Source organism: Psittacula echo, assembly GCF_963264785.1.
Source record: "Psittacula echo genome assembly, chromosome: 4".
In the NCBI taxonomy this organism is placed as follows: Eukaryota; Metazoa; Chordata; class Aves; order Psittaciformes; family Psittacidae; genus Psittacula; species Psittacula echo.
In genome coordinates this window covers 40,028,413-40,100,501 of record NC_137738.1, presented here as the reverse complement: position 1 = coordinate 40,100,501, position 72,089 = coordinate 40,028,413, and the positions used below count along the sequence as shown (strand labels likewise).

Here is a 72,089-nt window from a genome sequence, read left to right as displayed (position 1 = left end):
TCATTTAAATTCAAATGTCTGCAGTATCTGCAAACATGTGTTCTGCCTTATGCAAACAAGGTCAGTGAGATGTCTTAGGTGTCAAGGGGGAAAGTTCTCACATTTCTGGAATGGTAGAGGGAAGATTTATAAAGTTTTTACTGGCCTGAAGGAAAGAAAGCAAGCAAAAACATCTGCCAGAGTCATGAGTGGATTGTTGACTAAACTCATTCAGCGAAGGAGTCTGAAATAGATATCTCTGCCTTCAGCAGTAGGCGTTAGTGGAGTCATCAAAAATAATTACTACAGTGGAGTCCAGGACATACCTACAGGGAAAAAAACTAATCTGAAAATGTAAATTAATTCCACAAAGTATGGATAGAGAAGCCAGCAGTTCTTACACTCCCGGGCTCACACAATGTACTAAGCTTTTATGAAACATGAAGAGAAATACTTTCTATTTGAATCTGGAATAGTACTTATGAACACATCATTAAAAGAGGGAAAATCACAGGCGACAGAGGTTTCTACAAATACACCTATGATCACACTACCCAGAGCTTTTGTGGTAAATTGTCCACCCAACGATAGAAGCGTAGATTTCAAACATTGAAACTGCCTGTGATGTTTCTAATGTGCTCTAGAAACTCACTGGTGCTGAGAGAAGTAAACATAAAAGGGGTGGGAGAAAAGGTTCAAACAGTTGAATAGCAGTGACAGTAGTACAAATTTAAACAACTCTCTCCCTTTTAGGTTTTGAACAAGATCAAAAGGAGGCTCTGCAATTCCTGAGATGCGCCATTACAAGTGTGTTTGTGCTTGCTACTTGGCGGTATCTTATAAACAAGGTACAGAACACCATAGGAACAGTGATGTGGACATTTCCCACAGCAGCCCTTTCCCTCTCCTCGTAAACAAACCCAAGGCTGTGCGTATTCTTTACAGCTGCCGCAGCCTCTCCTCAGGAGCTCACATGAAAGCGTTTGACTGTGTTTTGCATTAGCTTGCTTCCAGTGCCAAACAGCCTGCAGACTCCCCAAGTACATACCACAAGCCCCTGCTCTGGGAGGGGAGCCAGCAGGGTCGCATGCAGCCCACAGGCTGGGGCTCTCCTACGTGCCTGCGGGTCAGTGGCACAGAGCCCAGCTCTTGGTCTGTCTGTTGAGGCAGGGAAGACCCTTCTCCAACTGCACAATCAATGGCAAGCCCTCATCAGGGCGCACTTTGCCAGGGAATGCTGACTGGGTCCAGCATTATCCTGAGAGTATGCTCCTTACACCTGCCTTTGGGCAGCCTGAGCACCTGGAATAGCATCACTTGCAGCCAACCAGAGCTGCCTGTTTGAGTCTGGTTGTTACAGCTCTGCCCTTCCCTCTGCACCAACAAGTTTCTGCGGTTAAACCAGTCAGGCCCCAGGCACATGTAATTCTTCTAGGCTGTTGAAAATTGATTAATCCCATTTTGGCAATCATCAAAGTCTTGAATTAAATGTTATAAGGAAATTATTTCTGCCCTTTCTGAGGGGCTGCTCCTATACTGCCCTTCCGTTGCTCCTGCTGCAGACAACTGTCTGACTCTGAAGCAGATGGGCAGTGCTGATTTGGCTTGTACAAAGGGAGTGTAAAAGGTATTCAAAACTATGTTTCTCAGCCTGTGCTTCCTTTCTCCCTACAGGGGAGACAAACTATAAATATATGCAAAGGCAAGGATAATCAGCATGTAAAAGAAACAATAAAAAAAATAGGCCAATAACCTTACCAATTATTGCAAAATAAAACTTCTGTGGCAATTCTACCAACATATATCCTGGTTTTCCTCACCCGATATTGGCAGAATGTCCCATTTTGCCTTTCTTCTTTGAAGAATAGTACCTTTCCCTAGAGGCCTAATACCATGTTGTATAATTTACATGCTTTCATAGATTAGGCAAAAAGATGACCACATAAGAGCTGAATAATTTTAACAAGCCTGGTGCCACCCCATAGTTTAGCTTTGTAGGGAAAATTAGTCATATTTCTAAGTCAAAAATCTGTCTAATCTAATAGTCCATAGTCTTCCAATCGAGTCTTCTAGCATGGCGACTTCTTTGGGCCTCTAAACATGTGAAGGTGTGCCTCATGCCCAGTGGTTTGTCAGGAACTAGAGTTGTAAAAGCACACTTTCTTCACCTTATTCACTGATAATTACTTGATAAAATACGAATTTAAAGGCAGAGTAAGTGCTAAGCTACAGTCCATCCAGACTTCTTCCAGGAAAACAGCCATACAAGAAGTTTCACATGTGGGACAAGAGAACTTACTGTCTGAGAGGAAACTGAGAAGAAAACAGTTAAGACAATGCCTGTTTCTAGCTCACACCACAAGTCTGCATTTAACAGACGCTCCCCTCAGACCTGGATCTACTGGTAAATTTCCACGCGCTTGATAAAAACGGGATTTGAAACTCTGCTGTGGTGAGAATAGGATAAAAATGTTACTTTGCTTTTTTCTTCTTTTTTTTTTTAAGAGCCATCAGATTCATTTCCCTTCTGGCTTGAGCTAAAGCTTGGAAGTGGAGGAGAGAAAAAAATCAGCTCCTGTAATTGAGCTCTTCAGAGTAGGACTTGAAACTATGTCCTGTCTACTTACAGTGGCTGGGTAAGACAAGTTTTCATTGCCCCACAGGGAAAGGAATAGGAATGGTCAGGAAGTCAGAAAGCATCCTGAACTAAAGAAAAGTTGTTTTGGGGTGGGGCATGGAGGACAGGGGAAGAAACAAACTGCTTGGCCAGGTTGAGAGAAATGCCCAGCATCTGGAGGATGGAAAACCACTGCTGTCACCAGAAAAATTACAAAATAAAACTAAAAAATAATATATATATATAAATAAAAATCAAGGATTTGAGAAAGGAAACGGGTTAAATCACAAAGGGTAACCACCTTTAGCAGGGAGGAGATCTCAAAGACAAGTCTCGCCATCAGAGTGCAGGTAGATAGATGTCAAAAGCAGACTAGGTTGTGTAGTGTGCTTCAGACACACAGACATCATCTGCAGGGTGGTGGTGGAAAAAAAAGCTGGTAAAAATTTAGGGAATGGAAAGTAGCCCATGGATGTCAGGGAGGAAAAGGTCAATTCATTTAGGTTGCCTTAATCTTTGCCAGTCACAGTTATGAAGAGAGAGACACTTTTCACACTGATGTTAAGTTCCAGGTCTCAGCTTTCTATTCCTCCTTCCTGAAGATTAGCTCCAAACAGAAAATCATTACAAAATAATCTATGCTCATATCATCCAATGTAAATGCACAAATACTCCTGTGTTAATAAACTAGCAAGGTGGCATGAAAAGATATTCTAAATATGCATGTCTAATATGTGGAAAAAACACAGCTGTTGTTAACTCTTTATGTAAAACTGAGTCAAATGCCATGTGTCTGACCGGGGCTTCCTCCTAGAAGGGATGCTGAAAGCTTGCTCTGCAGGCTAAAAATTCCATTCAGATGAAGAACTGAATCTCTTTGGACATGCGCAGTTCCAGGAGGACCCTTGCATACTAAATAGGGAGCAAAGGATACTCTGAGATCTCTCCCTTGACAAAACAGGGAAAAAAGTATATTAAATAAGTGCAAGGCACACAAGGCTTTTCTGCATTACAACAGGTAACTCCAGAAAGTTAGGTCAATAAACCTGAAGCACGTCAATAAGCCACTTTACATTTTAACAGCCCTTACCCAAACAAGACAATTTCATTTGGATAGTTTGCTATCAGATGGCCAATAGTTTAATTGCATCACTTAAACAGCACCCCAATTAAAGTTACTTCAGCAGTGTACTGATACTGCTCAAATAACTCTCCCAAGCAGCATAAATGGTCTTAAAACAACACCCTTTATGATCGCAGAAGAGATCCTTGGGTGACCACCAGAGAGATGAAAGGTGAAAGACACAGCCTTTTACCCACAAAGTCTCCTTCCTTGCCCTTCAAAATGCAATTGTATTACTTTTAATGCTTTGGCATGTTCTCAGGGTTTTTTCTCCTGGCTCTGCAGTAAGATCAGGCTACAGGAAGAAAAGCACTATATTAACACCAGTGTTTTAAGGACTATTTTTGTTGTTCCTGATTTATTTCTGACCTCACAATTTTTTTTCTGCTTGACCTTTTACATGAAGACAAAGAAAACAGTACATTTCATCTGCCAGTTCAATGCATTTTCTTTTCTTCACTTGCAGAATTATAGGGTTTTAAGTGAACGTCAGCTATTCTGCCTGCAGGCTTTCACTTCACAGCAGAAGTATACCTGGCCTTTTCTTTCCTCGCTGGTAATAGCTTTTGTTAAGTAAGGGAGTGTTTACCAAGCAAAACTAGCACTGCCTCTCAGAGTTGTGCTGATTGACAATGTTTTGGAAGTCAGTTTCCCATGGGAATCAAAATTGGTGACATGTAGTCAGCTATTTTCTTAGCGCAATTGGCTTGTTTACCAAACCTGCACATTTCCCATCACAGTTCCTTTGAACCATGATAATGAACAGCACACAAGTGCCTTCCTAATCAAGGGTTGTCTCCTGCCCAGAAATTGCTGTTTTCTTTCACGTTCCTTCACCATCAATTCACTCTACATCTCTAAGTGTATGTTCCCAAGGTAAATGCAGATACTTGTGTTCTAAATCGACTCATGCACTAAATCATAGAGAGACAAAAAATATTAAGGTTTGAGAACCTCATCACCGTATTAGTACCAGGGTTGTGTTAGAAATCTTGTATTTAGGGAAGTTGAGAACATGTCACCCTACCCTCTCTTCCTTCTCTTTCTTCCCAGTTTCCTAAACTGTCAGCCCTCAACCTGGTCCTGTCCCCAGTTCTCCTGCTTCCTATACTTGCACACAGAGCATTTGGAACAAGGGGAAGGGGGCACCAAGGTGTTTATGCAGGCCTCCTGCAAGAGGCATAGAGAGCTCCAGCACCTCAGGAAAACCTCCCTGGCTTATTTTTCCCTAGCTGATTCATAGCATGGACATAGATATTTAATAACATGTCTTAGAAACTTGCTGTCTGCACTTTGCCCTTGTCCTGCTGACCAGCCTGAAGGCAGACTCATCCTGACAACAACCACATGGGTAAGGCCTTATCTGCCTCTTCTCCCGTTTGCTTCACAGCAGTGGGTCCAAGAAGGTTAGTCTGAGCAGCTGTCCTCTTCACCCTCTCCTTGTGCTCAACAAATGACCTGTAAACCGTTAACTATCAGAGAAAGGATAACATCTTACTTCATCCTAGTTATACTTCGGTTAAAATGACTCCTCTTCTCTGTCTGTGAGCAGCTTCAAGTTTCTTCCAGCCTGACACCTGCAGTGCGCAAACCATAAAGACCTCCTGTCAAAATGATAATATTTCCAGTCAGTCTTCAGAAACAGCAGAATCATTTTCCTATTCACACAACTGTGACAACAGGAAATGAAGCCCCAGTTAAATTAACTTAGCTGGTATCTACAGACTAATAAAAATTCCCTTGTAACAAATGTGAATGTCTCCGATTTTCCCCACGTATTCAAAATCCAAACAAAGTTTTTCTTTACTCAGAACAAGTCATTGAATGCTCAAAGTGGCAATTCTTCCTAAGAGGTATTCTTTGTCATATGGACAGTTCTATTTTGTTATTAAAGATTGTACTTAAAAATATTTCTCACTACATTTCTGCTTTTAGAGTGTAGGAGGGACTGTTGTTTCAGCCCGTTGCTCTATTCCCACCCCATGTGCTGGTATTGAAATGCCTCTTTCAGCCTCATGCACAAAGAAAAACTAGATCCTTTTAAGAACAGTTAAAACAGTACAAGATATCTCAATCTTCTCCATGCATAGATGCAGTAGTACTGGTACAAATGTGGCATTTAACAGCATGATTACAAACATGAAAATAGCACAGTGGATCAAAAATTACAATTAACACAATGTTCTGCACTTGACAGTGACCAGCAGTGGATACCAGGGAGGAGTAAAAGAGCATGGAAAGTTCAGACTGACATTCTGCAAGATTTCATACCTAGTTTCCAGGGATTTGTGTGTGACTGACACCTTGAACCACAGCAGGTATCTTTATACCTGTTAACTCTCGAGACATTTTTCATCCATGAACCTTCACAGCCCACGTCTGAAGCTGTGAGTACTTCTGGATCCCACAACATGCTGTGGCCAAGGATTGCATTGCTTAAACGTGCAACAGCCTGTGAAGACGTTATCTCCTGTTTGTTTTGAACCTGCCACTTGATGGCTTCATGGCACACTTGTCTCCTTTGGTAATGGAAGCCACAGAGAAAAAGTCTGTCGTGTTGACTTTTTCTTTCCTACTCTGAATTCTATTGACACTGATTATAGCCTTTCTTATTCATCTTCTTCCACACTGCAAAATCATACCCTACTGCGTCTGGTAAAGAAGTTGCATAAGGAAGGGAAGAAGTACCTTTCTATCAATATAGCACTGAAAAATACGCTGTTCATTCTTTCACCAGAAAAGTCAAATTTCTCAGGCTATAAGTAGTAGTGTGTTAGTGCCAGATACTTTGCATTAACTGCTTATTTACATGCCACTTCTCTGTGGTAAAAATAAGGTACATTATCCTTCAGGGAGAGTGAATCATCACTGAAACAGAGATAAAATTTATCATGTAGTAAGAACACATACCCAGGCAGGTACTAAGGAGCAGCTGACACCCACACAGTAAATTCATATCTTACTTTACCCATCAATACTCCAACCTTTTCCAGCTGAAGGCACCTTGCTTGGAGATGCTGTCTGGTCAAACAGCCCACTGACATCCCAACCACCAAAACCACTTCTGCCTCTGCTGCTTCTTCTCCCCTAAGACGTGGAACCAACTTCCAGACTGGCAGGCAGCGCTTTCCTTCCCACTGCTCACACCTCCCAAATCCCTGCCCTCCTCTGCCAGCCCCTGGTGTTCACCTGCATCCCAAAGCAGATACTACTGAAAGACCAGAACTGCCTGCCTGTTGCTATAAATTCTGTGGGAATTGCAGAGGCTAAGGTTTTAACATTGATGGTTGGTTTGCCACCGCCTCAGCTACTGCAGTCTGCTCCTGGTGAAATGAAAATGCTGGCACAGAGACAGTAGTACAGGGTATCACCCATACTAGTGTGGTCTATTCTATTATGCAGTGACAGAAATGACAGTGAAACTTATTATACTTGTAACTTCTACCAACATAACTCAGTGATATGTCAGTCCCTTAAATGGGATAGAAAATCTGGTACATGGGGACAGATGCAAAGAAAATCTGCATTCACAGTTAGAAAGGCAGGCTAACATGCTGACAGTATTCTGGTCAGAAGGAGAAAGGGAATATGGTGGAGTTTGCTTAAGAAAAGGGTAAGCCAGGTTTCCTAAAATAAACAAAAATTTATCAGGTATCACACAGGCTGGTTCACCAGTAACCAAGGCTATAGAAATGACAGTTTGGATCTATGAAAACCTTGATTGAGACCAGCTAAAACCTTTCCTTCTAATATCAGTCTTCATGCAATAGTGGAGTAAACAGTTGCAAGATAACTGTATAGCAAACAAAATTCACTATCCATTTTGCAGACTGCACTTCTTTCTACTGAAATACAGATTTTTGCACAAAGAAGTTAATTGCCCACAGGGTTTAATTAATTTATAACAAATCACTGGATCACTAGCCCTCCTGTTATGTGCCTTCCAATTTATCATCGATACATCTAGCTAAAACCTGTCCTGCTTATTTTCTGTTCACTACACTGGCCTGACCATTCACTTGCTTCTTCTGCCACTACCTAGTCTTCTTCACAGGATGCTGAAGCAAACCAATTTTAGAGTCATCTACAACATTACAGAAGAAAGAGCATTACTGAATGAAGGTCACCAAATGCCATGAAACTCACGGTAGGAGACAAACCCATATGATCTTTGATTCCAGCCCATTACTTCAGAATAAGGCACATACCCTACTCCTTTTTCTTTCCTGAGGAACAGAAAACTCAGTGCTTTCATCAGTAACAACCCTCAGAAAGCACTTTTCTTGCTAATCATAAATAAAGTGGACTTCACCAGTCAACCCAAGAGAAAGGATTCCTTGTGTCAGTCTTGTATGTTTTCTGAGGTTCTAATAACCTCCACCAAGCAGCTCCTTCTTTGAAGCTGTCTTTTTGAAGGTTTACTTACGTGATCTACTGCAACTATTAAAAAGTTAAGGTAGATGATCCAGCAGTGTTTAACCACTCGGTTATGAGTCATTAGGTCATGTGGTAAATCAGACCAAGCACTTCTTGTAGGAATACACCTGTCTGCTAATTTTAAAATGAGGTCTATGTAGTTCCCATTTTATGAACCTATGAAACATTTTCCACTAATGCTTTGTTAGCACAGCTTACCCACTGGATTGCTCGGTATGGATCAGTGCTGGGTAGCTGTAAAGAAATGATGTGCTGAAGGCAGCTTAGGATCTGAAATATGATTATCAATGCACACCAAATCTAGTTGAATTTCTCTTTCCCATTTTAAGTGGTGAGACAGGATATCACCTGCTAAGCCAGTAGAGAACCCTACAATTTAGTATCACAGAAGCACAGCGAGGAAGGGACTTAGAGATTGTACAGATCAGGCTCCTTCATAGAGGGAGGATCTATTTTGTTTGGACTGTCTGAATTGATAAAAACCCTTCTGAAGGTTTTGCCAAGCTTGTTCTTGACCCCAAAGGATCTAGATATGTCAAGCTGGTGATCATCCTCATCTCATTTTGCTGTCTTCTGAATAATACTTACATTACAGTACTGACAATGCTTACTTAATTGTACAAATCCTTTGTAGCCTATACAAGCTTGAAGAATGCTTCAGCCGTTCCTAGGGAATGCAGGACTAGTCTATTCTACATTTCTTTCAGGTAACATCAGTTCTTTGGAAATACTGACGTCACTGTAGATAGATCAATCAGAGATACTGGAGTAAGGAGAGGCATTGAAGGAACTGGAAGAGGAATATCCTGCATTTGCCTTTGAGGCCACAAAAACAGCAGCGGGAAGGAAGAGTGTCACATGTAAGCACGTCTCCTCCAGACAGCATCTATCCAGATGACAAAAGAAATTTAAAATAAATGTTTATGCCACAGGAAACAACAGGAAAACAGGAACTCTCCTGCACAGTATCAGGGAAGCAAATGCACGTTTTAGAATAAGGCTTTAATTACAGGTTTTTAGCTATTTGAAGTCTCCTTAACCTTGCAATGTTTCAGAAGCAGAAGAGGACATAATTGCTAGTCCAAAACACACGTTGCATCTGGGCTTTTCCTTTTTTGCTTTCCCTGCTTCTTCTTTAGAGTCTGCAAACAGCTGCCCAACATATCTGCAAGTAGTGTTTCCCAGCACCCTTATCCAAGTTAAGCATTCTGAGTGGCTTCCAGGTGTATAACTTAGATGTGCTTTAAGTGGCAACAACCATGGCCATACCCCAACCTTTTGCTGTTTCTTTAATGTTATATTCTCACAGACATTTCCACTCCCACCATGATCATGACTGAAACCATACTTCTCTAGAATTGGATCTCCTAATGTATACAACTACATTGACTGTACGTGACTTTATCAAAGTCTGTCTACCTTTTTTTTTAATATTATCTTTGTCATCACAGTATCTGAATAGGCTATTTATTTTAACAGCCCCCAAAAGATAATCAATCATAGCCTTTTTTATGGTATTTGGGCACTTGGAAAGCACCCTAGGGTTTAACTCCCAGCAAAATTAATTCAAAGTAGGCACCCATGTCTAGACAGCTTAATTGACAATGTATTGTTTCCTATAAATTAAGCTTTTCTGAAGTCCTACAGACAGAAAATATTCCTGAGGCATCTCCTTCCTTGCCTGTTCACTTCAGCTTTAACCATTGATTTCCACCAACAGGTCCATCATTCCAGTAAGCCGTAACTGCTGGGAGTTGTGACAGGCTGGGATGAGACAGTTTGGTAAGTGTGACCAATGCTACTGATGCCAAATCTATGAAAAAAAAAATTTTAAAAGAAATCTTTATGCTGCTACAACCAAGCCAGGTTTAGATTAATTTGTTTTAAAGGCTTTTCATCTGGTCAAAACTAGTCCTCAAGGAAGAAGACCAAGAGGATGCAGACCAAAAACGTAGATACAGATACTGCTTTGAACGACCATTTTTGAAGTTTTGCCACTGAGCCAGCTTCTCTTCATCTGGACAGAAATAGTGCAAAGGCTGGCAGGAGGCAATGCTACTTCTGCAAGCACACAAAGCTGGGTGTCACCTTCATACCCCTGCCATTTTGAGTCCATGACAGCTTATGATTTCCTCTTCTAAGTCACCAGGGATGCCAAACAGGATGCAAGAGTCTTGCTCTGTACAGTCAGGGACATCCCAAGTGTGTACACCTGGAGTGTATACTGCTCTACAAATCAGACTGCTTCTGTCAGCACATATTCAAAGTGAACAGATGAATCTCTGTGTGTCAGTATTTTATCCACCAAGGCAGGAAGCAGGAAATTCTGCCTCAGAAGTAGATCTGTCAATATTTCCTGAAATCTTTGGCTATAATGAAGTCTTGCACATGTTCTGTTTTTCTCAGAGGCCACTGGTAACTTGTCCCTTTGAACTAAAAAGAAGGCAAGAATTACACTGTTAGACTTTAAATAGATATTTTTTTCTGTTTGTTCTTTGAAAGCTTGTTACAGAACCTCTCTCCTCTTTTTACCATCTGACTGATAGGAAATCAAAGGATTCTAGAATGGAAAACATCTGATTGTGGGGATGAAGTAATTAGTTGGCATCAATAACAACAGCATATTATAACTGACAAAACCATGTCTGCAACTTAGGATCCTTAAATAGAACACTGCAAAAAAATGTGCACCAGCCAGTGCTAAGATTCATGCCATCTAAATGGGAGAAAGCAGTGGCAAACTTACTGATACTAGCTTTACTCATTGCACTAGTTTAACATATTTGCTCTTTGCCCTTGGAGAATTTTATTGCATATAATAATTACATCATAAGTAAACACTTAAAAAGCATTAAATAAAATTAAATAATCAGGTAAAGTAACTGCTGTGTCTATTGGGTTTAATGTTCCTGTACTCATTTAATGATACTGCAGAGCTAGGAGGCCACCCTGTCTCGCAAATAAAATACGTAACAATATAAATGTTATTGCTGGGCCATAGAACATGCTCAATATCTTTCAACAAATAAACCATTAGAAGCCATTAAAACGAATTTTGAGAAACACTGTTAGTGATTCACTTAATCAAACAGTTTGAAATTATGTCAAGGAGGTCATCAGAATTCAGGCTGTTTTAAAGACTCCTGTGGCAACAGAGTCAGCGAGGTGGCTCTGGGCTTCATTTGTCCTCTGCACAGAGCTGCCTAGTTCCAGTTTTGGAGTCATTGCTGCAAAAAAAGCAATGAAGTCTTACCATGGTGACTCTCATAAGTCTCTGGATAACTCTGAAGTCTCTGGATAAGTCTTATTTGATCTTTGATGTAGGAATTAGGCTACAAAATTCTCAGAAGCCAACAATCAAAATTGTGTTTTGGTTGGAATAGTTTTTCAGCTGCCAGGAGTTTATGAGTTCCTACACAACAGTAATAAAACAGCAATAAGAACTCTGCAGTTAAGTCACTTTCCTCATCAAACCAGGAAGAAATAACAGCACGGCCTTGGTCTTTGATGTTTGAATAAAAACACCAAGAGCGATCCCTCTAGCCATATTAAGTGGCCTTGGTATAATCAAGGCCCAAGAATATCTGTTTGCTTAACCTACATTATGCAAGATCTCCATGTGACTGGCAGAAATGTGCCAGCTTGCTCAGCTGAATTCATTATTGGAAATAAGCAGCAAAAGACCTGAAGGTTATTCTTAAAACATACAGGGAAAGTGTAGGAGAACGACAGGAGATAATCTGATTCTTTGCCTTGATACAGCATCACTTACTACATTGCTTTTTTCTCATCTAATCTAGTACATCTCTGTTTCTCTAATGGAATAAATCAGGGCTCTCTCCTGCCACAAGGCAGGTGATTACGAGTTTCTGCTCTGTCACCTGTCACTCTAGAATATATAATAATGTGATATGTAAATATAATTGTAAATAATAACTTACAGTAGAATATCTATACATATAAAATGGAAGTTTTCAGTCCTGTTTCATTATGATCTCATGCAAATTACTTGAGTGAGACCATTTTCCTGGGCACCAAGGACATCCCATTCTCTCCCCCGCCTAACAATTTCCTCTCAGCTTGCCCTTGGTTTGTCTCTTCAAACTTGGCAGAGGTTGGCTGGCTCTTTTCCTTCAGACCAGCTTTCACTCTAGGCTCTCTCACCCTCTGAAAGAGGAAGGGCTGGGAATGCAACAAAGCTGGGCCAGACCTGTGCTATTGCCTAGGTATCTGTAGGGGTGTGCACCAAAGGCAACAGCTGTAGGAAAGGAAAAGGAAGAGAAAGGTGCTGAGGAAAGGGAGAGATAAGGAGAAGCTGTTGTGCAGTGGATCACAGGGTGTAAACATGCAGGTGTGCTAACTACTAAGACAAAATGCTGGAAGGCAAGAGGACTAATAGGAGGCATCAGGATAAAACTGGGCTGAGTGTCATCTCTACACAAAGAGACTTAACTGAACAGCTCTGTATAAAAATAACAACATGCCTTGCCAGCCACATTCTCTCTTTGGCCCCCAGCTGTTTCCACTTCCTTAACATATGTTGAACCAAATAAAGTGTTTACTAATTTCCCATCCAACTTTAAAAAAAATAAAAAAATACAAGAGCACGCACTGCCAAGGCCGGAAGAAGGTGAAAAAAGAGCAGGCGAGAAGAATAGTAGAAGATAACTAAAGCATTTAATCAGTACATTTCTTCTGGGTTTTCTGCAGGTCTCACTTAACTGCTTCACTACCAGAGCTGGAATCAAGATGAATCTCCACAGTTACTAGTCTTGTGGAAGCCAAGTGGATGTTCAGGGCAAAATGTATCAGGCTGGGATCTGTTCCCTCAACAGGGGAGCCAGCAGTACTTTTTGACAAGCTAGCAATGACCATGACAAAAAATACTAACTGCAGCACATGTGTCATTCACTCTCAAGAGGAGGTGCCCTGAACTGCAGTCCCATGCACAGTCCAGAGTCAGACAGGAAAACCGAAATTTTTTTAAGTTTTTCTCCTTTTAGCAATACTATTAATAATAAAACAATAGTCAAAAGCTGTTGGTTTATTTGCTCTATCATTCTTTCATCAACAGAGCTCAAGGGTAATTAGAGCATAGCTGCCTGCAACTAGTCATTCTGCTTATTCATGAACCCAAGTTAACAACTCAAACCAGTAATCCCAAACTGCTAATTCTCACCCATTTGTATCACATAAACAGCAACGATGTAGATTTATTCATTCACCAAGGAGAGAAGGAAAGAACTGAGACCAAAGTGAAAGCCTTGTTCATATTCGAAAGCTCTGCTGCTGAGCATGGTGCAGCTGTGCACAGCTGGTGTGCCCCTCTGCCTGCTTCATATTAGTGCTGGTAGCTGCGAGAACACACTGTACCTGTAAGTGCACCTCCGTATCTTCATAAGGGTGTTCATATCCTAGTCTGTTCAGATGTAACTGAGTCTGTAGCCAGTGCTTTCACAAGACACTTAAACCAGTGAGAAAGCTCCAGGCAGCAACTGCACCACACCCTGAGACCACAGAAACAAATCTCTCTTGGTTCGTTCTCTGATGCTTTTCCCTGTGATCATGACTTTGATAAAACAACAGGTAGCAGAACCAGTGAGTTAAAAACTGCAATTAAAAAGTAACCCATATTTAATGAGTCCAAATCCTTGGAGTTTTACTGGAGTAAAACCTGGAAGAGTAGCATGCGTCTCCAGTCAAGGAGAGGTTTGTTGGGGTTTGAAGCTTCAGTATTTGTTATAACTGCTTGCTTCATACTATTCCCTGCACTTAACTATGATTCAGTTAGTGAGGGAGAAGAGAGCCTTATGTTGTATCACTTGTTCTCATCAGATTCTCAGTCAGCGTGCAGCAACCACAAAGCAGAACAGGGAAGAATTATTTTTCATTGTGAAAGTGAGGATCTTTGTTGCTCTCACATCTGCCAAGCAAGGGATATAAAGGTATTCTCATTCAAAATCTCTGTCAGACAGTGTCGTTCTGAATCTGCCATATCTGGGTAGGTTACCTCCATCCACTGGGACACAAGGGCATATGATCTCATTTCCTTCAATCAGTCAGGTGGTTGCTGCTTACAAAGAGCCCTACCTCTCTGCTCTGGCATGCTTCTTAAGGTCAGATTCCCTGGAATCAGAGGAAACCCCAAGCAAAAGCAGTGATACTGAACCTTTTCCTTCCTCTTTCCAGCTACTGCAGTTTCACAGTGACTTCAGCGCTGCAGAGTGTGTTAAGTGAGAAGGACACGGGTAAAGGAAGCTTTCAGCATCCTTATCCTTCTGTTTCCTGGTATCATTCAAAGCAGACTTGACTTCCAGTGCGTGCAAAACAGTCTCATGCACTATCGGCTAGAACAGAACACATCCCAGCTGTGACCTCTCCGTTCTTCTCCTGGCACTGTGGCTTTACAGGCATAGCAGAATTTCGTTAGGCAGAGGATATTCCCTGAGGCCTTCTTCAGTACCCCTTGTTCCTTCTCGAGTGTGCTAAAGGAGCCTGGATAATAAGCCCCAAAGAATTAATTCACAGTAGCTTGCTACAAGAAGGCAGAGTGATTAAAAAGGACTGAAAAGCTTACACAGCAGCTGCCAGCCCAGCAAATAGAAATGTTCTCCATACTGAAAAAAGTGGAGCGCAGGTTTTAGAGCTCCTTGACAACACAGCCCGCTATGGAATATAATGAAACAAAGATATTGCAAATATGAGCTAGTCCACTGCTGTAATGAAGACACTTCCTGCAGCAGAGGCAAAGGTGAACTTAAAAAAAAACATAAAAAAAAGAATGTGTGCTATGGAAGAGTGAACTACAGATCCCTGGTCGCTAGACATCCTGGTATCTGCTCCCATTTAGCTCAGATAAGTTCAGTCTTCATCTTTCCTTTGATGACCACAGCCTGTCGTACTGGACCTTCTTCAACTCTTAACCTGGTCACAAAACTCTCCCCAGGAAACAAGGTAAAGGAATACTGTATTCCCTACCTTACTTGACTCAGAGTGAGTAAGTCCCTCACCAGTTGCACTTCTGATGTGGTTTATTTTTAATCAGTCTGACATCCCTTTGATTTTGCTTCCACACCTGCCTGATCTTGTACTGGCTTGCCCTCCTGTGGCATTGGTCTTAGAGCCCCAGCCTTCAACGTCTTTTTAATTTATATGCTGTTAACTTGTTCTGAAAACGTCTGCAGTGAAGGAAAGGCGCTCTCTCTAAATCACCTGGGCTTACACTCAAGAACTCTTCTTAAGGTCTGGCATGAATCTCAATGGCTGCAGTTTTAGCCCCTTTTTTAATTATCTGGTTTCTACTTGAGAAGCTGGAGAAGGAAAGCAGGATGACTTAACAGAGGCAGGAAATCAAGTGCTATTACTTAATTTGCTCCAGCTTGGCAATGCCATAACAGAGTTGTGTCAAGTTCACTGTGTTATAGAAGCAGCCTAAGGCTGTAAAACAATTTGCTTCCGTTTCAGAGCAAATCAGCTCCATGTCAGATGAGAAGCACACACAGTGCCAATGGTTGATGAACTTTGAGCCTTCTCTCCCTAACAAGGGCTGGCACCACCTCTGCATTCAGATGCAGCTGCTTCTTTGCATTCCATCAAGGGCAGGTAGACAGTACTGCTGGGGGGGTACATCCCTTCCATTTGTGAACTGCCCTCCCTCATTTCATCTCCAGCTTCTTTTTCTCAGACAGATGTCACTCACCCATGTTTTTCTTTATATTTTTCATAATTCCCTCTTCTCATCGTCCATCTCTGCCACCTTCTTTGCTTCATTTAACTGTTCACATGAACTCAATTTTCTTTTAGACACCTCAGTGCACTCTTTCCCAGGAGCTGCACAGGTTGTAACAGAACTACACTACATCCCTAACAGTTGTTTACATTTCTACAGTGCCTTCTAGCTGTACAGCACAAAATTTACCAAAAAGATGAGCTAAATACGCCACACTGCGTTTCTGAAGACAGGAGTATCAGCCTCTTTCCTAACGAGGTGAAATTTGGTACAGAGTAACAAACTGACATCTGCAAAATAGGCAACGCAATTTCATGGTCAGGCTTGCTCTGCAACCTACATTTTTTATATTTACCAGCCTTGCTGGGGTCCTGTACTCTGTTCAAAAACCTCCTTTCACTCTGCTTTAGACTATGTCTGTGATACCATGTTTTATTTTTGTTTCTATAATGTCATACAGCTCCCTTTTAGAGCCACTGATATCTACTTGCTTTGCAATTGTCAGCCCAAGAGTGTTGCAGTGTTTCAGAAACAACCTAGGGCTCTTTAGAGATATCGGAAAACATGAATCTTCCGAGAAAACTTTACTTGAGAAAATGCTCCTCCAGGTAAAAATTAGCAGAAATCACTGAGAGTATAAAAAGTCCCAACCCTGTAGCCACTGTAGTGGCTTGTCCAAAGGGAAGAGAAGTGCTGAAGTTATTGTAGTACACCATGTACTTGCTGCTTTCTTGCTGGGAAGACAGGTGACCTAAGTGTTTCTTAGTAGCAGCGTGCTAATTCCCCAAGGGGAAGGAAGTTAGTCATTCCTCATTTCCCAGCTGACTTATGACTTACCTTGGGCAGTGATGTAAGTGAGGAAGCTTGTCAAGCAGTGGGGGAAAAGAAAAGGAGATAGGGTGGCTAAGGGGGGAAACATGCAGAAAAGTAAATTGTACTGCAGATCCAAGCTGCTGTCCAGACAGCAGTGCCGGACAGGAACCATTTATCCATGAATCCTGGTACCACAAGGCCCTTAAGAATTCCACATATCCTTATAGCCATTAAAAGACTTCTAACTCTCCATCATGCTAACGAAAGCTCCCACTGCACTATCAGAGTGCTGTTATGTCCTCAAAATCTCTTCCACAGTAATTGCCCTGTTTTCTCAGAATCCCATATTCTCCATCCTTGCCCTGGCTTTCACAATACCTCAATTTCCCTGCCATACTCATTACCTGTTTGACTGGGCAAAAGGCTGCATAGGTCACAACTAATTTAGAGCATGAATGCTGACAATCACATTTGCAAATAGTATACGTAGGGTAAGGACTGAACTCAAACTTTGTCTTCTTTCTCACACAGAATTGTCATATTTTTATGGACTTACTATCTTTTAAACTTCTACTTTTGATGAATTCGCTTAAAATCTAAAATTTATGGGTGAAATTACAGAGATTGATGGGCAACGCATAAGCCTCATATTCAGAGGAAATTGTCTGTTTCAGTACCTCTTTTGTATCTTACATTGATCCTAGAGAAGTGATCCTTTACCTGTTTCTTTCTATAACATGAACAGGAAACAGCCAAACAGAAAATAGAAGGCAGAAAAAAGAAGGTGGGGTAAAGGAAAAGCATCCAGTTCCCATATCAGTTTTCAGCAATTTTGGCAGCCCATTAGTTATTGTTTAGTCTCCTTTCCTGACACTTAGGAATGCCACTGATGTCGACATATAGTATTCAGTTACTGTAGGTCAGATATAGAAACCTTCTAAATAACAAAACCAAAGCCAATCCTGGAATGAGCCCTAAGACTCAAGACCTGTTCAGTCACCAGTGTTTTTTCTTCCACAGATTTGGCAAGTTATTGGGTCTGGTAGCTAATAACATTTTGAAAAGGTGAAAATCTGCAGTTTCATTAGCTTTCAATTACAGAAAAACTCTGATGCTTTCCTTCCTTCCACATTCTCTCAGGCTTGAAAGTCAATAGTTGCATAGTAACATCAAGGTTACTGCTCAGGCCTGCATTTTGCAGCTGGCCTGTAATTAATTAAGCAATAGGATATTCATCAGGTTTTCCAGGGTTTTACTTAAAACCCCCAAATTTTAAAATCGTTTTTCTTAACTCAGATCTCTTCAGCCCTGAAAGACGAATACCTCAAAATACAGGACAAAGAGGTTTTTTTAAATTTATTCTGTAAAATCGTGACTCTTACTGTTATTCTAGCTGCAAATACCCACCTTCTTCCTATTGTCCTATTTTTACAGCTTGAAAATAAAAAGCTGTCTAAAAGAGTACAACTAACTCGATGACAACCAGTTTGCTGTAACCTTGTGAGAACAAAGAGAGGGGAGACTGTTAACGGTAGAGGAGTCACTGAGAGACCTTATGACCTCTTGATTCTTATGAAGACAACAAAAATTGCTCCTGAACAATGTCACCCAAGGAGCTTGCTTTCTTATTGACTGTCTTAAGCCCAGAGATATACCTGTCATCAAGGAGGTGATGAGCTATAACAGAGAATTTCTGGACTGTTTCTTCAAATAAGACCACTGTCTATTTCAGTATAACATGTTTTTTCTTTTCCATGGAGAAGTTTGAAATATTACTTCTCAGTACAGAACAGCCTTTTCACTTAATGAATAATGTTCTGAAAAAATAACATTTTTCCTAGAAACTGTAAGGAAACCTCATAAATTCTCCTGTCGTTCCTTTTAACCTATCCTGTTGCCTCACTCATTCACACCATGAAATGTGCTATACTGCAAGTAGTTTTCAGGCCAATATCCTGATTTTTAATACTCACAGAGAGCTTGGTTTTATGTGATGGATGTTTCCCTGGCATGCCCCAGAATCAGCCCTATAGACTCCATTTACTGCCAGTTTGATGGTGGGTTTGGTGTATGTTGCATCCAGCTGTTTCTCTCCATCAGTGGCCATGCTGCTAGAACACAGCTACATACTCACTGGTTGTTTTTGTTTACATCCACCAACTGCACATTCACCTCTTAACAGGATAAAACAATTAAACCTCTTCAGCCTGATTTCTACTCAGAACTGATGAACTTTATTTTCTGCCATATTACAAGTCAATCAGGAAGCTTTAGGTATTTGCTATTCAAATGTATTCCAAAAATATTTAATTTTATGGAGTCAGAACAGATACTTGAGATTCAAGCTGTAGTGCTCCAGTGTCACTGGCCACATAAGTTTAATTTTCTGCTCTTCATTTTCACCCCTGATTTGATGAATATGTAAGCCCTTCCAAAGCAAAGGCTTTGTGTATGCAGCTGTTATTTTTTTGCCTGAAATAATTATGTGGGAGTATGTAAAAGGTGTTTTTTGATAACCAGGTGCAACAGAAAGTACTGGATGATATTCCTGGTAGGCAAACACAAAATGGGCACATCTTTAGAACCAGTGATGTGGTTTAAGAAGACAAATTAATATTCAGATGTGTGTTTTTTGTGTTATTCAGCCACGTGTTAGTAATGTGTCTGGGAAGACATAAAACTGAGGAAGCTGAGGTGACCTGTCATACAGATCTTGAGGTCTATGACAGGCTACTAAAGGAAGGTTATGATATGTCACTGGAAAGGAAACTTTTTTTTAAGAGCTATTTTTATGTTTCGTTCTGTGCACGTGTAAATGATAATTTGTGATCAGCTTGCTTTGTTCACTCAGTGCTGCCAAAGAAAATCCCATGTAATAAGCTTGGCAAAATCCTGAATTAAATCAGGTCAAAGGAGGTCAGGGCCCAGAAATCTTTCCAGAATACTTTGCTCTACCAAACTAAAGATAACCCACATATTGCTGTCAAAGAGGTGAAAGGCTCCCAGTTCCCATATGCACAAAGCTGTCCATTGCCTCCATGCACCTCCACTGAAGGCATAAGCGGGAGCAGGGAACCCCTGGGAGCCGCAGGCATCTCCCTAAAGGCACAGAAGCTGCCATGTTTTGACCCTGCCCAAACCGTGCTGAGTCAGAAGGCACCTGAGCTTTCAGATTTCTGAAGTATTGGAAGGACAACTCCTCTAGCAAAAATCACATAGCTTCCACATCTAGCCTGTGCATTGAGATCAGCAGTTCCCAGGCAGGAGCAAAAACAGGGATCCTAGCCAGCTTCCACTGCCCTGAGCAGCATGTCTTCTACTGACTCCGAAGCCCACATTCAGATGCCTACTTCTGCACATCACAGTTGTGCTCCAAATTCACAGTACTCTGCTATCATGTCCCCCATCCAAGACAAGTTTAAACCTACAGTGTGGAAGAGCATAACCCCTTAAGGCTAGACTGGCAATGATTAATCCCATCCAACTAAACAAGGCGCTTTCAGAGAAGAAGCTACCCTTCAGTGAACATCTAGGGACAGCGCAAAAGCCTTCTACCACCATTCCACCACATGCCTTTTTCAGTGTGAGACACTCCCTATAGAGTCCTCCAGGGAACAGAGAAAGGAGGTCTGAATATCATTGTACCTCTGGCAAATTCTGCCTCATTTGGTTTTATTCTGAACCCCCTTTCCTTATGCCTTCTGCTTTTCATGTCCTCTTGGTCCTTACACCAGTGTTTGATGGAAACTGCTAGCACAATCCTCAGAAGGAGCATATTCAACTTTCTTCACAATCTGCAGTAGTGAGCTTCAAGTACCCATAAACAGCTTCTATCTCATTCTAAAAACTTAAACTCATTCATTCACCCAGCAATAGCATAGCAAAACCAGGTGAGCTGAAACAAGTTTATTGAACATGACAGTATTAGAGTGTTTTTCCAGAATGACAAATTAATAAAAAGTCAAAGACATATTCAGAGGGCAATGGAAAGAGGGGTAGAGCCACTGCTTTAGAAAATTATATGATGCAAGAAAATGAGAATTGTTCCTGATGTTATATGCAGTATTCAGTACTTCGAAACTGAATGCACCCAGCTAAAACGTCAGTTTCTGGTTTAGTTTACAAACTGGACCCACAGAAGAGATTGCATTGTGAATTATTTAAATTATAGTATATTGTGCTACAACAATACACCTTCGTTCCCAAGTAAATGTTATCTCCTGCCAATACTAATCTTGACCAAGATATACTTCCTTTCACTACACTGGAAAAGAAGATTATATCTCTAGCATCCCATGCCAGAAAACACACAGCTCAGTCAGGAAAGGAGCTGTCTGCTACCCCAAAATTCTCTGATGTCTGCTGAAATCCAATGGCTGCTTAAAATAAAGAACCACTTGAACCCCATCTTTGGGACACTTCAGTCCCTCCACTATAGAACCAGATTAACCTCAGGAGATCAGAACCAACTGTCCTGCATGGACTTGGACAGTGTACATGGTAGGGAGGATGCTTCCGGTAACATTATAGGAAATGCTATAGATACCGATTATCTCCTAGCTCATGATCCCTATCAGAATGAACTTCAGCATGGTACTGACATCTATGCCACAATAAACAGGAACCACGATCGCTGGTCCAAGTAAGATTTATTCTTTAAAACATATTTTTCCTAAAAATGCTTCTCAGAATTTCTGAAATTATATGCATTGGTCCCACCTAAGAAACGTCTGTGACTTTTTGCACTGATTGCACTCAGTAACACAACAGGACAAATACCATAAAGACTATTTCCACCAACAGACAGGGAAATTCAAACCGATGTGTCCTTTTCTGTGTGCACTTCACTGACAGTCCAGTCAAATGCTGCCTGACTGACTGCTATACACATTATTTGCAGACATTATGCATTAAGTGTACGTTAAAAAGCTTACACATACCACCAAATAGGCATAGAACAACATGGTTTACCTGGCCCACTGCCACTCAACAAGCAGTAAGCATTGTGCTCAAAATACAGTTTTAATTCCAAAAAAAAGCATTTGCCCTCAAAGAGGACACACAGTAATTATTGAATATATTAAACTAATAATGAAGTTCATGGAAATTAAATTAGTTTGCCAAAGTAGCTTCCCATTCATTGTAGTGTTCATTAGGATGTATTTATTCTGCTCTGTTCAGAACAAATTTTAAATACAAAAAAGGAAGAAAGCTTTATGGAGAATATACCAAAAAGCTGTGAGCCATTGAAAAAGCACTTAGAAGGGTCACAACATAATCCTATGGCACATGCCTGCAAGTAACACAGAGCTAGCTGGTTCACACTGCATTTCTTTTTATGCTTACAAAGACAAAAATAGAAAAAGAAAAAGAATGACAGAAACATGGCTTAGACTGATGAAAGATTTTAATGTAACTGTATCCCATGCAATTTGGATTTGTTCAACAGAACTATGTGGATACCCTTAAATCATTCAGTTTGAAGCCAATTGCTGGCTTGATGACAGCCAGCGGCCTTATAAATTACATAATACAGAAGGCCTCCTGATGGCTTTGTCAGAGACCAAATACGTTCTCCTCTTCCCCAAGAGGGCCAAGCATTCAAACATAATCCCAGGGAATACTGTTGTGTTTACAAAAGGTGCTGTCATCCCGTCTTGCACTCCACAGCTCCCCCAGGTGTGGCTGGACACTTCTAAATGAAGTCACTGGAAGCACAGGCATGTATGTACAGTTGCTAAGTGTCTGATGTTAAACATCCAGAGGTAAAAACAATACATGGTCCTTATGCTCAACAACTCATAGTAAGCAGCCAGCTCTTTGAGAGCTACCTGCCAGTATTACTAAGCCCTATATTCGCCTGCCCTGCTGGAATGCCCCCGACTTGCACTCAATGAAGCATAAACCATGGAAGGCTGAGAACTGTGGCAGCTACACTGCACGCACTTGCCAAGTTCCTCACCCTGAGCATAAGCTTCCCATACCATGCTGCCTCACACTGTTGAAGAGGTTTCAGACAGCCCCGCAGCTGGTTTTGGCTCTGAGACCCTCTGTGCCAAAAGTGTTGCATCTTTAAATCCAGAGGTTACCAGTATCTGGTGCCAGGGAGTGGAAAGGGGTGGAGGCTGTAGCTCTGCAGCCCATCCCAAAGAGCTAGCCTAGATCTGTGATAAAGCCTGGGATTTAGGGGAAGCAGTTTGCATGAAGAGGCAGGAGGGAACTCCCCTTCTACTGAAGCAAATCTTTCCTACACAGCAAACCAGCTCCTGCCCACACACAGCACTGGTCTCTTGAAGCCTCAGATCTGAAGGGATCTGCCTTTCTCTATCTCTTCAGGCCTCCAGAAGTTTTCCTCCCCCACTTTTGGCACTCATCCCAAAATGCAGCTGTTCCACAGCAACGGCTCCTCTTTCCCTGCTCCTCCTTCAGTTCAGGCTGACACCAGACGTCAGCATGTGGATCCCTTCCCAGGAGGAACAACCAGAGTAATTAAGTTCTAGTTCTGCTTGCAGGGATTCCAGCTCCAAAGGGAGCTAGTTCAGCTATGCAGACACCAGCAGCCTACATGACTGAAGGCATGTACTCTACCAGTGGGTGCAAATAGTGATAATCAAGAGTCCCCTTCTGCACTCAGCGTATCCAATCCAGACTACACAGTCTAAGTCTGGCTCAGTCTGATAATTCCCATATTTCTATGAAAACAACTGGCCTCTTCCCTTTCATCTCTCCAGCTTCTTCTGTCTTTAAAAGCCAAGGCTTTCTCTTAGGCATACATAGCCCCAAGGACATCTGTGACAGATTCGGAGATGTCTGTCATTGTATATATAATCTTTTAAATTCTTGTTGAATTACTGGAAGGCAATTTACTGTATAAAAACATGGATTCAAACTGAAAAACAGGCTGTCTGTATCAGACAGGGAAAAATACATTTGAATTTCATACAGCTCAGCCATTTACCTACCCCTTCAGGAGAGGATTTTCACACTTAGGACCACAGGAGATTCAGGAGGCACTTCAGAAGCTCCGGAGGGGTCTCATCTCTCAGATTATAAAGTAAGTGGAGGAATATTCTAGGATAAGAAACATTTTCACACAATTGTACGAGGCTTCCTGAAGTCAGGCTAATCTGTTGTAAAAACTTGTAGAGGAGAGACCATTTCAGTAGGTTTAAAGGAACATTTCCTAAAGTATCCAGAAAGACTTAAGAGAGCCAGGCTCCAGTCCATCTTTCCTCCATTCACAGTTGGGGGTCCCAGTAGTCCTCCACTTCTGAGCTGGTAGGCTTCTAAAGTCAACAGGTCTGTACATGGATTATCTGCTTATATGTGTCTTCAGTTTCTCCCTCCTGACAAAGTTTAGGTCTTAGGAAATACATAGTGCTGGTTTATGTACAAGCCTCCTCTTCTAGCCTCAGAGATGCTAAGGCTGAGGACCTATAGAGCAATGCAAAACTAGGGCATGGTACCAGGACTAAAATCATGTAAGTCTTCTGGGAAAGACTGTCACCTAACAGATTTTCTTCTGTAAATGGCTGCGACCTAAAGAATTAAACGGAAGGGCAGAAAAGAGACTCAGACTAGGTCAGACCATAATTCAGTCTCTGAAGGCACCTCTCATATTCATGTGCTTGCTCCACATAAAAAGATCCAGCTTCTGTTGCCACAACACCTGGGTGAAGTTCCAGCTGCCCTCCCAAATACCTTCTCTCTTTGGGGCAAGCATACTCTCCCAGCCTTCTTTTTCTTCTGCCTGAGAGATAAGTCATGCAGCAGAGCCAGGAAATTAGTAAAACCTAGAGGGCAAAGGGCAGTTTTGAATAATACCCTGTCCTGCCCAACCCACCTATGCCATCCCACAGTGGCCAGACTGCTTTGAACAATGTTTAAACATGTGCTTGTAAAGGGATGGTTAGACAGCACCTGGTTCAGTGTGGATGAATGCCCCAGCAGCTGTGCAGCATCTTGTTTGCTGCAGCATGACAGTACTGCTTCTCATAGCCTGGGTGCCTGGGAGAAAGCAGGGGGAACTAGAACAGTGCTGAGCAAAAGTAATGGACTCAGAGAGCTTACAAAAAGGAGAAAACATCCTCCCACTCTGTCCTCAGCTCTTCAGGACACTTAGACATATCAGCACCGCTGTGTGCAGGAAGACAGAGTGGTGAGAGGAGGCTGGAACATCTTGCCCCAGGATGATAAACGACTCTCGGAGGCTACCCTGGGGATTAACAGTGAGAAATCACCATAAGAGTAGCTAATAGGGTAAAAGCAGTGACAGGAAAGAGTAACTCCATCACTAACTGTGGCCACTTCAGCTCCCCAAGTGCAGCTTTTCCCTCCTCCATGTTTCCACCCTGCCACATGAACACTTTTTATTTCACATCAGGATGCAGGTGTGATGGAAAGGAAAGTGCTGCAGGAGAATTCTGCTCTGCTCCTAACAATGGTTTAATCTAGTTGACGAGCCCTTCCCCTAGGCTCTTCCTGCTAAAAATAATCAACCCTTCAGCCTTTCATGGGAGTTTAGCTTTAAGGCTGTGGGATCAATGGTTTATTTCCTCCTTCAGCCAAATACGTTTCTTTCTTCGCATGGGAGACTCCATTCCTTCTGGCTTGCACCACCACAGGCTTTGACAGTGTGCCTGATACCTGGCACACTCAAGCTCATTAAAGGCCACGGGCGAGTCTGGGTAAGGTGGCTGATGGTCAGCCCTGCAGTCCTCAGCATGGCTCTGATTTCTTCTCTTTCATTTTAACCACTTCAAGCATAGCCATGCTTGCGAAGGTGCGTTTGTTCACCAACTCCAGGTTCAGTCAGCAAGGAGGAGGGGAGCAGCAACCAGGGGCGTTGCCCCAGGGGCACTGCAGATGCAAGTTCTTGGCTCCAGCTACAAGAGAACACTCTGGTTGTTTTCACGATGCCCGGGTTGCTGAGCACACAGGCAGTAGCTGGTGTGAACACACCCAGACCCCCATGATCCCAGTGCATTCAAGGCTACTAAACTCCAAACTTAAAGTTATTCATGGGGAGCTTCTGCACTGGGATCATGGAGCTAATAATTTCATGTTGCTGTGGTTTACAAAAATGCTGAATAACCAGCAAGATTGCAGTGGAACTGTTTCTTTTGAGTAATGCAGATCTGCAAAACAGTAACTGCTCTCTCTCACATATGCCATGAATTCATAAGATCCTTTCCTTGTCTAATTCTCAGTGCTCCCTCTGCTCCAAGTTTTTTTCCTTTAGGAACCCTTTCAAAATAAAAATGAAAGGTGTTCTACTCTTTGTGTAAGTCTACCACTTCTCCATCAACTGCTCTGTATTGCCTCTAGTGACAGAAATGCAGAACAGTGTACGTTATGTTACGCAATGAGGTACAAATTAATCACATTAATGGGACAAACTTCAGTCATATTTATCTAAGCATTATACAGACATAGTAAGCAGACTTTCATTAAACAGGTATTAATCTATCTTTTAGAAAACCACACCACGTATTCCATCTAGTGCCCAGCCTTTGTAAGAAGTTATTTTCTTTGTGAGTACAGGAGCACAGAACACAGAGAGAAAACCCTGCCTGGAAACACTTTCTATTTTCCAGTAGACACCTGGCATCCTCCTCAGGGGGAAATGAAATGCTGAAAGCGGCAGCCAAGACAGATTTGAAGTTCAGGCCTACATTCTTTGCTTCCCCAAGTGCACAAAGTGACAAACACTGCAGCCAGTCTGTCCAGTGTTAAATTATTTCTGCAGCATTTGTCTATTCTTTCTCAGTCTTCTACTTTCCTGGTATCCTTTCAGAATCCATAACATTTACGGGAAGAATATATTCATGATTAATGATCAAATACAGAAAAGGTTTAATCACAGATAAGCTAAATAGGAAATGTGAAAAATTCATGCAGGCAGCAAATTTGAGATTGCAAGGTCAAAGCTATCATGGGCTGCTTCCTTTTCTTTGTAGACTATCATCACAAATCACACTGTTAATGCATTGACAGATAAAGAGAAAAAAACATGTTAAGTGATTCATCCAGTATTATATGGGCAGGAGTGCCAGTCTTGTGCCTTAACTGCCTGGCTGAATCTTCACTAAGAGGAATGCGCCACATGCTCCTTCACTTGATGCTGGCACCTGACTTGCTGCTTGGGCAACCAAGTAACTCCTCTGCACCTGCAGGCAAACCCAAGCCTACCTTCCACCAGTATACAATTTCTTTGTTAGAACACAGCAGACCTAGTCTGAACACAACATTACAGACATGCCTTCAAATCTGTGTTTCACTCCCAGGTCTTTTTGCCCTTCTATGCTCCCAATAGGTTCCTAAGGCCACCATAGTCCATATTATAAGCTGACTTGTATTTACTTCCCAAGTTATTTAAAGCCCCAAGCTTAATTCTCACACTGCTTGTGGAAACAGAGAGAGTTCTAGTTTTCATATACAGCTCATTCCAAATTCCTTAAGTGGAGAGTAAATGAATATTTACTTCAGAAACAAGTTGGGGGAAGAGGGAAGGAGAGCTTTTTCTCCTCAGCTCTTCTTAGTCTTGTGTTGCATGATTCACTCATGCCTTAGCAATATCTGAAGAGAAAGAAAGAGAGTGATCTCCCTCTTCTCTCAGACAAAAAAGCAGAAATTCAACACCCACATATCTTGTCCAGAGGACAAATCATGCCTTATGCTTCTTATGAACAGATAAGAGCCACTGGGTAGAATGAAGTAGGATCCGCTCTTTGGAAGAAAAGTGCCTGCGTGCCATACTTTAGCTGCTGGCTAGTGGGGATTGCAGAGATCTGGATGCAGATATGAAGACCCACAGGTGAGGAAGGGGAATATATGGGGAATTAATTCAGTGAAAGGAAATGGCTGGAAATTAGTGACCATTTTCTTATTTAAAGACACCTGGTGAACATGACAGTCTGCAGAATGACTCACATTAAACTTTGATTCTGTATCACTACAAAGCTATACATGACTGGATGACTAGGTATATCTGGGTCCTTTCTACAGTGAAGAAAAAGCCCACCTATCTAAGCTTATTAGAGCATTATGAGGGGATTCTCACCTTTTACATTTATTGTCAATTCTTAAGCTCATACCAAATTTTGACTTTCTGTGCCATCACAGGCAAAACTCTAGGTTTTAGTTCCCAGGCGCATATTCCTAGATTCGTGGTTTGGGTAACTGAACATGGTTAAAGGTAAGAGGAGTAAGCGGATTTAACGGGCCAGCCCACGTCAAGGCAAAAATCCTCCTTTCGTACACTGTGTTCTTGTGCCATCTAGTGGTCCACAGAGAATGGCAGTAAATATAGTGGAGCACTTAATGTTTATTTTCTTGCCAACTATAGAAGCAGCTGGAGATAAAAAGATTACTGTATCTACAAAAGGTCACGGGAAAGCCCATTCCACATGAATAGACTTATTCTGAGAAGCTAAACAATGCAATAAAAAATAATTGCTTTTATATATCTAGATCTTGGAGAGCATAACAGAAGTGCCAGGGTAGTTATGCAGTTCATAAACCAATTGTAGAAAGATTATTTGAAACATTATTTACTTTTTTCTTACAAAACATATTTTAATTCTGGGCAGGGATACTGGCCTGCAAGCAACACAGTCTCCTATTATATCAGTGGGCTCTGAATAATCCGTGCAGAAAAAGTATTTCGCCATTCAGCTGCTCACAGGATGTCATGGTTTAAGCCCAGTTGATAACTCAGACCACGCACTCTCTGTCTCACTCCCCCCCTTCCCCCCCTCCCCCGCTCCCGGAGGGATGGGGAGGAGAATGGAAAGAATCAGTCCAGTAACTAAGGTGTAACACAAAACCACTGCTGCTGCCACCACCAGTAATAATAATGATAAGAGAAATAACAAGGGGAGAGAATACAACCTCTCACCACCCGCCAACCGATACCCAGCCCGACCGAGCAGTGATCTCGTCCTTCCAGGTAACTGCCCCCAGTTTATATCGTGGGCATGACGTGCTGTGGTATGGAATACCTCTTTGGCTAGTTTGGGTCAGGTGTCCTGTCCCTGCTTCCTCCCGACCTCCCCTGCCCCCTGCTCCCTGGCAGAGCATGAGACTCAGAAAGTCCTTGGTCAGAGTAAACATGACTTAGCAACAACTAAAAACATCGGTGTTATCAGCTCTGTTCCCAGGCCAAAAGTCAAAAACACAGCACTGCACCAGCTACTAAGAAGGAGAAAAAATGACTGCTACTGCTGAGCCCAGGACACAGGAGGACTCTGCTTTTTTGTATCTAAAAGGCAGAAGAGAGAAACATCCCTCCCACAGGACAGGTCTGCTGCATGATAATGCAGATGAAAATACTTGACTTGATGATTTTGCAGGTCTCTTCCAACCTGGTTGATTCTATGATTCATGCTCTGAAGTAACATCCCACAGATAATACAGTGTTTTCCACCCTTCATAATTACTCTCTTTGCCAATTTCCATACACCAACCACATTTACACCACTCTTCCCTGACCCCCAAGTGGTATGTGAATCCATGAAGCGGGAATCCACAGGTATCTGACACAGCACAGAGTTAGAAGTAAATGAATTCTGAGGCAATTTTTGACCCAGACCTGGCTGCAAGTCTTCCGTGCTTGATTCCTGCAGGTGAACATGTAGTCTCCTGTTACAAGCTGCATTTCTGTGTATTCTGGCTGAATAATTGGGTCTACCCAGATTTATACCACTGCAGACTCATCTGAGTGAGCACTGTGCTAGCTAATTACAGCATCAATTACAAACTGTTTTCAGCTGCTAATCAAATGATCCACAGAATATCAATTATGTGCTAAAGAAATTCACTACTAATTCTGAATAATTACATTCTCGAACTTTGCAATTTGTTCATCAACAATTTACTAAATGAAATGAGAAGGTAATATTCGCAGAGAGTTACTTCGATTTGCAGGAAAGGAGGTGTCTACCAGATTTCCTGCTGGCAGTCAAAATAGACAACAGTTGACAGCAGTTTGCTGTAACCTTTGTTTATTACCTCATTCCTGCTTCTACTTGTGTTCTGTCATCTCATTAATATAATTAATATAAACAGATAATATAACAAATTCAGCTGAAAGGAAGACACAAACTTTGGAGTGAAGATGGTTTTTTGTTACATACCTGAATGGAGTTCAGGTGCTCTATCAACATAAGAAAAATATCTCAGTAAAAACAAGAACATAGAAATTGCTACTGACCTGCGCTTGCTGTTTTCCTAGCTCTTCTGCCAGCTTAACACACTTTGTATAGTACTCATGCTTGTTTCTGTCAAATATTTCTGCATATGTGTGTCAGGTGCAAAGTTACATACATTTTAAAAATAAGTAAGTGACACATGGGAAACTCTCAGCTTACCAGTCTTGCTAATGGAGCTGATACATCCAGAAATGGCTTATACCTTGATGCTACTAAGTACAGGAAGGCTGTCATTTACCTCTGTAGGCTGACCATAGCCTTGAAGAGTTGATACTTCTACTGTATTAAAACCACACACATCAGACTGCTGCATAGTGAAGGCAGACAAGGCATGAAGTGCTACTGTGTGTAACCTGAAAGGGTTAGATCTGTATCCAGAGCCCACACACAAAATCTGAGAATCATGCTATAGCTCTGGTCCTCTTCACAATAAATCAGGTATTGTTTGATATTACAAAACATCGGCTGTATAGAGAGACACAGGCTTGAAGATTAGAATGAAAACAGCTGTATTGCTTACATGTCAGGTCTTGTTCTGAATCCAGTCAGTAACAAGAATACATGATCTTCAGACAGGTAAAAGTCAGGCCTGTAAGTGTACAAACAACATGGATGCAGCAAGACGAAGTTACTCACTTTGGGGTGCTGACTTGAAATCTAATTTTGCCACTCTTCACTCATCATGAATGCATTCACGGTGTACCAGGTAGCAGGGAGAAGCAGCAGTTAAAGATGATCTTATATGAAACATTCCTACCTTGTCATAAGAAGCAAGAGGCTTATATAGAGTCCTTCTTCCCTTGAAGCTTTTTTCCAAGACTTAATTCCATACCTTCAGAAACCAGCAATGTTTGGTATTTGCTAAGATGTCTTTCCTGGGAAAGTGGCAAAACTACAGCCACTTATGAAGCACCAATCCAATAAGACATGGGGCAAGAATTATTCTGCTGTGCCACATTCTTCACCTATGCTTTATATGTATACATATACCTTTTATACATTCACATTTAAGCACACTTGAGCAGCCGGAGTTAGCAGTCACAACAGAAAATCTCCCTGCCTGGTAACATGCACTGAGCACTTTTCATTTATGATGCTATTGCAGCAAAGTGAGATGTTTGAGACGTAACGTATTTAAGGTTTGTGCATCATGTTTGTCTCGCAGATCTCACTGAGCTACAGGAATGAGCTACCAAGCCTTGTTCAACTCATAACATACCGTTAAGCTGAAATACAGTCTGAAATCCTACAGACAGATGGTCAATTGTTGCCTTAACATCTTAGCTAGCAGACGGCTTAAAAATACAATTTATCATTTCAAGGGCAGTCTGAAATACAGTTCAGCATGAAAGAGATCCTAACTCTTTCAAGTGATTACACTTGTATACGCTGCTTTGGTCTCCAAAGCTGTAAAAAGAAATAATCACTATTCTTTCAATGATGTTCAAAAGCATGAAAAAATGCAGTAAATCAAAATGATTCAGTATCTCCAGTAGCTTTTGATTTTTAAATAGATAGTGTATTTATAAATATATCAATGCTTCATTTTGAAGTTTTTCTTCCTTTTGTAGGACCAGCTAATACTAAAGTTAATCGGTAATTCACCCTAGTTTAAATTTGAGGATGCTCTTACTTTATACCATTTTGCAAAACTGTGTAAAATACACGATCACTTAATACTTATATTTATAAAGCCATGTCTAACTGCCCAACACTCTGCTTATTGGTTATAGCACCTTTTTACTTAGACCAATATTTATATTTCACTGAATTTAAAATTATTCTTCTCCCACCATGTGCCTCATCTCCATTTTCCAGCAAAAAGGGAAATGGAGACCAAAATTACAGAATGAGCTGCTGTATTGTATTAAACCTAAAAAAGCATTCTGAGAAATAAAAGGCCCTATATATCCTGCTTGGAGGCAGCTAAGTCATTACATATAAAGGTAGTAACCTTTATACATAATCTCAGGAGTGACACAGATTTATCAACAGCCACATAATCTCCTCAAATTAAGTCGACTCTAAATTTAATGTATCCCAGCTCATAAACAGAAACAGAATGGCCGATCCCCAACCTACACTGCTATGGCAGTGCAGGAAACTTCTTCCCCTCAGCTCTTTCACGCCTTGGTGTGGGCACTTAAGCATTGCCTAGTAGTTGCAGCTTGTCTCACTCTGTTTCTTTTTTCTTGATCATAAACCCCAAAGAACAAGTTTACTGGTACACACAGATTATGCTATTACTTGAAATGGCCTAAAATCTTCAGATTGAAAAAGGGATGATCACAACAGTCTTGAGCGTTACTATAATTAGTAACATGCTACGATGCCAAAACTACCCTTGCTAAAACCTTTCAGACCCCTACCCTAAAACTCCTTTCTACCACACAGTCTTTCACACTGAAGCCATTAGGCCCTCATTAACTTCATGCAGGCAGGTACTGTGTATCATCAGTTCTGGCTAGACCTTGGGATTGCAGCAATGCATGTAAGTCTGCTGCAGGGACAGCACTCTCAGAGGCACTTGCAGGTTTAACAAAACATAATTCACTATTTTTTTAGTCCTTCTCTTTTTTTTTTTTTTTTCTGGCTTCCAATCTGCAGTTCTGTCTTTCTAAAGCTATTCTTTTAGGTCACCATGCCAGAGAAGCAGCAGCTCACACGAAAATCAAGTATGTTGCTTATACAAAGCCAGAAGTCACAACAGCCTCACATCACCCAAAACAGCTGCTGCATGAGACTTACATCGTACCTCATACTCATTTGTCCCTGGAAGGCAAAACCAGTAAGTTTTTGTTACCCCTTCCACATGGTAATACTGCTTTCATAGAGATGTCTTTCACAGCAAGCAACTAGGGAATATACTTCTCTGTACCAAAGACTGGTCCCACAGAGAGTTGGCTATGACAGCTTCTGCAAGCTGCATGAACTGTTGCCATCCTATGGGTGAGCTAAAGGAATAGTGTGAAAATGTTAAAAGCCTTGCAATATTTGGACTATTTGCACTACAAAAACAACAACACAAAAGCTTCATTAAAATCGAGTGCACAATCTACAAAACAATGACCCTATTGCATATCCAATGGAAAATAAGTCAGTTTGTTAAAGCAGATCTTCTCTTGGAAGCACATCTGTGATTGTCATGCATCTCCACAGCTGTGCTTGTGTCTATCCTACCCTCAATATACATACTTGGAACAAGGTGTTTGCAAGAGGTCTTCCTTAGGACAACTCCACCAATGCTCACATCCTAGAGCAAAACTCTCTGACTGGTCTCACCCTTTCAAGCTGAGCCACTAATGATCTCAGTTACAAGATCCTACCTTCACATAAAAGACAAGAACTTTCCCTCAGGCTCAGGACAGCTCCTCATAAATAAGTCCAAGTACTTCACAGTTCTGCACTTAAAAATTCTTCAAACACCTCCTCTTTTGATGCTGTGTCTCAAAAAATACTTGTTAACTGATGCCTTGACACTCTGGTCATCACTCATCTCACTGACCAGCATTGTTTTCCCATGTCTTAGACTGTGTTACCTGAGTCTTGAACTGCCTTCACTGTGCTTCAATCAGAACTAGTCCAATACAGTTACCGGCTTGTAGCTAAGTTTTTTAAGTGTAAGTTATTACACATACACACAACCTGGAACCTGGTGTCTTGATGCTGTGCTGATTCAAGCTTTAAGGACTCTTTTCCATCTTAAATTTGAATGGACTTGTTGCCCAGCTTTCATGCCATTAAGTGTTCTCATAGTTTACACTCCACAAGCACAGTCCGGGATTCCATCTATATGGGCAAAGACTTGACTGAGAGGTTAGAGCTCTCTAGGATGTCTGTTACAAGTAATGTTAGCCAAAGAAATAATGAAATGCCTTGAGAGTTCTGCGTAATTAATAAATTGTCTGTTCTGCAAAAGCAGAACGGATGACTAAGCTCAGGTGAGTGGAACACTTCAAAACCTACACAACAGCCGACCTTTTTCTAATGACATCCATGGAGGTCTGACCAGTGACAGCAACATGAAGCCGAGGCTGACCCCTTCTGGAACAAAAAGGCTTCCTAGCACTTGTATGTTCTGGTAGGACCAGCTTTTAAGTTTTCATTTCTTTCAAGTGCTTTTCTGGGAGCAGTGGATTAGTGCTGCATAATCATGTTCTGTCAGTACCTGACATTCAGGTACAGCTGATCCTGCCTTGGAGCATGAGCTAGATGCTTTCTTAAGATTCATTTGCCATTAATCCATGAGATCTACATAGCAATCAAAGAAATAAACCAATCAGATGCTGACTGCATGTCTACTTGCTTAAAAGTCTTTGAGGTGCTGCAGCTTAGAGCAAAACCACAAACTGAGGTTATGGCTTGCATTCTTCTGTTCATGAGGGATACACAGCAACATGTTAAGATGCTCTTATGTGCAGAATTTGCTTTGCTTTTATTGTACTAGCATAAATTCATTTGGTAAGAAGTGCTGATAAAATACAGTTTAATACATCCCTGTGCACCAGCTCAGACTCAGTAGCTTTCTTGGGCACAGTTATCTCCATCAAATGCAAGACAGCAGCACTTCGCTTTAAATTATTTGCAAAGAAGATAAATACCAACAACCTGCTATTTTCTTCAAACTGAGAACAGTGCATTTAGATGCACTGGTAGTTCATAGGAAGCTCAGGTGAGCTATAGTGGAGATGGGCGTATATACCAGCACAACAGAGACCTCAGACCTCACACTCTGAATCACTGAGAAAAAAAAAAAATCACCTTCTAGCAAAACCATTTGGGTCATTTCAGCTCACCTGGCTGGAATGGAAGATGATGGAGTGGGTAAGATATTGCTGCTCCAGGAGTAGCAGCAGAAGTGCTTCCCTGCCTCAGTTTGTGGTTAGCTGTATTGCGAATGAACCAGGTAAGCTGCAATAGCTTAAAGCTCTGCATTCAAGAGCATACCAAAAGCAATGTTTAGCCAGCCATGCAGTGGGAGGTGACAGGCAGTTTGCCGTGGTTTCAAGATCCAACAACATGTGATACTCATTCCTTGAATTATCTGGGTAGTGATGCTGGGTACCATGTTGCAGCTGATTTCAAGTCCATTTTTTTCACAAACGTCAAACAATGAGGGTCCTTGAATATGCACAAATTTGTCCACACAGTTCAAGAAAGAAAGATCCTAGAAATATTATTCAGTGTTAGCAGCTTTTTCTCCCCACAAAACCAACCATGTTTTCACAAGGCAGCATCCAACTGTTGATTATGAACAAGGAAAATAACCGGCTGTAAGGAACAGTCATGCTTTAAACAAAAGGCCACAAGCATGACTAGAGACACAACTTGAAACATGAAGAACTCCACTTAGATAGCAGAAAAACATTTTTTTACTATGGAATTGAAAAAAATACCATGCAAGTTTCCTTAAGACGTTATGGACTCTCCATCCTTAGAGTTCTTCAGATTTGTCTGGACAAGGCCTTGAGCAATCTGATCTAAATAGACCTGCTTTGAGCAGAGTTTTGGAGAGGATGGAAGCTATAAGTCCCTTCCAACCTCAATTATTCTGTGATTCTAGAAAACTAGTATTTAGAGCTAAGTTTTCTAAAGGGCTCAGTTACCATCTGAGTGTACAGTCATTTTCTAGAAGTGAATAAACCGAGCCCAGAGCCTTTCAGAGATGTGGCCATAAGGTATCATGAAGAGAGACACCAAGTTCCAACATCTTTTGCTGATCTCCTCAAGTCTTTTAATCTTGGTTTCAAACATAACAAGATGAGGAATATAAAAATTAAATCCCTACTGGTTGTGTGGGAGACACTCCTTCCAGAATGTTCTCTTCCTGAAAAAACATTGTTCACCCAAACAAAGGAAAAATCCCTAGTGAATTGTAAAACAATTTAAATGCTAACCTTAATTTTACTTACAAATCTTCCGCATGGAAAAGAAAAAAATATTCTTATTTAATTTTTGTTTAAAGACAGCACACTTATTAGAGAACAGAATAGAGAGTAGTGTAGGGGAGAGGGACCTGGGGGTCCTAGTGGACGGCAGGATGACCATGAGCCAACACTGTGCCCTTGTGGCCAAGAAGGCCAATGGCATCCTAGGGTGTATTAGAAGGGGGGTGGTCAGTAGGTCGAGAGAGGTCCTCCTTGCCCTCTACTCTGCCCTGGTGAGACCACATCTGGAATATTGTGTCCAGTTCTGGGCCCCTCAGTTCAAGAAGGACAGGGACCTGCTGGAGAGAGTCCAGCGCAGGGCGACTAAGATGATTAAGGGAGTGGAGCATGTCCCTTATGAGGAAAGGCTGAGGGAGCTGGGTCTCTATAGTTTGGAGAAGAGGAGACTGTGGGGGGACCTTATTAGTGTATATAAATATATAAAGGGGGAGTGTCATGAGGATGGAGCCAGGCTCTTCTCAGTGGCAAACAATGATAGGACAAGGGGTAATGGGTATAAACTGGAACACAAGAGGTGCCACTTAAACTTGAGAAGAAACTTCTTCTCAGTGAGGGTGACAGAACACTGGAACAGGCTGCCCAGGGAGGTTGTGGAGTCTCCTTCTCTGGTGACATTCAAAACCCGCCTGGACACATTCCTGTGTAACCTTATCTAGGTGTTCCTGCTCTGGCAGGGGGATTGGACTAGATGATCTTTTGAGGTCCCTTCCAATCTCTAACATACTGTGATACTGTGATACTGTGTAACAGTGGCAATTCTAAGTAGGCTTGTCACAACAGGAGCACTAGTATGATTTATATGAGACTGCAGTATAATCAGCAATTGTAATACTACTGGAGTATTTGCATTTGAATAAGCATTTGTATGGGAGAAAAAAAAATAACCCTTCTTTTACTTACATTTTGTGATTCCAGATGTGCCTTCCTGGGTAGAATCTTTCCCATCTAGTAGGTGTGAGGGCTTTGTTTTTTCAGCTACTATGTATATATTAGTTTTTGGAATCGACACATGGGGGAAAAAGCCACCATTAATCTTAGTCGGTGTAAAGACATATATTGTTATATACCAGTGTTTTAATTGTGACGATTTTTTGTATATTTTTAAAGAAGTGGTTTAGTTCTTTGGTTTTTAATTATGAAACCATATTAGAAACAGCCTTATATATGTAAACTCCTGCTGTTTGAAACTGAATTCATCTGAAAAAGTGTCTCTGAATGCTGTCATGGAATAAACATGTCATCTATTTTGCACACCAAGGTCAGGCAGCAGCAATTTATTTCTGTAGCTGTAAGAGATTGCAAAGCAATGGAGATTCAGTTCTCTATTGATGTGAACTCTGAGTTAAAATGAACATAACATGGCTTATATACATGTACAGCAGGTATGAACTATTCTTTGAAATGGCCTGATATGACAGAGAAACATCTGCACAGAAGAACAGCTTGCTACAGCAACTTTAATATGAATTCCTGATAACTGGGGACCTGCAGCTTGTCAGGCTTGGTTCAGCTCATCTCTCTCCCTGACTAGCATTTAGACCTTGCAAGCATGTACACACAGGTCTTCTTTTTTTACTTTACTGTAGTTATAAAAGCTCATTTCAGACTAGGTTTGCACAGGAAACTCTTCCTGTCATTGCTGTACTGCTGAGGATTTGAAATGGGTCTAGTAAAACAGATGAACACATGGTCATGCCTACTAGGTACCAGCAAAATGGTCTGCCAAAGAGAAAAACAGTTTTTCTCATTGGGTGACAAGAGGCATTGACACTGCTGTACCTCTGCAAATTATCCCCTCCACTTGCTCAACAGACAGCAGGTCATGTTGAATAGGACTGACTTCAAACAAGACGCAGCAAGTTAACTCAAGCAACACCCAAAGAAAGCTGAAGCCAATCTGGCCAAATTTGCCTGACGTTACATGCAGCAGAGAACAGGGTGGGAAAGGATTTCACAAAACAGAGACAGCTTCAGGGGCTGACGTCTCTGATTTCAGTGTTCCCATCTTGCGCCGCTGGCAGGGCTGGCAGGAACCACAACCCTCTGCCAGCGCAGGCATCGGCAGCATCCATCCTTCCAGTGAGCAATTCACACTAGTGCCCAGTCACATCCTGCATGTAGACAGGGCTTTTAGTAGGGAGCATTGCCTTTGTAGGAAGCGGTCTTAAACCTAAATATACCTGATTTGGTGTGACATGAAAGCATCTCTCATGTGTCAGGGTCTCTAAAGCAGTTTAAAAATCCACGGTGTTAAACTGGTATAGTTGTATGTATAAACAGGATATTTAGAATAGTAGTTTTCCCTGGGCTGCTTCCAGCAGAAGTAGCAAATATAGAGAGCACATTAGATAGCTGCCATATGATCCAACTGTGCGTGGAACATGTATAAATAAATGATAACAAGGAAATTACTTGGACATCTTGATCCTACTAGATCTCCCCCAGAAAAAGACTCCTGTACTAGCAATAGTTTAAGAAAGCCTAGTGTAGGCAAGGTTTTTTTAGATCAGCAAGTACGGAAAATGCTACTATATATGAGCAAAATAGCTTCCTCCTATGCAGAACTGAGCACGGTGAAGGGGAAGGGGAGCACAGTAAATAGCACACACTGATCAAGATAAGACAGCGAAGTTTAACCTTTTATATCTTTTAATACAACCTCCGTTAAAATTCTGAAGTGAAAATAGCTGGGTAAAGATAATCATGAAAGTATAAGGAAAATATACTTTCAAGTAAAGATTTATCCCTACAATGCATAAGAATAATCAAGTGATGAAGGTCATTTAAATGCCGTTGCACGTGTCTCCTGGAACAACTGCCTGATCTCATTGATAATAGCATCTGCCAAATACACAGTGCTTGACTGCTCAATGCTATTGATAGACTACTATCAGTAAGAGGAATACAGGTGTAAACTGCCAGAACAGCAGTGACATAGCAGGATGATAGACAGAAACAGCAGTGACAACTTCAGTGGGCTGCTGCTTACAAGCTGTCAGTAGGAATGTGCTTCTTCCTAGTGGCACTGGGCTCACATGACTACCATGATGTCTTCCAGCGGCTTTCGGGTCAGCGCAGGCACAGTAGCATCTTTCTTGGGATAGCCAACAGGGAGCAACAAGAGTAGCTTCTCGTTTGCCGGGCGCTGGAGCAGCATCCGGAGTTGGGGACCACAGTTGAGAGGCGTGGAGGTCACTGTGTACAGACCCACGTTCTGCAGCAAGACAAACAGCAATAGAATGAGACAGAGGTCTGCACTCTGTATCCATTATTTCCTACAGGACCTTTACACATTCTCCTATTGATTAGCCCAGAAACGATGCTGTGTTAGACTCTGCTGCAGGCTTTAGAACATCTGATTTACTAATAGCCTCAACAGTACCACAAAAAGATGCCTGTTTTGCTTACAGAGAAGTACAACAATGGCAAATTCTGCCTGAAATGTTTGTGCGCTGTACAGCAGGAGCCTGCCTGCTGTGCTCACTGTAATGGGGGGCACACGGCTACAGGCTTTGAGATATAGTCAGCCAGGAAGAAGTGCTCAGGCAACGGGCTTCTCATGTTAAGTAATCTCTATGATCTTCTGAAGAGAAGAGCTAATAGTGGTAGTGCTGAATACCGTGAGTCCGTGGCACTATATTTTTTCACAGAATCACAGAGTTGTTAGATTTGGAAGTGACCTCTGGAGATCATCTAGTCCAAACCCAAAACCGGTTTTTACAATTTACCACACCAAACCCCCATGATGTAGTCTCAAACTGTAGTTTAGAAATGAGGATGCACATGGAGCCACTTGACAATCTACTGTCTTGTAAATAGTCTTTTTTTTTTTCCTGGTACTCTGTCAAACTTCTTATACATCTGCCTTGTACTAAAAGTCTTAAGGATTCATTTGTTTCCCTGGCAGATACATCATTCTACTTTAACTACACTAGTGGTGTCAATTAATTTCTAGGAGTTGTGAAAGAGGCAGCACTAAGGAGCCTATCAGTTCATAGGGAGCCTCAGAAATCCCACCTGACGATGGGCTGGCTCTCCTTGTCAGTCCTACTGCTTCTGACTAAGGCACCAGTGACATAGTATTAGTTCTGCCCCATTCCCTGTGTGCTCCCTTTGCTCCCAGCTCCATGGAGGGACAGCACAGAGCACTGTGCAGCTGCAGAGCAGCAACACCACAGCAATGTGCTTCTGCACTGCTTGCTCACTTCTCAGATTTCCCGTATCTGAAGATCCCCCCAAGGAGCAGCAATGCGGCAAGGGAAGTGTCACTCAAAACACAATGCAGGAGAAATGTCAGTTCCTGGCAGGAAATAGGTCTGACATAAGAGGTGGCACCTTGCTGTAATCCTGCTGACAGGCCAAGTTAACTATTGGGATAGCTTCACTATTTAAACACTTGTGTGAGTACATCAGATAACAACACTCAGAACTGAACATGGAGAAACCACTGAGAAAATCCACTGAGTGGTGTCAAACATGCTGAGCTTTAGAAATCAGTTCACTTTTGGAAATGCCTCAGAAAGACTGTTTGAAATAGTACAGCTTCTTCTGTGAAATATGTCCCTGATTTTTTTTCAGCATTATGAACTGAAAATGATTTGGGGTCAAGCAATTTTTTTAGGGATTACTGAAAAGAAGGGGACAGTGTGACACTGCACAGCTGTGCTATGGTAGTCTGCAGACCCTGTCAGCCCTGTTAGCACAAGACAGAAACCACAGGAGCTAAAGCTTGTGCCAGAAGCAGAGTGACAGCTCTGGAAGTAAGCTTCATTATGTTTTTATTCCTGTTAACCAGAGAATAGGAATCACCTTCTCAGACATAGGTATGTGCAGAGTAACTTTAAAACTCAAAACTAAGATGTAGCGTCAGGAATTGGAGTAATCCAGAAGACTGATAATGTTAAAATCTAAATTGAGCTCCACCTTCATTTGGGCAGAATAGTCTTGGTATGTAATCCAAACTAATATACTGATTCCCAGTGTGTCTGTTCTGCCAACATACCTGCAGTGCAGCAAGCAGGATACCACAGGCAATAGAAACACTGATTTCATTGTAGTAGTGGGTCTTCTTTTTGCCATTGGGAAGCCATCCATATACCTGCTTGAAAATGAGGATCAGATATGGAGCAGTGTCCAAGTACTCTTTGATCCAGTTTGTTCTGCAAAAGAGTAATGCTTAAGACATTTATGTTGCAACCTTTTCACTTTCCTGTAAGTCACATTTACCGTCTGCAAAAGCACACTAAAGGCACGGGACAATTATAGCAGTAAACTAGAGCTTAGAACACTTACAGTGAAGGATTAAGCATTATCAGCTTAAATAGAAACATTTCTGACAAAGAAAAAAAGCTTGAACAAAGTTCTCTATTTTAACAGATTCAGCTGAGCAGTTGATGCGCTCACTCTCAAGAGTGAAATTGCATAAAAATAAAAGGTAGGTCCTGACCTCTTATTTATGAACTGGCCTCACAAGCATTTGCCCTTGAAATTGTTTAATTCCTGGGATTTTGCAGACTTGTGGGTTTACCTGTTACCAGCAGTGTCAACTTTTTCATGATTTTAGGGAAAACCGCTAGCAGAAAAATCCAGAACTTATTGGTCTAAGGTGTAAACCTTATAGTTTCAAGCTTTACGCACATGCTTCATTTGACAAGCCAAGGCTCAGAAGACATCTTCCAATTGTGTGAAGTTAAGTAAGTCAGACTTTGGAACAATGAAATATTGTATAATTCAGCACTTGTACGGGGGCAAGTTGTGGGATTACTTTAGTTGGCAGCAAGGATCCCAACAACTTAGGGAGCTTCATTTTTTGGAGAACAGCAGAAAAAAACTGGGATAAATGCTGTGACAGCAGAGGTTACACAGGAAAAAAAAAAAAAATAACAATGGAGCCAAATGCTTGGAAAAGCTTCCAGATGGAGAGCGTATAATCCCTTTTACTGGAGGCAATTTTACGCACCAGCCACCAAGGCAAGATTCTACATATATTGTTAAGTTTTTCTTTCCAACATTAATCTTAGAAATATATTAAAAGTGAGAGGGAGGAAGAAATGGAAAAGGATGCTAGGAGAATTCAAGACAAGCTTCTTTTATCACTTCATCACAAGCAAAGGTTGCCCCCCCCTCCCCCTTTCCTGAAATTAAGTTGGGATGGAGGGGGAAAGTCTGCCTAAAACTTCCCAATATATTTTTTCCTAGACTAAAACACAGCTCCCTTCAAGCCGCTTAGCTCACTGAATTTTTCGTACCTCAATCTTTTCAGGTCATTAACCCATCTGTCTCCCATCCTTTTTTTGTAGTTGATTTCTTCTTCTTCTTCTACAATCTCACGAATCTTATGTTTTAAATATGGATCTTGCACTACCACAAAGGTCCAGGGCTCAGTGTGTGCTCCACTGGGTGAAGTACCTTCGTATAAAACAGGCAAAGATGAAAACCCAGGAAGGAGGGTGTGCAGTGAGAGGTATCAGCTTTTCCTCATGGGCTTTCAGGCTGAGCAATGGCAAAGCAAGTGGATGAAAGAGGATAAAAAAGGACTGAGATAAATTTTGGCAGACAATCCTGTCCATTTCTTTCTCAGAGACTGTGAAGTTCCAATTGAGCAACAGAGGTTGGTACTTTCTTACAGCCATCTTACAGGAAACCAAAGTCAGGGATGTATAAATTCCTTTGTGGTTGTTGTGATGAGGTAGCATTATGGTGCAATATATGCACACAGTAATGATACTGCAAAGTGTAATAACAAAAGCAACACACTCTCTGACTATGCATCCAACTCTGAGACACAATTTTAGCTGAAGGGCAAAGTTAATGGCTTTCAGGGAAACAAGGCTAAGTGACCACCCCAGGAGTCTGTTGCTGACTGACAAAGATGAGGAGCTGCACAATGCTGACATCTGCCATACAGCATACAGGTTTGAGTTTGTTGTCCCAGGGACAGGTGGTGTATGTAGGTGTGCACATATTAAATCTGCACTTGCTCATTCAGCCCTTCTTGTTGCACATCAACATCATTGGAGAATATTTTAACAGCCTAGAGAATGAAAGCCAGAAACTGAAAGATATAGTTATCTCTGCAGGCTGACAGATAAGGAAACTGTTTAGATCTCTCTAGCCCCTCATACACATATCAAAAATATTTGAAGGTCTTGAACGCATACAATATTTGCTTACCTAAGCACTGATTTCAGTTTGAGAAACACTGAATAAGCAGCTTGAACTGCCTTTTATATTAAAATGTGTTTATATTGTGAACCTTGCCTCTTCTCAGGTTTGCCTAAGAACTGATGACATTTATGCTTTGCTTTGTTTTCTTTTTCTCTACACAGCCCAAAGCTTTCAGGGTTACTAAGTACTTCATCTGCACTCCAGGCTTGTTCGCTTTGCTGCATTTGCCAAAACATGTTCCGTGTTCTAATTACTCCCAGCTAATTAGAGGAAGACGGAGACTCGTTACAGTGCAGTAACAAAGCTGCTTACAGTTTTTAATGGGAAAACAATGCACCTCAAATGCTAACAATGTCTATATTGTTAATCTTGCTAGAGGCTACTGAACATATCTCTAAAGTTTTCTATATAGCTTCTCTAATATTTTCTATATTAGCAGTACCTGGTTCATAGCGTAAGAGAAATTATAAGGGTCAAAACCACTCCTGGCTGAAGTCTGTTTTACTAAAGCAGAGATAAGTCCAGGACATGACAGTAATGATTTGAAACCCATGAATTCTCAAAAAAAAAAAAAAAAAAAAAAAAAAAGAATTATTTCTGACATTCAGTTAAATAACCTCCATTTTCAAGTAAAGATTGAAAAGCACATGAGCCGGCTTCAGTGTGCGCTCGCAGCCCAGAAAGCCAACCGTATCCTGGGCTGCATCAAAAGGAGTGTAACCAGCAGGTCAAAGGAGGTGATCCTGCCCCTCTACTCTGCTCTCGTGAGACCTCACTTGGAGTATTGTGTGCAGTTCTGGTGTCCTCAACATAAAAAGGACATGGAACTGTTGGAACAAGTCCAGAGGAGGGCCACGAGGATGATCAGGGGGCTGGAGCACCTCCTGTATGAAGATAGGCTGAGAAAGTTGGGGCTGTTCATCCTGGAGAAGAGAAGGCTGCGTGGAGACCTCATAGCAGCCTTCCAGTATCTGAAGGGGGCCTACAAGGATGCTGGGGAGGGACTCTTCATTAGGGACTGTAGTGACAGGACAAGGGGTAACGGGTTCAAACTTAAACAGGGGAAGTTTAGATTGGATCTAAGGAAGAAATTCTTTACTGAGAGGGTGGTGAGGCACTGGAATGGGTTGCCCAGGGAAGTTGTGAATGCTCCATCCCTGGCGGTGTTCAAGGCCAAGTTGGATGAGGCCTTGGGTGGCATGGTTCAGTGTGGGGTGTCCCTGCCCATGGCAGGGGGGTTGGAACTAGATGATCTTAAGGTCCTTTCCAACCCTAACTATTCTATGATTCTATGATTAGGGATCTCGTCGTAACATTCCAGCCATATGCAAGAGGGGCCTGGAACTGATTTGAAAGGACTGGAAAAGTTTTTTGTTCTAGACTGAAACTTCTTTCCCATAGTAAACCCTAACCGTTTATGTCAACCATTTATGGCTGAGACAATTTCATTGATTTGTTTGGAAAAAAAACAAACATTCAAGGAAAAAACCAAACTGTTCAAGTTGAGTAATTTCCAGTTAATCAACAGGTACTCATGCATTATGGCTACAGGTGAAACTAGGAAAACCATAAGCCAAATGCCAATTCCCTTGGCTTTTCCACATCACTTTTACACCATTAAACAGCGATGCTGATCCTGTTTTTTCAGACCTTGAACCACTTGGTACCATACCTGCTGTTCTGATGACATTATCGATAACCTCCCTGGGGACCGGCTCATCACTAAGAAACCTGACAGATCGCCTCTTATTAAGAAGCTCATAAAACATCTTTGACCTTTTAATCATTTCGGCCTCAGTGTAGTGCTCCGCAGAGAAGGGGACATGGGCAACATTTTCCTCAAGTCCTTGCCACTCTTCATCCACCTCTGCAAGAAAACAAAAGCGGTTAGGAATACTTTTGTTTACCTCTGGAGAACGCTATTTATATCTTTGGCATTCACCACCATAATGCACTTGGCCTGCACTGGCATACATTCCACTTCTATACCGCTATAAAGACAAAGTCTGAGGTTGCAGTTGATACAACTAATTGATCCCTATCTTCAGCTACTGAATAAACACCTTGTTTAAATACCAAGAGGCAAGCGGGTCCTGGCTGGCTGTAGCAAGTGTGATCCACAAAGAAGATACGGTCCTCTCCACTTCAGTCTGCAGGCCTGCCTGTAAAAACAGGTTACAGGCTGAAACAGTGGTGAAAAGGTGGCCAAACCTTCAGCCCACTTTTCTCAATAACGAAATGCAAACATGTATGTCCCTTTCTGAGCAGTCTAACCAGAAAAAAACTAAATTACTCAAGCTAAAAAGAGGACTTAACAATCAATAGATGTAAAATCTCCTCTGAAGAGCTGAATGTCAGCTTTTTCCATATTCATGTTTCATAGCAGAAGCACAAGTTTAGGCTCTGCAAATGTGACTTTGTGGTTCTTTGGTTTCATGATACTTTCAGCATAAGGGGAAATGGATGACAGGCATCTATACTTAGGATAACAACATATCAAATGTAGGGTATTATGTTTCTTCTCTTTCATTTAAGAACTCAAAATGGTTCCTCATTTCACTGAAAACTGTCTCTTTGGGTTTTTTTTTTAATACCACTTCTGTTGTCTCTGAAATCTCCTCTTTCTCCCCTATATTCCTAGAAACAGCAGGGATAGCATTTTTTGCAACTATGATGCGGAAGTTAAAGCCATTTAAACTTTGCATTTTGACCAGTCAATAGTATTGAGCAATCTGCCACAGAGGGCTGAGTCAGGAAAAAATATTCCAGTTCTTTTTCAGCCACTGTTAAGCTATTATTCTGGAATCATAGCAATCTCCAGTGCAAATTCAAACAGCAATTATTTCTGTGTTTTAGTAGCATGCAGTTGCCTTAGAGACCAAGCTGATTTTTTGTTCATTTTATAAACAGCAGTGAAATATTCAGAAGTGTGGCTCAGCATGTGAAAGAGACTGCAATACACCCTAGTGTCATATGTTGAGTCTAAACAGAATTATTCTGGTCCCTAAATAACATACATTTCATTTTGCATACAAAGAAGTCACCCAGAAAATCTGTTTTGTTTAGCATTTCATGCCTGCATTAAGCACTCTCAGTCACAGTCTGCAAGGACCTGACTCCAGGGTAATGGGAATCAGTGACCCATTGTAAAAATTATTTTTGTGGCCATCTTGCACACTCAAACTGAAATACGAAAAGGATGCATCTTCCTAGTGTTCCCTTTGTGGTTTAGACTTAGTAAAGCAAATTTTTTACTATTCAGTGGCAACTGGCTGTCTAAGATTTGCCCCTTTGCTAGGATTCTGGTGATATTCTCTTTCAGAAACTTTCACACCCCTGGTTTTTTTTTGCTCTTCCTCCTCCACACTCACTGAAAAGAATACCACAGGGGTAAAAGGCTATGTTTACACTAGCAAGTACTGTGGTGCAATAGGATGCTGAGAGAAAGAGCTGCTGCTGAGGACCCAGTGTTCAACATCCTACATGTTTTGGAGTGGTAGGGTAGCTGGAGAGGTAAGGCAGGGAGATGTTTAAAACTCTGCATTTTTTCCACCCATTCCGTGCTGTGCATGTTGCTATATGATGCCATTTTCAAGGACCACTAAGTTAAGCTGGTAAAAGGCAGTATGCAAAACCTTTCACAGACAGAAGTGATAGCTGGCAGCCAAAGTATTTCAGAGAAAAAGTGGTGACCCACAAAAGTATCACAGTATCACAGTATGTTAGAGATTGGAAGGGACCTCAAAAGATCATCTAGTCCAATCCCCCTGCCAGAGCAGGAACACCTAGATAAGGTTACACAGGAATGTGTCCAGGCGGGTTTTGAATGTCTCCAGAGAAGGAGACTCCACAACCTCCCTGGGCAGCCTGTTCCAGTGTTCTGTCACCCTCACTGAGAAGAAGTTTCTTCTCAAGTTTAAGTGGCACCTCTTGTGTTCCAGTTTATACCCATTACCCCTTGTCTTATCATTGTTGGCCATTGAGAAGAGCCTGGCTCCATCCTCATGACACTCCCCCTTTATATATTTATATACACTAATAAGGTCACCCCTCAGTCTCCTCTTCTCCAAACTATAGAGACCCAGCTCCCTCAGCCTTTCCTCATAAGGGACATGCTCCACTCCCTTAATCATCTTAGTCGCCCTGCGCTGGACTCTCTCCAGCAGGTCCCTGTCCTTCTTGAACTGAGGGGCCCAGAACTGGACACAATATTCCAGATGCGGTCTCACCAGGGCAGAGTAGAGGGCAAGGAGGACCTCTCTCGACCTACTGACCACCCCCCTTCTAATACACCCCAGGATGCCATTGGCCTTCTTGGCCACAAGGGCACAGTGTTGGCTCATGGTCATCCTGCCATCCACTAGGACCCCCAGGTCCCTCTCCCCTACACTACTCTCTAACAGGTCGTTCCCCAACCTATACTGGAACCTGGGGTTGTTCCTGCCCAGATGCAGGACTCTACACTTTCCCTTGTTATATTTCATCAAGTTCCTCCCTGCCCAACTCTCCAGCCTGTCCAGGTCCCGCTGGATGGCAGCACAGCCTTCTGGCGTGTCAGCCACTCCTCCCAGCTTAGTGTCATCAGCAAACTTGCTGACAGTACACTCAATTCCCTCATCTAAATCATTGATGAACATATTAAATAATACTGGTCCCAATACTGACCCTTGAGGCACTCCACTAGATACAGGCCTCCAACTGGACTCTGCCCCATAGACTACAACTCTCTGGCTTCTGTCCTTCAGCCAGTTCGCAGTCCACCTCACTACCTGATCATCCAGGCCACACTTCCTCAATTTAGCTATGAGGATGCTGTGGGAGACTGTGTCAAATGCTTTGCTGAAGTCAAGGTAGACCACATCCACCGCTCTGCCATCATCCATCCACAATGTTATTTCCTCATAAAAGGCTATGAGGTTGGTCAAGCATGACTTCCCCTTGGTAAAGCCATGTTGACTGCCCCTCATAACCCTCTTATCCTTGACGTGCCTTAAGATGGCATCAAGGATAAGGTGTTCCATCACTTTCCCAGGGATGGAGGTGAGGCTGACTGGTCTATAGTTACCCAGGTCCTCCTTCTTGCCCTTTTTGAAGACTGGAGTGACATTTGCTTTCCTCCAGTCCTCAGGCACCTCTCCCGTTTCCCAAGACTTGGTAAAGATGATGGAGAGTGGTCTAGCAATGACTTCCGCCAGTTGCCTCAGCACCCGCGGGTGCATCCCATCTGGACCCATGGATTTATGGATGTCCAGATTGCTCAACTGGTCCCTAACCCATTCCTCATGGACTAAGGCAAACCGCTCCAGTGACCTGACTTCATCTGAGGTCTCAGGAGTACAAGGCTCTTCAGGACTGCCTCCGGCAGAGTAGACTGAGACAAAGAAGGCATTCAATAACTCTGCCATCTCAGTATCTTCTGTCACCAGGGCACCCATCCCATTCACCAGTGGGCCAACCTTGCCTCTGGTGTTAGTTTTATCAGCTATGTATTTGAAAAAGCTCTTTCTGTTGTCCTTGACCCCTCTTGCCAGATTTAATTCTAAGGAGGCCTTAGCCATCCTAGCTGCCTTCCTACATCCTCTAGCAGCAGCCTTATATTCCTCCCGAGTGGCCAGCCCCTCCTTCCATGACCTATAAACTCTCCTCTTCCACTTGAGCATACCCAGCAGTTCCCTATTTAGCCACGCAGGTCTCCTGGCCCTCTTCCTTGACTTCCTACGTGTCGGGATGCTCTGCTCTTGAGCTTGGAATAAGCAATTTTTGAATGTCAACCAACTGTCTTGGGCCCCTTTACCTTCAAGCAGCCTTGCCCATGGGACTTCCCCTAGCAATTGCTTGAAAAGGCCAAAGTTTGCCCTGCTAAAGTCCAGGGTTGCAATTCTACTTGCTATTGTACTGGTCCTACCACACAAGATCCTGAATTCCACCATCTCGTGGTCGCTGCAAGCAAGGCAGCCCTCAACCTTTACTGCTTCGACCAGACCCTCCTTGTTAGTGAGGATGAGATCCAGCAGCGCTCCTCTCCTGATTGGCTGATCCACCATTTGGATGAGGAAGTTATCATCCATACACTGGAGGAACCTCCTGGTCTGTGGCTGGGTTGCTGAGTAGTCCTTCCAGCAAACATCAGGGAAATTAAAATCCCCCACGACGACCACGTCCTGTGACTGTGAGGCTGCTCTCAGCTGCTTGTAGAAGGCCTTGTCAACTTCCTCACCCTGATCTGGTGGCCTGTATAAAAAAAATATATATAAAACCCTAAGGTAAAAAATAAGGACTTGGGAGATGGCAACTCATCAACCCTTACTGACTTGACTGAGAACTGTCTGGCCAGTAGAGAAATTCAGAAGGTGTGCACTGACATAGACAAGATGGAAAATCAGCAAGCTTTGGGACATAGCCTCTCCTGCAATGCTCTCGCAAAGGACTTACAGGTCTGGAAGCTAGCTGGCCTCCTGCAACTGTCTTTATTGGTCCAATAAAACTAGTTCTTCCTCCCAGACCATCTTGTATAGCAGTCCTGAAACTACAGCAAAGATATCCATTGCTGAACTTAACTGAGATTTAGCAGTTACACAGAATGATACACATGTTAATTTTATCCATAAGTACTCACGTGAGAGTAGTTTCTAAATGGGAGAAATATTTTCCTTATGACAACAAAAAAACTTCCTGAAATTAGCTGAGGTTGTATATTGTCTATTGGAAGGCAGAACCTGACCAGAAAACTATACTGAAAGTAGGTATTGGATTAGCGTCCTGGTGAAAAATTCAGGTCAGACTATACTATTTGTGCTTATATCAATGTGCCAAGATGATCATCCCTACCTATTTCACAAGTTTACAGTGTTGAGTGTCCTGGGAAATAGACTATTTCTAGCCTAGAAACAGTCAATTAAAACTCACTTCATGTCCCAAGAGTTTTTATGTGCTCTCAACATTTACTTTCTTGTGATGAGGTTTTTATCAAAGTTCAAAAACAAGGAAATCATTTTGAGTTAGAGATATGAAGACTAGTCTATAAAATACTGAAAATCTTTAGAAAGAAGATTTGTCAAATCATAACTAAGGATGGAGGAAATTTGTGTAATCTCTGTACCTGGTTTTGAAACACAAGGAGAGGAAACTCAAGTAGGTGATAAACCATCAATGCATACATGAATGTTGAAGAACAGAAAGAAGAAGTGCAAGATTAAGTTACTTATATGGATGAGAACAGTAGTCAGAGAACTCACTCAGCTGATGTGCTTAATCCAGAGAGGATGTTGCTTGTTGCCAGTTCAGTGCAGAGGCCTAGACAGCACACTAGATGAGCTATAAGTGCCTGTACAGGACAAAATGTGACAGGGAGGAAAGAATGAAGATGCAATAACAGTAGCAGTACCTGCTTTGACTTGTGCAGGAAGCCAATCAATTAAAAAATAAGAAATAATGGATGCTGTGGTAGACTGTAAAGAAATAAAAAGTAGCATGTTGTCGTGGTTTAAGCCCAGTTGATAACTCAGAACCACACAGCCGCTCACTCACTCCCCCTCCTTCCTTCCTGGAAAGAATGTAACTCCCATGGGTTGAGATAACAACAGCCCAGTAACTAAGGTATAACACAAATCACTACTGCTAACACCAATAATAATAATGGTAAGGGAAATAACAAGGGGAGAGAATACAACCGCTCACCACCTGCCGACCGATACCCAGCCCGACCGAGCAGTGATCTCGTCCTTCCAGGTAACTGCCCTCAGTTTATATACTGGGCATAACATGCTGTGTTATGGAATACCTCTTTGGCTAGTTTGGGTCAGGTGTCCTGTCCCTGCTTCCTCCCAGCTTCCCCTCCTCCCTGGCAGAGCATGAAACTCACAAAGTCCTTGGTCAGAGTAAACATGACTTAGCAACAACTAAAAACATCGGTGTTATCAGCTCTGTTACCAGGCTGAGAGTCAAAACCACAGCACTGCATCAGCTATGAAGAAGGAGAAAAATGACTGCTGCTGCTGCTGAACCCAGGACACATGTATAAAAAAAGGCTTATTTTTCGAGTTACGCTGTCTTCTGCGATGGCGTGAATCCTACAGAGGCCCCCAAGGTCACATGTGGATCAGGACACACCTTTAATAGAGACATATTACCTCAACCACATCATTGTTATTAAGTATCTGTCAGAAGCATAATTTTCTAGGTATAGAATGAAGAGGAAATATTAAGATAGTACTAGAAACCAGGCTTCCTAGCTGAAGCATCCAATGCCTTAGTCAAACAACCTGTTCTTCTTTTGGTGCAGTGACTCTCTTCGCTTTGGTTTCAGTGAGAAGGGAGGACATTACCAAAAAAAAATCCAAAAAGGCACAACTAAAGTGAGATTATCACTTGGTTCAATTTAATTGACAAAATCAAAGGCTGAGGAAAAGTAGGTATATAACTGTGACTTTCAATTTTTAAGGGAACAGACTTGGAGAAAAAAAATGGATTAAGGAAAATTAAGCTGGAGAACTCAGACTGAAGAATTCAGGGATCAGGAAGCAGAGAAATTTGGCATTTCTTTAAATCAAGAGGTATAAAAATCATCTCAAATGTAATTGGTTGAATAAACATCTCACTTAAATGATCTATAGGCAACTAGGAATGGAAGAAAGAGATTAGTTAACACAGAACCCTACACCTCGTAGAACAGGAAGTATAAAACTTGCAGTATTACCCAAGCTAAAGCCAAGTTAAATTTTGAGAGGTTTGTTTGCTTCTTTTGCATCATTTGGTTTGGGTTTTTTTTTCCCCCATCATGTGAATAGAAGAGAAGAAAAGAAAAGAAAAGGAGTGAAAAGTGAAACTGCTGTGTGGTCAGGACGGTTCAACTTAACAACATGGTGAAAAAAGAAATCTACTTTCAAAGATTCTGAACATGGGACAAAGTTGAGGTGACTAGAGAGAATCAAAGTGTGAGAATCACTATATCCAAGCTTAAGTTTTGTAAGCAAAAGTTTAAAAACCTTAATGCACTCAAAAGTGGGAATATTGGCTGAGGCAGGAGAGCCCAGAAGTGAGAGAACTGACATACAAAGCCAAAACCCCCCTGACAATTTAATTATTTTTTTAATAAATTAAGCTATTTATTCTCTGACACCATGTGTCTACCATTCATTCTTAGCAGTTAACATTATCCATATGCTAAGCTAAAATCATTATCAGCACCATCTGTTTAGTGCACATTCTCTATATCTTTAATAGCTGTGTTTAGACATATTCCTGTTTGTATGGTCACATTATACAATACTACAAATGTCTTGTTTACATCACATGTGTTGCATCATTTGATGGACAACAGACATCCTGCTAGTCAGTCTATTATCTTCTAATATTCTGAAGATTGCCATGAATTCTGTTGTACATTTACAATAATCATCAGTCTTCCTGCTTTTCAAGCAAACCTAGAATGGTTTTGGCTCAGACATCCCAAGTGAAATCTCACTTTAAAAGTACTTTTTCTCTATCAGAAACTCCTCTCTGGACACATTTTAGGATCATGATTGTGTTCTTCTCAGCAGTTCATATGGGAAGTTATAATGAGCCTACAAATGAAGTAACAATTTTGCCTCAGTGTGTAGCAAAAATTCTTATAACGAATATCTAATAACATACACTGAGAACAATGACTTGTCGTTTAATTTCTATTAGCCACTTATTTTATATATACTGACACTTCCCTTTGTTGTGGGCTCCCAGTCATAAGTCATTAGGAAATTTCTCTTGCACGCTTCTTGGTTTTATGAAAAGACCACTTGATAGTATTATCAATTGATCCTGAATCTGATCCTTGATAAACCTCAGTTGAAACCTCAGTCAAGACCAATGTGTTTGCTTTCCAAACCAGCTCTTCCAGTTTCTTCTCTAAAGAATTGCTTTCTAAGCATAGAATTCCTCTCCAATCTTCTTTTCCAGTGTGAAGACACGATGCATAGAAAAAAGATTAAATGCACATAAAGACAACTTTCAGATTTTTGGACTTCAAATGCTGGGCAACTGGTCTTGTCTTTTACTGCTTGATTAATGGCCTACTACATAATCTGCCATTACAGGAATTCCAGTCCTGAATCCAATCCTGAACTGAGTACACAGCTAAAAGAGATGGAGTGCCTTATTAGTGAGTTATAAATAGTGGTTAGCAGGCTGATCCTGAAAACCTCAAGAGTTAATCAGGGATCTTAAACAGAAGTAGTATCAAGAGGCAGACCCTGGAAGAAAAAAGCCAGCACAAAAATATTGTGAAAATTGCCTCAAACTGGAATATAGTTGCAGAAGGTTTCTTAAGATCTTCAGAGGAATGGAGCAGCTGTTTTATAAAGAGATTTGCTGGTTTATGTAGTAAAAGGAAAGCTGAGAGGTAATCTGTTTGTTGTCTATAAACCACAGGAGGATATATACCAGGGCTGGAAAATAATGCAATAATGCATCATCTCCATGTAAGTCCTGTGTTCCTAAATGACACAAAGCATGAAGTGTCATCGAATTGGAAAATTCAATATTACCACCTCATTTATGTCAGTAGTAGTATTAAAAGACATGGGAAGCTTTTGAACTTGCAGAGAGAAATCCTTTAAGTGGGTGACATCTATTCTAAGAAGTATCACAAGCAATGAGCTGTGCACTTTCAGAAGAGATGGAACTTTTGGGCCTTTGTACATTGCTTTCTAGTCCTTGAGTGCATCACCAAAGTCCCCACAACTAAATACACTGCAATAAAATGCCTTTGCTATTAATCTTTGTAACTGATCCCCAGAGTAAGAAGGATACAAATGAAATTTAACCTCATCCTCCACAGCACTGTAAACTGTGTGTTTACCTTATCTGTCAATTGTACTAATCAGAATATGCAACCAAGAAAGTGACTGATACACAACAAGCTCCCTGAGTTAAAGACTGAACTAATGTGTAAACCTGAAGCAGTGGGAGATGAGGCATCACCACTTTGGGATTAGATGTCCACCACTAGAAGACAAACCTTGTGATTCATCATTCAAGACAAGGCTGAAGAAACGTGTTTTTCATCTGTATCTGACTGATAACCACACATGTTCTAATGCAGGACACAGCCAGATAAACACACACGCAGCCCATTCTTGCCAATCCACAGCACAACAATCTCTCATTCTGGATCTCATAAGTGAAGGAGAAAGTTACAGGACAGATGGATATGCAAACAAATCTGAAGTACTGCCAGTTAAAGCATTAAATAAATGGACTGAGTGTATGCTTTCCACTTAACCAAAGAACTGGGTTTCTGGCTGCTCTGAAAAACATCCTTCTCTTCAGCTACTGAAACTATAGCACAGACAAGCTTGGGAGCACTTGGCCCTCCCCTTCAACCTTTCACTGTCAATAAGTGACTCTACTGAATCTGTCCAAGCAGTTCATCTAATTACATTGAATGCTTTGCTGCTCGAAGGTATGCCCCTCTCAGGGGCAGCACCTCTGTTGATGCCACTTCAGGGAATGTTCACGGGGCTGATGTTGCCTGAGTAAGTTCAGTGTTTTTCTTACAGACCACTTCATTCGCTTGGCAAAGCACTCACATCTTGGTCATGGAAACATACTGAAAGACTTGGTCTTCAGCCACCCCTTCCTGTCAGGGGGCTGTTCAAAATTCAATTCATTCACCTACAGCAGCCCTAGATTCTAGCTTCAGACACAACCTTAAAAACATTTGATCTCACCTAACTCAAATGCTTTTCAAAGGAACGTTATCTTTAAACACAAGCCAGCTTGAGACATTAAAACAGAAAGGAGCTTTTCTGATAAAGTAAGATACATTAGTACAGTAGCAGAATTTACACAGCAGGGAAAATATTCTTTTCTATAAAGAAAATCTCTATTTAAGTTCATGTTTCTGTTTCAGCATCTAGTGCAGTCAGTGAAAATTTTAACACTGACAAGGTGAATATGTTTAGATCCTTAATTACAGCATTAGCAGCATAGCAGGTCCTTACCATAGTCTCTTCTCACTTAGTCTGGGCTTTCAGCTATTGAAGAAAAACTTCACTATCATGATGCAATTATTTTATTTTTTCTAGAAATAAAAGACATGCCTATATGCAAAGATGTTGGTTTGAATCACATACCGTTAAGGAAAAGATGACCCTTTGTTGTTAAAAGCAACATAGCAAGAAAACTTAATTTCATGTTGGATGGCATGATAACTTGAGAGAGGTTTTGTTTTAAAATAAATACATGTCCTTTGAGCAATAGCAAAGTAGTACAGTTTGGAATTTAGCACATGAATAAAGGGGAAGCCAGCTAAGACCTAAAAGAATAATATTTTATATATGGAGCTGTGGCAGTGAGACTCCTTATTAAGAGTTACTAGGTTTGTTTATTTAGAGGATCTAAATTTTTTAACTGATAGAAACAGCTGTAGTCAAAGATGTGTGTCAGTGATAATTCATAGATTATAACTTGAACTATCTACAGGAATTTTAGTTTGTGGCAATTTAAATGAACAAGTAAGCTATTAGTGACAAAAGAAATATGGAGTAATTTTATAGAGAATCTATTTTGCATTGAACAAAGAAGGATACAACATGTGAAGTAATCTTTAAAGACATTTTGAATACTTGGGAAATAGTCAACATGGTTTAAAATGTTCCAAGTATCAACTATTTCTGGAAACTGATAAAGAACACTAACACAAAGTACACTGAACACTGAGAAATAAAGAGAAAGAACAGTTCTTAGAAATAGGTCTATGTGCAGAAAATCAATGTAAGTTTCAAGATTTCTAGAAGCAGACAGAGAATGCACCATTATGCGACAAAAAACACACAAAAAGCCTTTGACACTAGCTTTAAAAGAAAAAAAATCCTGCATTATCTCCCAGATAAAAATCTACGAAGTTCTTTTCCTATGAAGTTTCTAATTTCACAAAGAAATGAATGGAGCTTATGGAGGATAGCCAGGGAGCAAAAAGAAGGAAAGACACATTTTATGCTCAGACTTTTGTTCAAGCTGTGCATCAGAAATCACTACAGAAAAAAAAAGAGGTATTCTATACAGGTTCACATACGCAGCTGGGTAAATAGATTAGCACCATTACCATATTTTGTTCTTAAATATTTGATCAACTCAGCCCCCAAATGATCCCACTTCCAAGCAAGCTAAAACTCTTATGGACATACTCAGAAGTCACAAATGAAAGACTTCTGTAAGAAGTGTAAGAAACCCATTTCCAACTTTTCTAGGGGTGCTGAGACCAAATATGTAGCACTGGATGGTAAAGTGGGGTGAAACTGCAAAATCAGCTTGCAGATAGAAACTCTCTGCTCAGGTCTACACTTTGATCACACTAGTGAGACCTGGGAAAAAGCTGGGGGGACCTCAGCAGTATCTCCTTTCTCTACATTGTCCCTCATACATCTGATATTTGCTGTGCAAAGAGACAGACAGGGGCCTTGGAAAATTGGTTTTCCTTTTGCATTCTGACATGCCGGATCTGGAGGAAATAGAGATTTACATCAAGAGCAACATAACAGGGGGACAGCCTCCTTCCAGGGAGCTGAGAAGCTCAGTGCACAGCACCAGCGTAGCACTATGTATTGCTATCACTGCAGAGAAGTCCAGAAGATTCCATCTCCCTTATTCATATCAGCAGATAAAATTCAAACAACAAAAGTGCTCAGATGCATAAGTTTTTCCTTACCTTCTTCCTCTAAGTGGTGGTCTGTGCCATCTTTTAAATCTTCCTCCACCCATGGATGAGATAGAGGCCTGCTTTTAGTCTCATGTTTTTCCTTCTCTCTATCAGTCTTCTTCAGTATTACCCCAATCAAAATACATATAATGGCTATAAAGACTGGGGTTAGGGAAGAAAAGAGTGCCATGATTATGGAACAGTGGAGTCTTCCTTCCAAGTAGTTTCCTCTGAAAAGGGAAGAGCAGAGCGGCAGTGAGCAGAAAGGGGTGGACCCAATGTTCAGTCCTTGATCCTATCCAGCTTCTATTTTTTGGCCACCACCCCCACAATCTCATCTGTGATGTGCTCTGGTTCTTTAGCAGACCCAGGTTTATATGTTTTCAGGGGAGAAATTGCTAATAAACAGTTAGCAGAGGCACAGACCATTTACAAATGCATAAATGCTGTAGAGTGCAATATGAAAAAAAAAATCATCCAAAACACCAGACTAAGGCAAAAGACTTCTCTCCTATATTTTTATTGTTATTGAGATCCCAGTCATCTTCCGTGTAACAACGATTATGAGAAAGAATCGAGTGGGAATGTGACTTTAAAAAACTGATGGGATCTCTTCAATGTTTAACTCTTAAAATCAGTCATAGTGCAAGTATTCCAGGAAATCAAAGTATCACCAATTGACTGTCAGCTTGCAGCTCCACCCTTGGCTATATGTAAACAGGTCAATAAAACAGCTAAGTAAAGTGGCAGTGTTACCTCTGTGTGAAGCATGAATGAGATGATTCACAGAGCCCTGTATTTGTCCTGGAGGTTCTGGGGGAATTAAAAAGAAGAATTCAGGGAGTCAAAGTAAGAGATGTTTGAGGGCTGAATACCTAGGCTGCAGTGAACTTTAAAACTCTGATTCAGCTATCTTATCAGTGGAAAGATTAGAAAGTGATAGTATCCCGGTCTAATCCAAGAATGGTCAGTGCCTAAATGCTTAACCCACTTTTTTACATCAGCCAGCTGCTTGGGAACTGAACCAGCAGAGCAGCACTGAACTGATGCATTTATCTGGGATTTTTGGAACATACTGAACAACGAAATGCCAGATGACAGTGGGTGCTGAGGGGTATACTGGAGAGCAGGGTACAGGGGTACTGAGTGCATACAGGTGCCAGCACCCAGCTAAACAACAGCCCTGTCAAGCCTTATGTGATGCTACATAAGCCTAGCTCTGAAGTGTCATTAAGAGACTCAAATGTATATTAACCATGGCAAGTTAATATGCATTTTGGATAAGCCCACCCAGGGTAAGTGTCAGTCATAGCTGTAACCATTCCAGGAGATGGCATGTCCCAGGGCCCTGGCACGTCATGCACTGCAACCAGCACATGCTGGGGAGCACTGCAGGTCCTGCCTAAGGTACCCCCCATTTCCTTAATGTGGAAATCAGGGCATACAGTGGGAGAGAAGTTGGTGTATGCACAGGCTCCATCTGGACAGGTTCTCAGTTCATACTCTAGTCAATCATATCTCTCATCTCACTGATTCTGCAGCACTGGACACCCTTACTAGTCCCATTTGACACTGTTGCTGCAAAGGCTCCCATGCCTGACCAAATACTACCTGGATGAAGCTCACATTAATGACCAGGTCACTGCACAGGAAGAGGGATGTGTGGCCATAGTGGCTGGGTGGCAAAATGATAGATGCAGAATAAATATTTCACTGCTCTTGCAGTGCATCCTACCCCAACATAGAGTCCCCAGGTCCCGGAAGGTCCTGGTCCTTCCAGGCAATGTGTGGGAATCTGTGTAAGAAGGGTGCCCTCAGAATAAGCAAATGCCTGCATAAGTCCATCAGAAATGAAATAAAGAAGATATGCAGAAGTTGTGCTTAAGTATCTAATCTAGTAAAACTTGCAATGAACAGGCACCTACCTCTGGCTAAGAAGCCAACCTGCTTGAAAACCCAAGCCACGAATCTTTTCTTCCCTGCTCTCCAGTCAAGTTGTGACATGGGACATCTGCTTGGATCATTGATCTTTGACTGCATGTACAAAAAACTCCACAACCCATACACTGTACAGGAATGGAAAGGACAGCAATTATCATGTGGGAAAAAGAGTTGAATTTATTCTCTCCTTAATTTACAGCACACATTTAAACTCATTTATCCTGCCTGCTGGCCATCCAATCATGGGGAGAAATACTTCACCTAATCCCAATTAGAAACATTATACTTGTTCATGAGTAGAATAGAAACCTGCAGTTTCATCAGACAAATTTTCAACAGCCTCCTCTGTGGCAAGGAAGGAAAAAGGAATGAGGTCTGAACTGCACTGACTGTTTCTCCCACAGGGAGTATATTCTTGTTAACCTTGAATATTCACATACACATAAATTGGGATCTGGATGCTTTGCAGCTGAGAATCCATCCTATCGAGATTTAGGGCTGTGCTGAAAGATTGAGAGAAGCAATACAGAAAGTAGAATGCTATTGTTTAAAACAACTACCTCTACTTGCAATGCTGGGAACTTTGTAATCTCTCACTTTTCTGGAATAACTTTGACTTTCTTAGAGGTGATGAGATTAATTTTTCTCTTGCAGAGCAGAAAAAGAAAGCAAGCTAAATAAAAGTCCCTTTGGTATTAATTTAAGCAAAATCTATATTTGGTGTTATATATTCAAGACTGTTAGGTTGAACTTCAGCCCCACAGAAATCCCTCAATACCTTGTTTTATTAAAACCTGATTTAGTTTCAATAACTCCATACCACAGTCATTCAAAATATAAACACAGTGATGCTCTCAGGAACTGTGGAGAGGAGTGGGTAGAAGCAGTCAATTTTTATATCGTAGATTTTAATCAGGTTTTTGTGGGGTTTGGGCTTTTTGGGTTTTTTTTCTTTTTTTCAATCCAAGCTTTATAGAAATGTAATTATTCTTCTCATGATAAATTCAAGCAGATTTATTACTAGTATTTCTTCTGTTCTACTGTAAAACCTAGCGGCTGGATTTTTATTTTCTTGCTTCAGAAAAGTCAGGAGAAACATGACAAATAACTCTACTCCTAGGAATTAATGAAGCTGTTCTGACAGATATGAAAAGAAGCTAGAAAATTTTCATAGAAATACAGCTATTTAGAATACTAAAGTACTAAGTACTACTGCATGAAATCCATGTAAACACTTAACAGATGCAGACGATCATACTAAAAGCTTTTGGACCAAAAGTTCATTCTTCATTATTTCCCATTAAATTCTGTGTGTAGTTGTTTTTCTGAAGAAAGAAAATGCACTGAATTATCAAATATAGCCCTTTATTTTTCTCGTTTATAGGCTACAAGGACATATCTAGATGGTACCATGCAGTGTGTTAGCTCTGCACTAAGATCATGTGAGACTGCTGCTGAGGGTTGTGAGACCAATTTGCTACCTGTTCTGTTTCACCATCCTACCATTGATGAACTGTGTGAAAGCAAATCCACTTTTCAGCACCAAGCTGTGAGCTTTAAGTTATGTAGCTCCATTTCTGCTTCAGATATTCCCTGCTGGTCCTTCCCATCATCCTTGTGACCTCAGCATACCCCTCTCATCCTGCTTGGAGGATTATGGCATTATTATGAGATTGTCTCATGGTTAGGCTGAGGCAAACCTCTAGGTGAGTTCTTACATGCATATGGGATCTAACAGAAGTGTTGCACAGAAGATGTAAATGATAGGAGGGTCTCCATATGCACAGATTATCAGTGAACATTCTATCATCTGTATAGGATGAATGTGAGCTGCATAAATGCGCAGAAGTAGAAGACAAAGAGGCTGTGAATGGCTAGGCAGAGCCAAAATCATCAGTCCTCACAGTTTCTCCTACCAATGTTTTTCTATTAGTACTTTACTGAAGAACTCTTAAGACTTCTTATTGGATGTATAGGAAACCAGTAATATTTAACTAGACATTCAAAAAAGGATTCCAAACTTCTATTTAGATTGAAATAACTATCAAATGATATCTAACTACCAAATGCACAGTATGGTAGTTAAAACACCTAATTTAGGAAGTCTCTGAGACTTGGAAATATATATGAAAGGAGGGACCCTTTCATTGCAGTCCTTAGCTTTCTTGATTTTCCTAATCATCTACCCCTGGCCATGTACAGACACAGGCTATAGCACTAGATGGCCTCAGATGGCTAGGACTTGGTATAGAATTGTTAATTGAGTCAAAAGCAGTTCTGTGTAAAGGAGAGCAGAAGCAGAAAGAGAAAAATGCTAACAAGGAATGTACAAAGGAACAGAGTAGGATGAAGGAGATAATTGCAATAAATATAGCACAAGTCTGTGAGAGAAAACACATTCTTGGATGCCAGCTACAGTTACCATTGCATGCCTTATACTGAGTATTATCAATTACATACCTACAAGGAGCACATGCACTATTTCTGCTACTATCCAGTGCATAACCCACTGTCAGGACCCTCAAGTGGTAAACCAATATGCGGTGGTGAAAGTGTCCACACAGAAAACTTGCTGCGTTTATAGTAAGAAGCAGGAAAAAGTCGCCACTGGTATTGTCTAGAGATGCAATAAAATATTACATTGACATCAGGAACAGAAGTGAGTTTCAGACTGGAGTAGGTGTTTATTGAAAAACAAAAAAAAAAGCTATTCCAATGCCATCCGTGGTCAGCCCCCAACTAAGTATGTGTCTGCTACGGGCAAGGCAGAAGCACACATGAACTACTTAATCCAATATCTCAATCAACACATAGAGACAAATGTCTGGGATCAGCTGAAACTTATACATCATCAGATATTGGCATTACTAAAAATATCATTAGCTTGATAAGCTTCTTCATCTCGGCAATACATCTAGCACATACCCTCCTGCCTCTGTCAGTGAGCAGCACACATTGCTGCTGAGCAAGGTGACCCTCATTTTTCTGGTGTCTGCTGTCTCTTCTGCACTCCATATATACAACTGCCTCCTTCTCTTCCCCCGAGTCAGCTGTATGATCTCTTTATGACCCCTGGAGATATCTGATATCTTGCCCTGTAGCATTAGATTTTATTATCTTTTTCATTAACTTAGCTCAGATTGCCACAAATGTTATTACTGCTTATGAACTAGCCTTTTGAAATCTATCAGTACAGTGGGTAATACAATTACATCCCATAGCATAGAAAGCACGAGACAATGCACCATGCAGTAGAGCAATTCTTTCCATTTGCCCTCAATATAATGCCCTTCAGTTGCAAGCTCCTTATATTTGTATATTACAGGGCAGAAGAAATGACCTAGCAATATAGACAACATAGTTCATTAATATCTTTCAAAATAGAAATCCATTATTAGCATTTGTGGTAGCAGATAAACTAATACTCATGCTCAATGGGAAAACTGTGGTTCTGATTTCAGAAAATAGCTTAAATTTTAACCCAGAAATTAATGTACCCCCAGTTTCATACCAGAAGGAGTAATTTGCTAATGCTGTGCCAATGTTGCCACCATGAACATGCAGGAGTAAGGCAGCAGTCTGGTAGATATTAACAGTGCTACTCATTGAAGTAAAGCTGCACAGGTGAGTTTTCAGGAACTCGGTAAAACTTTAGCTCTCTAAGCTGAAGAGCTAAGGGATCCTGAATACATCACTGAATTTACATGAAAAACCACCAAGGGTCTGCAGATAACATGGACTTTGAAAGACATTTGCCCCAACTATGGGGATAAATAAGTACTTAAAGACAAAACATTATTTTTCCATAATCACTTTTAGGCATAGGCTCCTAACAGCCTATGTTAATATCTGTTCTGTTCTGTGAGTTACCTTTGAAACAAGCCCATGTGAAAAAGTAAGTATGATGGGTAATTTCTGAATAGCCACATGGTAGGTGGGATAGCACAGCCTAAGAAGTTCTTACAACCTCTTCAGAGCAGGCATGCTTAGGGAAGAGGAAGGAAAAGTAGCAATACCCTCTCCCAATATCCCCTCGCCAGCAAGTTGAGAGTAGCTTCTCCCAGATAAATTATTACAGCAAATTAACTCTCTGTATATCAGGCCAAAGAGGGGAAGATGGAGCAAAATGCAGACAGACATTCAAAAGGCAGATTCCGTAAGTCCATACTGCCCGAGGTGTAGGGCTGAAGCATGTGTGTAGGTAGACCAGAATTAGCTCCATTATCAGAGCCACATAGTTATCATGATGCCCAAAGCATGAGGTGCCAGCTTATCTACAGCCCCAGGCAAGTATTCAAGCAGCTGCCCACGCTGGGACCCCTGCAGCTGCAGCTCTCCAGCCTTCATTCACTGGTACACAGAACCTGTATGTGGTCTGCCTGGGCTTCTGATTACAGCACAAACATCATCTCAGATCTCTCTTCCCCATCAGTTCATGGTGCAAGAGAATGAGTGTTCATAGTGCATTTACAGCAGTGCCACATATGATCAGACTTCTCAAATCATGATGTGAAGTCAAGCAACAGCAGTAGAGAAATGATAACTGGATATCCTTTGTAGCTGATGTAAGAAACATTGCTATTGTCTTTTTGATGCGAAGAAGAATTACTGAGGGAAAACAAAAGAACAAAAAATAAAAGGTAAAAAAACCAAACAAACCAAATTAAACCTCCTACTTCTCAGAGAAGGAATTCTATTTCCAATTGCTGTAATACCTTTTTTGGTGTGCACTTACAGAGAGGTAAATTGTCTTTCTTTCCACACTGTTATGACAGGACAGCTGAATGGCAGCATGCAGCATTTAAAATCAGCATTTCAAAGCCTCAGCTATTCCTGGAATAGCTATTCCTATTACTTCACTTCTTATTTGCACCAAATCAAAACACCGCTAGTTTATTTGAAGAGTTTCTTAGCTGATTACATCTGAGCCTCCAGAAACTTCATCTAAGAAAACAGTTTCCAGCTATGAACATGAAGGAGGCCTTGAATTCCTACGTAATCATAAACAGCAATGTTCAAAGAGTTTGGGGGGTTTTGTGGGCTTTTTTTCTTCTTCTTTATGTGCTTTGGATGAGTTTCATCTTCCAACCTACTGACAAAAACCATCACGAGGCTGAAGCCCTGTCCTTATAACAAAGGGCATTCACAGCCTTCTCTTTTCCATGGGTCAGATCTGCCCATCTGTCCAATCCCCTTCCAACTTCTCTCCTTCACAGGGGCTGCCTGCAGTCTATCTCGGTATCCGGGGAGGGTGGCATAGCTGGGTGGTCAGGTTGGCATGCTCCACAGAGGCCCTCATGCTGGAAAGCCACATGTCAATGGACCCAGGATTACAGGTCTACTTTCCATTTTGATTCATCTTTTTTAGAATCAATCCCAAGCACACAAAGAATTTAAAGGACCACCACGAAGAACTGACAAAGATCTTTCCACCCTTTTCTCTAAGTTCAGAATAGAAAACGTTTGCCTCCAAATCACCAATCTAAGACCTCAGGAGACACAGCTTTCTTGCTCAACTCTACTGTCACTTTTACCCCACGTGTAGATATTTATTTCATAACCTGTCACATCAGCTAATCAGCAAATCACTTCTCTCTGGTTGCAGTCCACCAAGTGACAGGTTGGCAACAAGTGATTAACATTCACCATCTTCCCTCCTAGAGAAGGAAGCAGCAGTTTTCCCTGGCTGCTGTGCCGAAAGGCAGCATTTCTCACAATGACACTTAGTTCAAAATCCGAGCACTGTTCAAACAGTTCACTTTACTCAGCTAACAGTTCCTTACACACAGTCATTCTCTGTAATGAAACTGGATGTTAGTGGACTGTTTGAAAAATACAGCTATGTGGTTCAATTAAATTGTTTGAAGTTTGCTACTCCACCAGCCAGTGGACTTTACATGTGGTTTCTTCAGAGGACTTGGATCACATTTAAGCATACACATCTTGGAAATGTGCTCAGCTGAAATTTTTCCTTGGGATCTTCGGGACCTACATTCTTTGAAATGTTCAGATTAATTACATGGTCAAAAACCACTCTGCACCCCACTGTGAAACTCTTTCCTTTGTTGTCTCATTAAAACAATATGAAAAGCTCAGGCCACGACAGCCATTTGAAAAGATCTAATTTTTGACTGAAAGAATAAAAAATACTCTCTTACTCCTAAAATAGGAACATGATCCTTGACACCAGAGGAAAAGTTTACAAAAGGGAATAATGAAAAGCATTATCTGAATGATCTTGAGGATCTTATGTTGCCCCACCACAGACCGACATGAGGAAGAGGAGGCACGTACTCCACAGAGGTTATTTTACTCAAAATTTCTGAATGGGTTTTTCTAAAAAATACACTGCTCACTGTGACTGAGTAAACTCAGAAATCCAGGCACTCTGCCAGCATCCTTACCCTCACCTTGCCATGTCACCAATACAGTGACAGAACAGGCTGCTGGTCTCCCTGATGCTCCCAGATTATCTTCCTGCAACAACAGAGTCCCTATTTACAGCGCATTTCATTCACTTTGGGACAGCTCTGTATGTACGGCTGACACTTTTAAAGATCACCAAGGTGCTGCCCCAAGACCAAACGAATTCCCTCCAGCAACATATCATATCTTGCAATCAGTGCACTGCAGGCCATTACAGTTAATCAATGCTGGAGCATCTTCTGTATCCGAAAAGATAAGTAAGCTCATTTTTCAACGTTAACAGCAACTATTTGCTTTTCAGTGTGATTTCATTCCAAAATTAAAAAAACTATTAGGACTATATACTGCTTTCTCTGTGATTCTCGCTTTCTCTGCTGACAAGGAGGTAGCCTGTCATTGTGTAACATGCTTTGCCATCAGTTACATGCTGAGAGGGTCCTGCTTTAGCGGTTTGCCAGTGGCTTTTTTTTTCTTTTAGCTTAAGAACCCAATTGCTCATTTTAGTCAGGTTCATCACAGTAAATGAAAAAGTAGCAGAGCTTTATCTATGACACCATACAGAGGCCCTGTCCTAGCCTTGCTGTTAATTGAGGTGACTCCTGAGTAGCTTTACCTCATACTCAGTGTCAGCTGCTTTTGAGGTTGTGCTGACAGCAAAAATAGAGCTGGTATGTGACCAGCACTTGGATATTTCCCCTTCCTCAACCAATGCCTGATTATACAAGGCTCTGAGGGATGTGGCTGTACAGCTAACAATCTGTGAAAGCATATTTCCCCAGCGGTTCCTTCCAAGCAGCACAAAAGTGTCAGATGAGGACAGAAGCTGGCATTATGCTACTGGCATGACTGAATCACAACAGGAGCTCTGTTGTTAACCGTTTAACAGTCTAAGCATATTGTACAGCACTGTCCTGTCTGGTTTCTGCCCAGCATTATTCCTATTATATTCAAAACCTGGTCCTTTCCTGGCTGTGGTCTCTGCAGACAACTGTGATCTCTGAAAATTCATCCATCTGCCCTTCAGAAGGTGAAGGCTTGAATTACCTATGACCCTTTCATTGCTGAGCTTCTTGTGCTAGTAGGTGGCATAAAAAAAGGCTTCTTTTCCACACTGTTCATTACACTTGTATCGAACCCTCCTGGGGTTATGCTGACAACATGCTGACACAAGCTGACAACAGCCGTCATAGCCTGGGGGTAGGCAGTAAGTTCAGGCCTCCCAGAGACAAGTTTCTCTTCCTCAGTGTCATCTTCCGGAACCTGCTCGGCAGCTCCACTCATTTAATGTCTGCCTGCTCATCTGCTGTGCCCCTCTACGCTATTCGGCTTCTCCATCTTCCTCTTGCTTCAATCCGTTGCCTCTCCCCTCTCCTTTTGTTCTTTGCTGTCCAACTCCATAACACATTTTCATTTCAGCCTCCATCACACATCCAAATACTCTTTAACAGCACAAATACTGCCTTTCCTTCCACTTAGGACATTAAAGACAGTGAAATCCTAACCTGAGCTGTCTGGGTGCTGATAGAGGAGTTCACCTTCAGCAGTCACCACCCATACCATGGACATCCTCCAGGAAGCACTGCAGGCTCCCCATAGTTGCGCTGCCTGCCAAGAGACCTCCTCAGGGCAAAAGAAGGAAAACATTAATGAAATGCCTCTCCTGTCATCAGTTCTCCATTAAACCCATCCCATAACTTGATAGGGTAAATTAACTGTGACATTCAGGGAGAGATGAGGCAAACTTAAGGCAAATTCTCTTGTCATTGTTAATTTGGAGACCTCTATTGGTTTCAGGAGAGATTATTCTATCATTCTGCCAATAAATCTGACAAGAAACATGTCATGCTCTCCTTTTTCCAACCCCACCCCAGTTTACAATTATATTGGTCTCATTATTTCCACAGTATTATTGCTTAGTGCATTGCGTTACCTCCAGCCACAGCAAGATTTAAGGTAGTAAGAATCTTAACATTACATTTCGTTGCTCTTGTAGGTTCAAGTTAGCTACAGAATATTGTTATATTTTTTATATAATACAGAAGAACAAGTTGCACTTTTATTATTCCTTTTAACTAATCCACTCCTTTATAGGCAGCAGATAGTAAAATTAATGTCTGCTCTCATAATATTTCATGATCTTGAGCATCAAATATTCCTTGGTCACTGAATCAATCAGGATTCATTGACTCTTATTGACAGTTAACAGGATGCGGTGTTCTTCAAGCAGACATTCATAATGAGGCTTTGACTCTGTGAAATGATGCTAGATAGCCAGGAAGTCATTTAACTTACAGGCAAGATGTGGTTTGCCGGAACTAAGAAACATGAATACATTTATTTTCTTCAATGCACTGGTGTTGAATATCAGCTGAAGTCCCCATAGCACATAACTTTAAAATATGATGTCCTAGCTCCATCACTTTCATACAACCCTTTTCATTATACGGCTGTGTTTCAGGTAGATAGAAAGACAGGTAAACTCTCTGATCATCCTCTGACACAAGGCATGAGGAAATTTAGGGCCTTTAAATTTTGAAGAATATTTTTAGAAAGCACCGTTCTCTAGGTGGAACATTCCCACTGTCTATTTAAGTGGATTCTGTATGTGGTAACAGGCACATCTTCATATGCAGTTATATGCACAGTTGCACATATACAGCCTATCGTGAAAAGCCCTGAACAACCTCACTGGAAACTTTAAAAATAAATAACTGCTCTGTACAGAAGCCCATGCAACCGTAGTTGAAACACAACAGTAATATAGGACATTTCAAATATATTTTATGTTATTCTACTCATAAAGTTTAAGCAGCAAATTAATTTATCTCACTTGTGAGAGCAGCATCACCAGCTCCAGTGGCAGTTAGCAGCATAAAGCAAACAAGTTTAGGATCTCTGCACGCACTATGCATCCCAGAAGATGCATTTCAGAAATAACTGCTCTCTTGAAAGAGTTAAAAGCCTCTGTCCCTTTCTAAATGCAGCTCAGTAAAAACATTGCTCGCTTTCTCACTAACAAGGATGGTTCAGGAATTGCAAAGTCATTTTAAATTCTAATTCAAAGTAATTTGATTTGCAGGAAATAGCAGTTATTTATTCATGCAAATGCCTCTGTTAGGTGTGGCTGGACTAATGCACAATCCAGAAAGTGGGCAGGAGCACACCCTTCAGTACGCCTCAGTCAGTCTCTGATCTCTTTCATGACGCTGAGTAAAACAATTTATCTTTTTTCCTGCAAATCACTACCCACTGGAAGTAATTTCCATGTAGAATTTTAAATCCAAGCTGTAGCTCAACTTAAGGAATAACATTACTCCAGCCAGTTTCAACTACTGTTTACAGACTTACAACCTATGTGCACACTGTGACAGCCCAGACTTGCTGGTCTGTGTTTCACAAGGCCTGGCTCTTCCTGCCATCTCAGTTTTACCTCCAGACCATGAAGAACACTTCCTTCTGATCACTGACGTGTCTGAAGGTATGGATTTATGGACCTCAGGGCCCAAAAGTTCATATACAAGGGATCAAGTCCGACAAAAATCGCCCTGTTTGAGAAGTCCTGCCTAAAGCAGTGTTTTGACAAGTGAAACCGGTTCCTTTTCCATGAGGAGAGGCTGTCCCTGCTGAGCTCAGACAGGGCTTTCCATCTCCCTCCCCACAACACATTCTTTTGTGTTAGCCCTCACTCCATCACACAAGGTTAGTGATGCTTCACTGGTGCTGTATGTACATTCTCCCACTTAGTTTTGGCTCTACTATGGCACCAAATGCAGTAGTAAATAAGGTCCTCACTATTTGCAGTCTATTTATCTAACCCTAACCCTGTGAGCTAGGAAAATACCACTACACCCATAGCACACACAGGCAAGATGGGCAGAGCAAGACTAAGCTGCATAACAGTAGGGGCTGTACATCCCCCCTTCCCATGTGAGCATGCAGCCTGTCCACAATGTGCCTGTAAAGCCCTTCTCTCTGAGCACATAGTCTTTCATTTGAGAACAGTGTGATTTGCTCTCATAAACTGGCCAGAGAAGGGGCCAGGACACCAGCATGGTCCTGAGCTCCTGGAGACCACCTCTTCAGCTTCAGGACGCATCACAACATTCCTAGACTCATAGAATGGTTTGGATTGGAAGGGACCTTAAAGACCATCTGATTCCAACCCCTCTGCCATTTACAGGAACACCTTCTACTGGACCAGGTTGCTCAAGGCCACCCTGGCCTTGAACACTGCCAGGGATTCAGTCACGACTCTGGGTATAAAAGTGACACCAATTTTTAGAAAAGCACTGGAAAATATATAGGAAAGGCAGCTTGACCTTCGAACCATAACAATTAGGGGAAGTTGTTATAAAGACCAAAATTAGTGGGCGCCTAGAGAAGTACAATCTAGTTGGGATGATCACACCAGGAATAGTTAGTATGGCTTTTATAATGAGAAAGTCTGCCTTGCTCACCCTGAAGATCTGCAAAGGGATCAACAAACCTGTGGATAAGGGTTATTGGGTTGACACAGACTGCCTTGATTTTGAAAATCTTCTGCCTAAGGGTTGAAAGAAACCAAGTATCCATGGAATGTTCTGGCACAGTTGGGAAAACAATAGCAATATTTTCTCAATAAAGAATAAACAACAGCTCAAGAGGGGTCTGTGCTGTTCAGTGCATTTACAGGCAATGTATAAAAGGGTGAAGTGAGAAAGCTTACCAAGAATACAAAGTTATTCGGGGTAGCAAGGACTAGCACCAACAATGAAGAGTTGCAGAGGAATCATATGTGACCGAGCAAGAAAATCCCATGAAAGGTTTGTAGCAGAACTGACAAACATTCAAGGAAAGGCAGGGCAAAAGATCAAAGGGAGAGAAAGCGGCTGTACAAGGAACAAATCAGTGAGGTAGGACATAGCAGTCTGGGAAAGAGGTGACTTCTGGGTATACGAAAATAGTCTGCAAAACTGTGATTGGGTGTAGAGAGGTTGGGTAAAATCTGGTTGTCCACTTCTATAACAGTAACAGCGCTAGGGGAGCACCAACTGAAGTGTCCACAAGCCAAGCTCAAAACAACAAAAACAGGGTAGTGGGGGTGCCTCAACACAAGGCACTGCAGATGATGAAAGTTTCTGTGGCTTCAAGGGAAGGCTGGATGCATGCTCACAGAAGGGAACTGCCCAGGGACCACATCGAACCACAAAGTATCTGAGCTCAAAAGTGAAGCCTGGGAGAGCATCAAGTACATACTTGTCTCGCTCAGCCTTATATAGGTCTTCACTTATGGACACTATGAGAAACAGCAGTCTGGGCTAGGTCAACTTTGGGTCAGGCTCCACATCACCAATGTTATCTTCTAAAAACATTTTAAAATCTCTCCTACAGTGAGCTTTCATCATCTTTATAAATTAACTCAGCCCTGGGGTTCTGTGTTAAATCTGTCATTTCCCTTGGATCCTTCCCCAAACATTTTATAATTCTGTCTGAATTGCACATTTTTAAAGGGCTCAAAGCTCTTTTCACAGCAGAGGCAAGCTTGGCTGCACCTCCCAGGTTCAGAAATGAGAGCACAAACAATTCTAGCTTAATTCACAACTTCCAGGCTACTCTCCTGATGATTTTAAAGCCTGGCAGCAGCAGTCAAGCACTATGCACTGTTCAGTTCAAACAAAAAAGGCCTTGCAACAGTAAAATCCTGGCACTGTGACATGCTGTCTCAGTGAGGCAAAAATGCCCTGAGGAAGAACTGTGTGGCACACGTAAGGATAAAGAAGATCTCTAAGATGTTCAAGAGATGATTTGTGAGCTCTAGGCATTCTAGCTAGCCAAATCATTCTCCTTGGCTAAAGGCTGAAAAGAGGAAGAAACAGTGTTGAAATGTGACAGTGTTTTACACAAGAAGTGTTTTGTGATCTGGGATTAAAAAATAAGAGACATGAAGTGGGAGTGCAGTCATGATATAGTGCTGAGCAAGGCCTGCTTGTACGTAATGATTTTTTTTTTTCCACTGAATTGCTGCCTGGGTTCTGCAGCAAATCAGTGTGCCAGGCAGGGGAGAAATCACACTGCAGCAAGAAAAGAAGAAAAGGAAAAGGCGGCTGTCATTTTCTATTTGCACATTTCTGATGCAAAAGGAGAGATGCCATAGAGGTTATCCTTTAAAGCAGAGCTCACTTGGTATTTTTTGTTCCCTTCTCACAACCTTCACAGAGAGGATAACAAACAGAACAGCACCAGGCAAAGCTTCTGCAGGAGAAGCTATAATAGGAAGTCATCTTGTTTCTGCTGAACATCAGCATACCACCTTCTTCCCATTAAACATCTTGAGGCTGTTATAGGTCATGACTGTGGGACCAGGTGGCCCCTGTAACTAGACAACAACTGTGGTGCTAGCCACAAGGCCAGCATGGTGCAGGCACAGTGTCCAAGGAGCATTGCACTGACATGCAGGAGAACCACAGTGGTCAAACCTTCCCAGGGTGCCACCTGCACAGTCCAGTCATGCCTCCTCAGCCCTGCTTGCTCTAAGGGCCCTCTTTCTTTGTCATGCACTTTATTAGCAGAACCAGGGGAAGGGGCTGAGGGAGGCTGAAGCATTATTTTGCATTCCCAAGTGTTGAACCACACATCAGAATTGCCCACATAGAGACACAGATTCATTCCCCATCTCCCTTCCTTCACACAGCATTGACAAGTTATCCTATTCCCAATAGGTTAAGGAAGCTGGTTTCCGGCTGGCTGATGTCCTACAGTCCTAGAGACCTCCTGGTCCAGTGCACTACCTCCAACTTGTGGTTTCCTTACCACAGAGATCCCACGGAGCCTTCGTTCCTGCCCTCTGGCTGACCACCTTCACAAAACTTGGAACAACTCCATGTCTTCTGAAACACGGAGCTTCCATCAGATTTGCTCAAGTGACCAGTGAGCTTAAAAATTACACTGGGGGAGGACAGGCAGCCTAGGAAGTTAGTGTTGCTGCACAAGCTTTGTTTCCTTTGAGAAGTCTGGCTAATGTTCCCACACTCTAGGCCTGGAGAT

At 41.6% G+C, this 72,089-nt stretch overlaps 1 protein-coding gene across 1 annotated transcript; it reads right to left on the bottom strand.

The window, feature by feature from the left end:
* Window positions 1-38,888: 38,888 nt before the first annotated feature.
* IYD (iodotyrosine deiodinase) lies at window positions 38,889-56,889 on the bottom strand (the record flags this gene model as incomplete). The annotated part of the gene is made up of 5 exons (XM_080616938.1): window positions 38,889-39,071; window positions 40,860-41,016; window positions 42,106-42,265; window positions 44,697-44,891; window positions 56,709-56,889. 5 exons carry the CDS (start codon window positions 56,887-56,889, stop codon window positions 38,889-38,891), a joined length of 876 nt encoding a protein of 291 aa, XP_080473064.1.
* Window positions 56,890-72,089: the final 15,200 nt, after the last annotated feature.